The 60,948-nt window shown below is 42.9% G+C and overlaps 2 protein-coding genes and 1 long non-coding RNA gene across 3 annotated transcripts in view; all 3 read left to right on the forward strand.

The window, feature by feature from the left end:
• The window catches only part of anos1b (anosmin 1b), a 43,407-nt gene extending 37,213 nt beyond the window's left edge, over positions 1 to 6,194 (forward strand). The window contains exons 8-13 of the mRNA XM_053430792.1: positions 1,137 to 1,376; positions 2,488 to 2,582; positions 3,794 to 3,956; positions 4,156 to 4,385; positions 4,867 to 5,010; positions 5,138 to 6,194. Of these exons, the coding sequence (XP_053286767.1) occupies positions 1,137 to 1,376; positions 2,488 to 2,582; positions 3,794 to 3,956; positions 4,156 to 4,385; positions 4,867 to 5,007 (869 nt within the window). The 3' untranslated portion in view covers positions 5,008 to 5,010; positions 5,138 to 6,194. The remainder of the gene's footprint in view (positions 1 to 1,136; positions 1,377 to 2,487; positions 2,583 to 3,793; positions 3,957 to 4,155; positions 4,386 to 4,866; positions 5,011 to 5,137) is intronic.
• Positions 6,195 to 6,934: 740 nt separating this feature from the next.
• Positions 6,935 to 16,014, forward strand: LOC128448493 (uncharacterized). The gene is made up of 10 exons (XM_053431176.1): positions 6,935 to 7,046; positions 8,590 to 10,314; positions 11,234 to 11,339; positions 11,559 to 11,706; positions 11,858 to 11,905; positions 12,121 to 12,198; positions 12,451 to 12,588; positions 14,939 to 15,022; positions 15,300 to 15,350; positions 15,587 to 16,014. Exons 2-10 carry the CDS (start codon positions 8,844 to 8,846, stop codon positions 15,695 to 15,697), a joined length of 2,235 nt encoding a protein of 744 aa, XP_053287151.1. The 5' UTR covers positions 6,935 to 7,046; positions 8,590 to 8,843; the 3' UTR covers positions 15,698 to 16,014.
• A 15,594-nt stretch (positions 16,015 to 31,608) lies between these two features.
• Positions 31,609 to 60,686, forward strand: LOC128448570 (uncharacterized). Its single transcript, XR_008339763.1, has 3 exons — positions 31,609 to 32,031; positions 48,632 to 48,720; positions 60,606 to 60,686. It is a non-coding gene; the product is annotated as an uncharacterized LOC128448570 (long non-coding RNA).
• Positions 60,687 to 60,948: the final 262 nt, after the last annotated feature.

A 60,948-nucleotide genomic window follows, 5' to 3' on the forward strand; every position in this document is an offset into this window, starting at 1 on the left:
TGCATATTTATCTGGAGTAAAGTTTTATTAATCTCCACAGTGGTTGCAGGGTCACAGTTTTGTGAAAGGTTGACAGTTAAAGTCGGTGTCGAGCTGCAGTTTGCAAAACTGTCTCTCCACAGCTGCTCTTCATTTGAGGGAGTAATTATTCTGGGTGTAGAATTTGTGGTCTAATATTACATACCATGAATCCAGTGTTTTTCACGAACGTCCTCTCGCTCAACAGTTTGGATGAGCCCCGTGTCTTTTGATAAATGAGAGGCTGGTGTGAGGTTACCTCGAAATATTTAAAAGTTGCAGTAACAGGCACCGAAGGTCCAGTGAGTTTAGCACCGTTTGGTCTTGTAGGAATAAACTTTATGGACTATAAAGCTAAGAAGAGCTCAGTTGACTCATGGAGTGCAGCTGCACACTTTATGTAGCTGTGGTTCAACAATGCAAACTGTGACGCAGGTACATATATTTTGAGCATTTCATGAACTTGTCACATCATTTGTGAATGGTTTATGTCTGCAGCCGTTAGCAGAGCAGTGCATTATTGATTACCTGCTGCTGCGTTTGCTGTCAGAATATTCTGTTTATACCTACAGCTGCACTTTTTAGAGACACACACACACACACACACACACACACACACACACACACACACACACACACACACACACACACCACACACAGTGGAAGGTGATGTTAATGGTCGTCAAGGCAACAGAGGTATTTATAGATGACCTATCGTTCGGCCCAGTGGAGGATTACATCCAGCTGCATCTCAATTATCAGACCACATGCCGACTATTTAATATGGAACATATTGCCATTCATAATTAAGCTTTATTAATATTTGACACGGTTTCACAGAGACCATGTATTGGCATCGTTACTGTGGCGCTGAAGATGGTCAGCGAGGCCACATACAGCCAATCAGTGAATTCATTAACTGGAACGTTAGATTACATTTGCACCTTCGTCATCACTTCATGATATTATTTCTGACCTTGACATTTAAATCATTAAATTGTATCCTCAGTGTTCTGTTTATCGTCATGTTAACAACTTCTCTCTCCTCCTTCCTCCCTCCCCTCCCCTCCCCTCCTCTCCTCTCCTCTCCTCTCCTCTCCTCTCCTCTCCTCTCCAAGGCGAGGACTTCTCCAATGAGCTCCCGTCTTCGTCCTCCTCCTCCTCATCTTCCTCATCTCCTTCCCTGTCATCGTCCTTGCCTTCTTCTACCTCCGACCTCCACCAGTCCTCCTCCCACCCTCAACCCGACCCCCCCCGAAACCCCGTCAACCATGAAAACCTGCGACTGGAGGTCGCTGCCCCTCATTACCATGAAAACCAGCTGCAGGTCAAGGTGTTCTGGAAGTGGCCTCATCACGGTGAGAAGCTCTGGAAACATAACTCAACACCAAAATACCTATTGAGAAGGAAAAAGAAAAGAAGTTGTCGATAAAAAACTTTAGATTAGTGCTTTTCACTCCTGAGAAAAAAAAGCAAATATCACAAATTGGGAGAGAGCACAGTAAACTACTTGCTTTGCATTTCGGATTTTATTAAAGGCCACCATGTGTTATTATGACAGATTGGCCAATATTAGATTATATTTTGTTTGTATGAAGATTTGTTATAGGTTCTAATAATCTAGTGTGGGGGGGCTGCTAGCTCCCCTGGTAAACAGGTTCCCATGCATGCATGGCCCTTTGCTGGATGTCTTCCTCATTCTCTCTCCCCATTTATAGCTTGACCTGTCGTGTCAATAAAGTTAAAGATCCCCCGAAAATGCATTAAATGACAAATCAGGTCATTGAAAGGAATGCACTACCTACAGGGAAGACAGGACTCTGCAGCGGTTTAATTGTTTACATGCACTTCCTGCCCAGCAACAAACAAAGTGAAACATTTTGCAGCTAAAGGCCCAAATGTCTGTAAATACAGGATGAACAAACCCATTCCCCCGTGGGAAAGGGATCTTGAACGATTGACTTTGTATTTTAACCCTGTGACGGACTGGCGGTCTGTCCAGGGTTTGACCCGCCTCCGGCTCAATGTCAGCTGCGATTGGCTCCAAGCCCCCCTGCGACCCTCAAAGGATAAAAGAAATAGATGATGGATGGATGGATGTTTGCAGCAAGTTCAACATATCAATTTCAGGGGTGATGATATATTAATGTTAGGTTCACAACTGCTGCCCTGCAAGTGGCCCAGGAAAATAATCAGTTCTCCCGATTCTCTCTGTTTCTGTTCCCGCTGGAGACGATGTGAGAGATTCACCAGGAGCAGAAAACTCTCATCTTCAGACAAGATAAAACATGCAAATGAAAAAAGGAAAAAATGAAAAACAGTGACATGAAGAGAGATATTATCTGTTTGCATCATGACATAGTTTCCTCAGGTTCCAGACAGTATAGCTCCTGATCACACAGATAAAAACAAACCCACGTACACTCATTCACTCAGTCTGTTGTGTGTTTTCTTCGTTGTGCTCTGCAGGCAAACAGAAACACACCGGTCCATACATCCTGCGGTGGCATCCACATAGCTGCAGCACCAACGTCACGGGCACCGAGAGGACAACAACTGTGCAGGTACGACTACCCCGGCTGAGTTTGATGTGTGTCTGCGATTGTGAAGCCGTGCACAGGTGTCTTGTTTCTGTGTGAACATTGTCGTTGCGTCCCTGTGTGTGTGAGTGTGTGTTAGAGATCAGATTTCATCACCATAACTCAGATCAGTGTGGAATGCTCCCTTTGTCTCGCTGCCAAATTCTCTGTCTAACATCACATTTACAGTATCATAACCCTGTCAAATCCCTGGCTGAGGTATCCTACATTTATATCCCTGTGTGCATGCGTGTGTGTGTGTGTCAGGTACAGTTTGTTTCTAAAAGTAATACCCTGTGTAATTTCTACCAGCCCGCAACAGTGTGTGTTATCATGGCAAAATATGGCCTTGGAGGTGCCTGCTGTGTTTTGAGGTGCCAGAGAGGTGGTTTTGAGGACTTTGACAGGTGTCTGTCTGTCTGTCTGTCTGTGGACAGAACAACCGTCCAAGATGCAGTTACAAAACTTTACAGATGTGTAGTTGTACCAGGAATATTTCATAGACCTCAATAAAAAAAGGCATATTTAGTGTTCTGATATTATGAGGAGGAGGTTCGTGTCTCTTGCTTTTCAGTCAAACACTTCTATAGCACAAACCATCCAGGTTCATGTAAGGTAAATTACTGTTTGTTTTTATTATTACTGAGATGTTTGTGGTTTGTGTTCCTGGAGAAGGTTTTTACACAAGAGGGAGTGTGAAACAGAACAAAACCAAACTAAAAAATACAACAAAAATACAAGCCTCCGCGATAAAGAAACATTATTGCTGGGTTGTAACATTGAATTGAATTAGTGGTTATAATTCAGTGGTTTGACTGAAATGACAGAAACTGCTGATATATTCAACGTGTGCTGAGTTTGTGTGTCTGTGTGTGTGTCTGTGTGTGTGTGTCTGTGGAGAGAAAAGTGATCTGAGCAATTTGAGGTCCCGAAACATGAATTCTGTTCACTGAAGTTCAGACTTTTTAAACAGTTACACCAGCTCTTGCTATTTGAAGCTGCCAACCTACAGATCTGCCAAGCACTGCTTCAGACACTGGTGTTTATTTTAGCATGGATCTAAAGAGCCACTTGTATGAGACAGGTTTCCAAACAAACACAGAGGTAATATGTGTACTTTGTGGAACTTCACTTCTAACAAGCAGTTCTGTAAAGCAGATTTTTACCCCTAACACGACCTGATTCTCTCTCTCCAGGGCACTCATCACACCCTCACAGGCCTGCTGTTTGCCTGTAAGTACCGGGTCGCCGTTGCGATGAAGGCTGACCCCGGGTCAGAGGCTGTGGCCTGGGTGACAACCCCGACTTGCCCCTCCATCAGGGTCAGAGGAGGCAAAGCTTTGCCCTGCAACACTGATGGTAAGAGTAACTAAACACAGATGTAAAGACAGTGGTTCATTGACCCACCTCATCCTTAAGAGTTATTATCCACCTACACAGTAGTTCAAAGCGTTTCCATTCATTTTTATTATTATTATTATTACAAACAACCAGACATCTTTGCAGAAGCATCAAACCTATTCAGAAACGTTGATGGGTGTTCTTTTGTCTATGTCAGAGCGCCTCCTGTCAGGCAGGAAGGTGGTACTGCGTCCGGAAAGACTGACCGCAGATTTTCAACAAGTCAACGGCTCCTTGCTCGCCACGTTTCGCTGGAGGATGTCCCAGCATGCACTGGACCCCGCGGCTGTCGAGGGGTTCCAGTTCACCTGGACGCTACAGTCGGGTACGGCGGCTACAGAGGAGCAGGAGGACACACTCATCTCGCAGACGCAGACGATTGCAGCGGTGAGACGGACACAAGGGTTTACACACAGTCACAGCATGTGATTGTGTTTGTAGCAGAAGAAAATACTTTATTAAATAATATCATACAAATGGAAAAGTAAAGAAGCATTATAACAAATTTACCTGTAATAGATAAAATATATCTGTTGATTTCCTGCCTGTACACCTGATGTAAATGATCCTCTGAGCTTTATTATGTTCACCCACTAACACTATCCTATACTGCTGGAAATACTTGCTAGAGGAGCAACACTGTGGCTGATATCAACAGCAAATACACAGTTTACTGTAAAAACAATGTATAATGGTGGCCTTTAAAAAAAAAAAACAGGCTCAGGCCTCTCAGCCTTTCTTGGATCTAAAAGAAAATACAGAAATATTTAGAAGTATAACTCGCAGCAACTTTTACTGAAACACTTTTATTTCTTGATCAATCAAATGAAAAAATGTAATCGAACTAACTCTGGCTCTTCATCCACAGTCTCAGCGGTCGGTGACAGTTCAAGGTCTTCAGGCCAACTGTGTCTATCAGCTGCAGCTCCAAGTGCTAACAACAGGGGGCAGCAATGGCGCCGCAGTCTCCAAGACCATTCACACTCCAGCGATCAAGGCTAAACTTTGATAGGTATTTGTGCTCTCTGGAAAACATTCTTAAAAACCTTTTATCACTTCAAATGAGAAAATGTCATAATGTTTCAGTCACGGGTAAAATGATGTTTCTTTTAAATCCTCTGTCGAATCCTCTCTTCCAGGCCTCAAACTCCATCATCTGCCAGCGACTGCTGCACCAATCTGATCTTCACCAGCCTCCTCCTCCCTGTTGGGTTCCACAGTTTAACATGCTTTCATTGCAGTTCATGTTCAGACAACCTGTGCAAAGCTTTAAAATACAATAAATTCTTCTGCATAAAGATTTTCATAGGAAAAGTATTTTCTACTCTGATAGTTTCTCTGACTTTTTGTTTTTTTTCAAACATCAGGAAAGCTGTGCTCATAAATCATCTGATCAAAGATTATACAATATCGTTTTAAAAATGTACTGTAACTGTGCCTGGGGCCATTTTTAAAAGCACCAGGTACGTACAGTTAGTCTCAGCAGTGAACCGGTGTCCTCAAAGCATATTTCCTCCATTTCCTTATTAAAAACGGCCGCATCTTCCCCTGGATTCCTTTTGGCATCAGTAACCACAGTGCCCCGGCGTTTATGTGAAAAGTGAGACTTCACCCGTGGCTGCATCGGTTTGTGTTCTGTGTTAAGGTGGGACGTCTGATCACCTGACACCATTGGAGCCACATGACAGACGTGTAAAGGGACTTATTATGCCTCTTGTTTTTGACCATGCTAGTAGAGAATAATATAGCACTGACCTTATGTACAAATAGTGATGTATAGCAACAGACTGTGTTTATTTCAATGCATTATCTGCTGCGTTCTCTTTGAAGCCAGTGGGTCTGACTCTGTTTGCAGAAATGTTGATTTAAGCTCAAATATTTTTGATATTTTGTTCATATGTTAAAAAAAAAATGTCCGAGTTGCTTGTTTGATACATTTTGGACATTACGTCCATTTCACTAATTGATAATATGTGACATTTTCTCAAAGTTGATTTGTTTTGCAAAAGTCATGTCATCACTTTGAAAGGGCTGCGAGCTACTAATGTCGTGTAGCCATTCATTATGTTAATATTCTCTCTATGTAACCTTTTAGTGTTGATACTTTTGTACTTAATTCCTTTACTTTTTGTCTGTTGGTTTTATTTATTGTTTTCCAGTCTTAGATTTTTATAATTAAAGGTTATCAGGACACTGTGTGTTGTTTCAGTGATCTCATGTATAGCAATGATGGGATTATAACAGTTCACATTATAATTAATCATATCACTTTCCTTTATTTGCTATGAGGATTGATATAGTTTTAATAACTTAAAAAAACGTTGGGTACAGCTTTTTAATTGTGTATATAGTAGTTTCACAAATTTATTTAGTAGTACTTGTTTAACTGTTGGTCAGAAATCTATATAATTATGTCCACTTGCACATCAGGGAATGATCATTTTATTAATTAATAATTGATCAAAGGTATTTATAATAACAAGTATTTGTTGTTTTTAGTTCTCCTATGATGGAATAATATACTAATACACTGTAAAATACTAATATATAAGTGCAAGGGATACTCACTATATTGTCCTATGTTATAAAATAGGATAATATAATATAATATACCTGGTTAAATCACTGAAAAACTGTTTTAAAAAATTTAAAGCGTGATATAGAGTAGATCTAAAACTTGGCAGGGTCCCTGGACAGTTGTCCACACAACTATGTCAAATTAAATCAATTAGCAATAAAGATATATATCATCATCTTAAATTTTTTTACAAACAACCTAACAATCTAATAATAAAATGTGAGTAAACCCCACAACATGTGTATTTCTTTAAAGATCTTCGTGTAAAATAACAAACATCTGATTCTTCTGTGTTTTAATTTTGATAATTGTTGTGGCTTCTCTGTGTGACGTGAATCTCAGGAGACCGACGGACGCCGCCAGAGTTGCGCTCGACCCCTTGACGTCATCAGCGAGCGACGGCAGCTTGGACTGTTATTTTTTTTCGAGCCGTGTTCGGATGAAACTGTGTTTGTCGTTTCCCGGACGAGGTAAAGTCTCATTCTGTCTGTTTCCTCTCGTGCTGTCGCAGCTGCTCTTCCTCACAGCCGCCTCACACTCGGACCCTCGGCTCCCTCCTCTTGAAACTTCCTCCTGAAAATGGAGGAATTGTGTGTTATCGCCGCTTTGTGTTGAGTGTTCGGCTGCAGCTAGCTAACGCGGCTAGCTCCAGGAGAACGACCGACTGCGGGTGCACTTGACGCGAAGCGACATTTTGGACCCAGTTAAATCACCTGTTGGGTTTGTTGTGTTCGTAAATTTTGCGTAGACGCGCTCCTGGAATCCGACACCCATTGTTGGACTAGCTTAGCTGCGGCAGCTTTCGTTGAACAAGATGATTCCATTGTTTCTGGGATTTCCAGCAACACTTGGTAAAGATATTAATAACTCGTTTATCCACACGAATGAATGAAAAGCTGAGCACATCGGAAACACGTGTAAATCTTTAACACATATTAATTGAAGATAATCTCATTGTGGTTGCTGCTTAAATCCTGCAAGTCCTACACACACAAACACAGGCTTAGTTAATTAGTTGATTTAGTTAGTTGTGTGATACAGGAAATCCAGTCACACAACCCTGCGCATTCACTGACAGATCACTTCCCATGGAACACTCACCAGAGCAACACCCAACACATCAGTTAACAATATCTACACACACACACACACACATAGATACTGGTCTCATTAACATACCAGATTTTTATTCCATCAAGATCCACAAATTATCCTCTGAGAAATCAACAAGATTGTGTCACAGCGTCGAGAAAAGTAACAATAATTCCTGAATCCGCCCCCTGATCCGGATTCACACCAAAACAGGTTCGGTTAGATGTATGTGAATGCAGAAGTAAAGTTGAACTCCACGTAAAGCTATGCTGCAATTTGCTTTGCCACGGGAAGCTAATGTTTTATTCACTTCCTCACTCGCACAGATTGGAAGTGAATAGGTGGCGCAGGTTCGCCTCTGATGCTTTTGTGTAGGTGTGGACGGGCCAAAGTGGTTTCTTCCACTGGGCCACCCCCACAGACTTTCAAGGAAATCAGTCAAGAAGTTTCTGCATAATCCTGCTAACAGACAAACAAATGCAGATGGAAATACAACCTCCACAGTGGAGATGACCATAAAAAACATTGACATCTTATAAACATGAACCATTGACAGACAGTAAAGAGCCGGGTTAGTGACCTGCTGTCTTAACGAGGCTGTGGCTGCAGGTACTTTACTTTAGCTGAAGCATTCCCTGTTGCATCTTATCAACCTGAACCTGTGTCCTGAGGCCAAAGTGGCTATAAGGGGGCGAGTGATTTTATGTGCTGTTGAGGATGTAATGTCATTGATTGCCTTACAGTTGAGATCTGAGAGGTCTGATGTGGGAGGACCTATTGACCTTAAGTCTTGAGTATCATACTACTGTATTTTTAATTTCTGACCGAATCATCCGAGCACATTAAAGACAGCTTTGGTCTGCTGCTTTATTGAACTTGACATTTCTTTTACTTGTTATTTTTCTCTGTGTCTTTAATTAGGAGGTCATGGTAGATTCATTATTCCACACGCAGTCTAGATGCCACTGAGGAGACGCCAGTGACCTGCCATCGATAACCTCTGTGGTGGGAAAGGCTTGAAAACAACTTAATATCCACACAGGAAGTGTCAGGATACAAAATACGGAATGCGCGACCTTCAACGCCGAAACGTCTAGAGGACCAAAGGACAGGACAGGACACGACTCTGGAGAGGGGGAGTTGGGGATGGGGTTGGAGAGCCAAAGGAGGACGTCATGGTTCACAGCGGCTCTGCTTCCCCAATGAAAACATCACCTACAGCATCGCCTCATTTAACCGCTCCTGCTACAGCAGCTCCTCTGCAAGTGGCACCTCCCCTGGTGCCTCCCCCTAGAGATACCTCTGGTCAGGGCCTAACACAGACCCCTGCAAAACACCTCAGCACAGACCCTACCTCAATCCGCCCCCCTCAGCCCTCTACCCCGTCGCCTGCTGATGCAGAACCTCCTGTTGTAACACCAGCACTTACAAGCAGCTCAATCCCAGCCTCATCCTGGTCCTCTACGCAGACAACCACCCCTGCTCAGGGCCCGTTCAATGGCCGTACCTCAGGCAGGAAGAGGACTCCTAAGGCCTGTGATTGCTGCGGACCCAACAGTAAAGGACACAATGTCAAAAACTCTGGCAGAGGCAGGGGGAGAGGGAGGGGAGCTGTCAAGGACCTCTGGGACACCCCAAACAGAAAGGTGGGGGCCCAGCTGACACTTACCAATAGCTCTGATTTGACCAAGGAGATGGGAGAGGAAGCAGAGGATGAAAATGACACGTACGAGAAGGAGCAAACAACTGTAATAATGGCTGATACACACACCCTCACTGATACACACACCCTCCCTCCCCTGCCTGTAACATCCCTGCCAGACGGAACAATAACGAACTGTGCTGCCTCACAGAAATCATGTACGCAGAATAATGAGGACATGTTGATAAAGGGGTCGGGGGGTTCTGGAGAAGGAGGGAAAGGAAGCGGGGTTAACAGAGATGTGGAGATGAGGCTGTCGGGAACGCCAGCCAGGAGAGCATTAGTAGTTAGAAGTAGAGGAAGGGGAATGATGACAGGCGCAATGTTTGCATCGAAAATGAAAGTAGAAGTTAGAATTAAGAGTCAAGGCGGCGGTTGTGTTGTCACTGGTTCTAAAGTGGACTCCTCAGCTCAGTCAATGGTAGCTCACAGTCTGGAGGAGAACAAAGACGCACAGATGGATCACGGGGTGCAGTCTCACCCCACCACGTTTAAATCACCGTTCTGTAATGGGGACACAGTAAATCTGACTGACTCCGAATCTGAAGAAGAGGCTAATTTGATCATGAGTGAACTGGGAAATGGACTGTTATCCAAATCAAGACAGTCCAGCCCTGCATCAAGGTCAGATGCGCCTCAGGATATTGACTCTGACGTGGACCAGGCTCTTGATGGAGCAGACCATGGTTCTTTACCAGTAACTCTTTCTAATGGAAACCACAGATCCACACCTATGGAAGTGGAAACCTCTCCGTGCCCTATCACAGTGGACGGTGTGCAGCACCACTGGGCATTAGGAGACCACAGGCTGTACTGTCAGCCGGGAACCTGGGAGAAGAAGCAGATGGAAGAAGTGTCGGGGAAGGATCTGTCAGAAGAAGAAGGGATGGACGTGAAGATGTCGAATGAAGAAAATCTGGAGCGGCTCACTGACATGGTCAATGGTAAGATGTGTATTGAAGCATTCAAGCCTCCACATGAAAATATTCACTCATCCTGTCAGATAGTTCTAATGAACATGGTCCATCATCTATGTTTTTACACAGCGACAAACTGGAAGAAGTAACTCTTTTCCGACATTTAGAATCCACAGAACACGTGGCCACTTCCATGAAACATTAACACAGACTTGATCTAAAACTGGGTTTGTGCAAATAATTATTCCCTCAAAAAATTGAGTGTATACAGGAGAGCATTTGTTTATTGTGACGTTACAATAAAAAAATTTTTTGTGATGAAGGAAAAATGCAAACGAGACCACAGAAGTTTAAAGAAAAGCCTTGTGTTGCAATAGTAGCATAGAAAAAGATCTTCACATGGTATTAAAATTGGTCATGTGCACATTTTTTCTGTCATTTCTTTTCCCTTTGCAATTTAACAGTGAGCATTAATAAATGAGGCTCACTCATGCAAACACGTGCAGTGGCTTCTGAATGTATCCAGGCCCCTCTTCACGCAGCCTTTTGTTCGACATTTTATTTTAAATGGATGTCTTTTTTTAGTTTTTCAATCAATCTAGACACAATGACAAAGTGCAAATATATTAAAATGTTTTTGTTTTTTTTAGCCCCGTCAGCAGGATTTGAAGCTTTGAATCATTTTAATGACAACAAGCTGTTCTCTGGATATGGGCAGTTAATCCTGTCTTCATAGACAAATATCATCTTTAATATTTCCGGTGTTAAACCCCAAAAATGTGTTATCTACACTTCTTATTTTAAAGTGTGTCAGTGTTCAGGCTTGGGTGTGATTAAATTAGAGTTTATTCAGAAAACCTATTTTGAATTTGGGCTTTTAAACAACACTGTTAATGTTACTCATGTAATTGGTCTTTTAATCCCATTATGATTTCCTCTGTTTCAGATTTTCTGGAGAGCTTCTACATAAAGTACGGAAGTTTCATTCCTCTCACTGAGACAGATGTCCTGGAACACCTGAAGAAGAACGGCAAATCTGACTTCAGCAAGTGGTTTGTACACTAGCACACACACACTGGCACACACACACACACACACACACACACACACACACACACACACACGTCCAATCGAGCCCATGAAAGTGAAATTTCTTTCCTTAATTGTCAATATTCTTAAAATTTCCTTGAAGATAGAAGAAAATACACCAGAGGTTTGTGTTTTAAATAGAATTCCTCCTCCTCCTCCTCCTCCTCCTCCTCTTCTTTTAGGGGCCTGGACATTAAACGAGAGATGACTCGGTACAGGTCGAGTCTGGCCTCTGCTCCCGTCGCAGGCTTCATGGTGATGTATAACAAACACTCTCTGGGCCTGGAGGACCTGGGGACTCTGGAAGAACAGAACTGGCTTAATGACCAGGTAAAGAAGGAAGAAAGGCCAGGACACAGTTTGGGGTCATAATGCACATATTTCCTAAATGTGGAAGCCTGAGGATGAAAAGTTAGATCCAATGTAAAGGAAAACAAAATGACCTTTTAATTTCTCTCTACCTGCTCTTATATCTGGTCAGATCATCAACATGTATGGAGAACTCATTATGGAAGCAACACAACACAAGGTAATTGATGATCTGTTGTTAAAATTCACATTCTTAGTTTCCATGCAGCCCAGAAGGATCTAGAATTATATCTATTAATTATAAAAATGACTCACTGTAGGAGTCTGAACTTGTAGTTAGACTCATGAGGTAATATTTAGACACATTTAATGAAATGTGTAATTAGGTCATCACTGTGTGGTGTATTAACACAATTTATTATTTCTTCCTTCCAGGTTCATTTTTTCAACAGCTTTTTTCATAAGCAGCTTGTTGCCAAGGGCTACGATGGTGTGAAGAGATGGACTAAAAAAGTAAGTTGTGTTCCAGTTAAACGTTAATTGCCGATCATTAATTATCACAACACAGTTATATTTCCAGCTTTTAATTTGACATTATACACATTCTGTTCTCTCTCTTATTCTGTCTATAAACTATTGCCCTGTAATCTGATTACTCTTATCGACTATTGATTATTCCAGGTAACTTAACGTGGACATTTGCGTGATTCTGTATTTTCTATAACTAACTTGTGCCTGTGTTTATTTTTGGGGGGGTTCCTTCAGGTCGACCTCTTCTCCAAGTGGCTGCTGCTAATTCCCATTCATTTAGAAATCCACTGGTCTCTGGTCACGGTCACCATGGCTACCAAAACCATCAGCTACTACGACAGCCAGGGCATCGTCTTCAGACACACAACAGACGTGAGTCCTCTGTCCATGTGTCCTCTGTCCAAGTGTCCTCTGTCCATGTGTCCTCTGTCCATGTGTCCTCTGTCCATGTGTCCTCTGTCCATGGGTCCTCTGTCCATGAGTCCTCTGTCCATGTGTCCTCTGTCCAAGAGTCCTCTGTCCATGTGTCCTCTGTCCATGGGTCCTCTGTCCATGTGTCCTCTGTCCATGTGTCCTCTGTCCATGGGTCTTCTGTCCATGTGTCCTCTGTCCATGTGTCCTCTGTCCATGTGTCCTCTCTCCATGTGTCCTCTCTCCATGTGTCCTCTCTCCATGTGTCCTCTCTCCATGTGTCCTCTCTTCATGTGTCCTCTGTCCATGTGTCCGCTGTCCAAGAGTCCTCTGTCCATGTGTCCTCTGTCCATGTGTCCTCTGTCCATGGGTCCTCTGTCCATGTGTCCTCTGTCCATGGGTCCTCTGTCCATGTGTCCTCTGTCCATGGGTCCTCTGTCCATGAGTCCTCTGTCCATGTGTCCTCTGTCCAAGAGTCCTCTGTCCATGTGTCCTCTGTCCATGGGTCCTCTGTCCATGGGTCCTCTGTCCATGTGTCCTCTGTCCATGTGTCCTCTGTCCATGGGTCCTCTGTCCATGGGTCCTCTGTCCATGGGTCCTCTGTCCATGAGTCCTCTGTCCCTGTGTCCTCTGTCCATGTGTCCTCTGTCCATGTGTCCTCTGTCCATGTCCCTGCATTCTGAGATGGAGATCATCGTTGCAGATTTCTTTAATTCAGTTTCTCCTGACTTCCATGATCATAATGTCTGCAGACCTGACGGCTGTACAACGTCATTAAATTCTTATTTATGAACAGACAAGGAAGGAAAGGTTTTGTGGAAAGAAATCCAAGAGGAACCTTCAAATCAGATAGAAGAGACGAGGATAGAGCGTTGGGTCAATATTCTTTCCCAGAATGCATTCTAGAAGAGATCCACATGTGTGCAGAGTCCATGTAGCTCTCACCCAGATAAGGAGGTTCTATAGACTTGTGTCTTTCATTACATGTTCCTGAAATGAATGGAAAGTATTCAGCTTATCAGACAGAGGCATCCTGAGGCTCACGTGTCCAGTGACCACGACTCCTCCAACACCATTGATAAGGTTTAAGTGAGGATAATTATAACCGTAGTGAGTGATGAACGTCAAACATATGGACGTGACCGAAGTTGTAAAGCATGTGTAGATAGTCAGTTCAGAACATGATGAACCTATTGACTAGAGAGCGGTTAGCTGATCAAAATCAGCCAGTAGGAGACTTTCATGGACACATGTTTGCCAAAATGAAAGAATTTCATGCATAAGGTTTAGATTTTACATTCCTTTGTCAAATTGGTTTGATATTTTACAATTTCTTAAAATATGTTAATTTGCTTTTAACTTTTTTTTTTTTTTTTCACTTTATTTATTGGTTTTCACAATTGAACATGAAATCTCATACATACAGACGTATATGAACAAATTCTCCCCCCCCCACCACCCCAGGGGACAAACAGAAAAGAAAAATGAAATAATAATAATAAAAAAATATACACATATATATATATATATATATATAGACATCATGTCATCAATAGAACAAAACAGACAAAACAAAAGGTGTGTGTGACAGAAGATTCATGTGGTTTTCAGTAATGATAAATGACAATATATACTGTACGTGACATATAGGACAAAACTTCACACTTGTTCAAGCAGGTATGTAATAAAAGGTTGCCATATCCTGCTGAAGTTATCATTAGGACGTCGCAGAGCCAGTCTGATCTTTTCTAGCTTCAAGAGTTGCAGCGTATCTCTAACCAAATGTCTATAGGAGGGCGGGGCAGCCTGTTTCCAATTAAGGAAAGTCTTCTCGCTAAGAGGGTGACAAAAGCAATGCGATCAGATTGTGCCCTAGGAAGATGGTCATCCTCACATTGGATACCAAATATAGCCGAGAGCGGGCTCGGCTTTATTGGCCTTTTAAATATCTTGGATAGGGCATCAAATATAGAGGACCAGTAACCCGAGAATTTGCTTTTAACTTTTTAATCCTTTTTTCTCCCTTATATCTGTATCTGCATCCGCCCTCGAGCTGTATTTATCATTTAAAACTCTACATTTTCCTGTTCAGCTGTTTAATTGATGATGATCTCACTGTTTTAGCTCTATTAGACTCATGATTGTTGTCCATAACCTCCACATCTCAGAGTTCAGGGTCGTTTTAAATGTGATTGATTTGCTGCCTCACAGTAGTAATGTGATCACTTGCATCATTTTCACTGTAGATTAAATGTCCTTTGTGTGTATCTGTATCTGTGTGTGTGTGTGTGTGTGTGTGTTGTTCTACCAGAACATTATGAAGTACCTCCAGTCTGAAGCCAGAGAGAAGGAACAGACGGCGTTTCAGAAAGGCTGGAAAATTACTATCATCAAGGTAAAGCTGAGCCCTGATTGTAATTGTCATGTTGTGTTCACCTCACGTCCTGAAACTGCAGTGCAGAGTGGAAACCTCCCTCTTATTGCCAAGTCGATTATTATAAAGACTATATCTGAGTTACATTAACAAAAAAATCGTTCTGCTTTTTATCCTAACCAACCATTTCTAACTGAGTCTTACAACTGAGGCAACAAATGCATTATCAGTAGATTCACACACAACTGTGACATCTTTCCTCCGTCTCCCTGTTGACTGTCACCTCCTGACTCCTCAGGGAATTCCTCAGCAGAGAAACGACAGCGACTGTGGAGTCTTTGTCCTGGAGGTGAGACATTCTTTACTGCCGTCCTCCCGTCCTTTGTTTGTCCCCCACTTCTTTGAATCCCTTGCCCCTCTCTTGTGCCTCGTCTGTCCTGTGTCTTGGCAGAAACATAAATAAAGTGGACGTGTCCTGTCTTTCCTGCCTCCACAAATGTGATCAGTGCTCGGTCTCCTGAGGAAAGACAGAGAGAAGCTTCTGTCGTTTCTCTAATCTCACCATCTTGTCTTTCTGTCCGTCAGTACTGCCGCCGTCTGTCAGTGAGGCAGCCGCTGCTGTTCAGTCAGGAGGACATGCCGCTCATCCGAAAGAGGATCTACAAAGAAATGTGTGACTGTCGCCTCAACGACTGAACGACCAAATAACATCCTCCTCCTCTCGCTGACGGCTTTCGAGACCTCCTGCGCAAGTGTGTCAGGCGGCCATGTTCACAGGCAGCCTGTTACACAAGCTAACACGACCAGGGCCAGCCATCTTCCAGAGAACTCGAGCTGCCCGTGTGACTCAGGCAGAGCGGCCGTCAGTTTGGACTTTTGCTGATGTTAAGAGTTTTAAGTTTTTTCTAAATGCAAGCTTGCAAAGAACTACTGACGTGGACCCCTACTGACCCCAAAAGATGCTGGAGCCCAACACACTTCAGGTTTGCTTTTTACATTAATCCCCCCCCCCCCCCCCCCCCCCAGAGGATTTCAACCAAATGGCCCCACAGCCGCCTTTCGGAACACAGAGGGGTTCTGACTCTGACTGAGGAAGCAGGCCTCGGAGCAGCCTGGACCAATGGGAAGGACTTTCCCCCAACAAATGGAATGGCCTTATATCCTTAATGGCCATTTTAAAGTGAATAAAGCATTTTTGTTTTTAAGTTAATTTTACGCTGAATCTTCTCAGCTGCAACATGCCTACAATAACACACGTTGTCTAACATGTTCTAATGAAGGTGTGTGATCCAGTGGACCAACAGTTCACTTTAAACTTGAACGTTAGAGCCGGTTGCTTTCTCTCGGACTTCAGATTTATTTGCACGGTCAGAGGCCTCGAAGTAGAAAAATCCGAATGTACTGATGGTGTTTTCTGCCCCCGGCAGTGACAGAGCGGCACAGAGCCTCAGTTCTGCTGTGGCTCTGAACAGAGATCATGAGTTTTATTTGTTTTCGTTCAATAGGTTGCTCTCCAAATCATTTCATATTCAATTTCCAGGTTATTTCCACCACATACTTTTCTGCCGCTTGGTCAGTTTTGCGCCGATCATGTCCTCATGGGTAAGAGTTAGGTTTTGCACATGGATGACGTCCGTTACGGTTTGACTTTAGAATCCATCGGTTTGAGTTGAAAACAGTTTCTTATGCTTGTTAGTAAATTCGACGTTAGCTGTTCAGTTCGCTGCTGAGATGTGTTTTTTTTTTGTTTTGTTTGTTTTCAGGCATTTCCCTCAGCTTCATGTTGTCAGTCACAGATAAACAAGTGGACCTCAGTTCTTTTGATTTACATCTTCTGTCCAACCTGGATTTTGTTGTTGTATTCGTTTATGTATATTTACAGATTGTATTGTACTTTTACTGGCCTACTACTGTACATACTTGCTTTGACTAAACACCACAGCAGTTTCTGGACTGTTTTTATCGTTGTTATTAAAAAGCCAATTCTTGCGGGAGTCTGAGCAGTGATTTTGTTTCAGCCTTTCTCGTCTTTAAATAGAAAATAGAGATGTGTATTTTTTTTTATAAAAACAACTAATACGCTCAAATGAGCACATTTATCCAGCAGCGTCTGTTTGAAATGTTTCTGTCAGATCCAGAACCAATTAGGAACAAACTGTCCCCAGCCGAAACTAATGGGAGGATTTGACTCAATTAAAAAAAGTTTTTTTGTCACTTGTTCAGTGAGTGGATGATGTGAGCAAACTTCAAGTTAGATCCGTCCCTCTGCTACTGCCAGTAAGTGTTCAAAGAGTTTATCAAAGGCATATAAGGACGAGCTCATCATCTCTCCAGTTGATCTTTATTTTTGTGGAAATTATATTATTGTGAATCAGATTGATGATAATAGGTTTAGGCTGTAATGCTGTATACTTACCAGAAGAGGGGGCCCTGTGTTGACATAGTAATATTTTTTCTTTGGTATCCAGAGCACAAGGTCAGACACATGTCATGGGCTCCAGAGCTGGAGGAAGGTTGAGTGTATTGCTCAAGGGCACTTCAGTGGGGACCTTCTACTGTTGTGGGTGCTTGACCCATGACTGCAGGGTAAAGGATGGAGCTTTTTTTTTGCTCTTCCAATTAAAATATCGTGACAACGTTTTATTGCTGCAAATTTATCAAAAAGGAAAAACTCCTTTGACTCTTGGAATCTGTGCTGATTGGAGTCCACCTCTGGCTAAGAATCCATATATCTTAAATGGAACTTGAACAAACTGAGCAGTCAGGAAGAGAAGGACCCTGATGGTCACGCTGACCACAAGACTCAAACACCTAAAGGGCTCAGAGAGAAGGTTCTTCGGTTCTAGCTGAACAAAACAATGAACATGTAGCATAAACAGATATCATTAATGAAACCTGGTCCATATAAATGCGACCGAAACGACACAATCTAAATTTCCCTTTTTTAGGTGAGATGAAAATCAATTTGCTATTATTCCAAAGTGAGGCTGAAACAGAAAGCGTTAAATGTGAGGGGGTCTGAACCCTTTGTGAAAACACTGTGCTGTTCGTTAATGTCATAATTAGCATCACAGAGGCCCGTGAATTCATTGACCTTTTAAAAGGAGGTTTTTGCTAATCATGCATGTTACATAAAGGCACGTTCCACTTCGAGAGAACTGCAGGGGCACCATGATCTCAGCCTGTGGGCAGGAATTCTCCTGGTTTCTGTATTTCAGTGTGGACCAGAGTGGGGGGGGCGACATACAAACAAACCACTACTGGCACAGTACAATGAGGGGGTTTCGCTGCATGTTGGTTTTCTGACCTTCTCTTGTCGGAGCATCATCAGTAGATAGGGATGTTGAGTTGGACATGCAGTCAGTCCGGGTGTCTGTCTATTTGCCCCACACGATAGTTCACCTAAATAATTAAGCTTAAACAATCCAAGCCAACCAAACCCTACATGTCAGTTGCAATATGTGAACATTCAAAGGTTTTTAACAGTGTTGCACTAACAGTACGGTTCTAATTCATCAAATACTTTGAAGGTTCTGAAAAACAATGAATGTTGAAGATTTATCAACCCTCACATCTTGACTGGAAGTCTCTATATTTTATTTCTCTGTAAATCAACCCCTGATATAAAAGAAGCACAAGCAGGAGCTTTCCTACAGAGACGAACTCGTAACAGTCCCCTCAGTTCTTCAGGATTGCTAACGAGGGTTCTGTGAGTTTCAGTCGGACTGAAGAGGTGGATTAGTTTCAGAGGAATTGAGATGGAGTTCAGAGAAGGAGGATAAATCTGCCGATAGAGGAAAAGAAGACGACTCTGGATCTTAAAAATGACTGAGATGTGGGATGAGAGACGGGATTGGGACTCAGTGCTGCAGGACGTCTCCAGTAATGATAATAAGAGACTTTGCTGGTACTTATGTAAAGCACGGATGAAGAGATAGTCCTCTATAAGTAGGGGAATAGACTTTTTAACTATTGTACTGGGTAGACCTTTCCTCAACTTGAGGAACTTGAGGATCAAACAAGACAAAGAAATAGAAAACTTTTGATTTCTGTCTTTGTCTTAAGATCTTTCATCCCCTCAATATTCAAACTTTTAATATTCAAACTTCCTCTTATTTTCAGAAAGAGGATCAGTTAGGTTTTGGTTGAATGCAGAACCGGAGGCAGACACAGTGATAACAGGTTGGTGTTGAAATGAATGTGAAAGGCCTCGGTATGTTGTGGTAGAGATGGTGGAGCAGGGGGCAGGTGAGAGAGAGAGAGAGAGAGAGAGAGAGAGAGAGAGAGAGAGAGAGAGAGAGAGAGAGAGAGAGGGAGGGAAGACGGGAGGAAAGTTTAAAAACACAGAAACACTGGAAAATTACTATACCAAATAACATATACCTAACTCTGATTTAAAACCAAGCATAGACCTATTTCATTACCAAAAACATATAACAGACATTACATTGTAATGTATATCCTTGAAGTATTCATTAGAAAAGAAGAATATTCTAGCACATACCACCCCCCAAGGCCAGTTAGTCTCCCTATGATTCCACCATTAAATTCACTAAATCCTACTTCTTATTTGGTCTGTACCAGATTAAACACTCTTATAAATTTCTTCTAACCAAGCCAATTTTGAAAATAAATCAAGATCCATGAATTATTCTCGGAGGAATCAAGAACATTTTTGAAAAACGCACACGATGCTAAAGAAAGTGAAAATGAAAACATGTCCTGGATCCGCCCCCTGTTCTAGATCTGGACCAAAGTTGAACGGCTTCTTTCCTGACTCATTCCACATCCTTCCCCCAAGTTTGGCTAGTAATCTATCTTGTGGTGTTTGTGTAATCTTGCTTCAGATCAGACAAACCAACAAAGGGGTGAGAACATCTCCTCGACGAAGGGAACATTTATTTGTTTTTACAGTGAATTTGTTTTACAGTGAATTTGCTAATCAGTTCTTTCTGTCTTCCATTCAGACATCATAAGCATCATAACACTGAGCAGCTCCACATGGTGAACTGAGCGGGCTGCTCGGCAACAGATGGACGTCCTAATCTCCCTCATCCCCCCCTCCTCCACCCGCCCTCCTATCGTACCCTCATGGCGTCTGTGCTGCTGGTCACAACAGACTGATGCACACACGTGTCTTCACAACAACAACATGATAACCCGAAACAATTTTTTCGGGTGTTCCTTTCTGCCACGACATGAAATTGCATTTTTTGATTTCACAATAATATATAAAATAAGCTGAACTTCACTCAGCAACTTTCAGTTAAAATACAATAACAGTGTATTAGATGCTCATTTCTTATAATAAGAGACATTATACAATGTAATGAGACACTGAGTAAACATGCAGGGTGTTGACTGCTTGTTCTTTGGCTAAATTTAGAGGAAATAGGAAGAAAGGAGGAGAGAAGGTTAAACAGCCTGTTATTAACCCACTGGCTGCCAGTGTGGATGAGTCCAATGGAGACTTGACTCAACACCTGTCTCAGTACCTCCTACTTCCTTCCTCACCTTCATGGCAATGGCCTTTGGGCAAATCAAAACAAAGCTAAACGTCTCAGTCATCGTAGGTTCACTCTCCAGGAAACTCTTTGTCACGACAGAAAAGAAAAGAAAAACTAAAACATATATATGTGCTGGTGTGGGATCAGTGTTTGAACCTTTGAAAGCCCTGAAACAATCTGCAGGGAGTTGGACTCTACACCAATCGCTCGTCAACAAAACACTCATCACTAAGAAATGTGTCTTTGTGCTGCATCACAGACTGCGATGCCTTAATCTGCTCGATTCACTTGCACTGAAATCACGTCGTTACCAACGTGAAGACTCGGAGCTTCTTGTCAGTGTCGGAGCAGAACTCGTCTTTGTGTTTCCCACAGTGATGTTTCCGTCTGGAGGGAGACGAGCAGGAAGCAGCAGTGAGACGGGTTTGGAGAGGGGAAAGCAGCTGCTGTGTCGATGGTGCGAAGCCGACTCTGGTTGATTATCAGATTTTCTGCCAAGTGGATGGGTGGGGGGGAGGGTGGGGGTCTTTCTGTCCTTCAGATTGAAGAGAAATCATCAGCCACTATTTATTTCGTGGCTCAGCGGTAGAAAAAGTCTCTGATTCGATGGAAGCAATTTGCCTCTTTCTTCTCGAGGTGCGTTCAGAGTGTAATTTTCTGCTTTTATTATGATAAACAAATCACACGAAGCAAATAAAAGCATCAATTCATTCATACCGCTGATAAATATTGCTTATTCATAGTCACTGCCTGACATGAAACAGCTCGTGCTGCTGTGAGATTAAAACGTTGCTGTCATCCATCACATGCCACAGTGACGCATGGGTGCAGGAGGGTTTTCGAGGGACCGTGGGGGCCCCGAGGCGATAGGGGGGGCCCTACATCGAACCACCCACTCCCAGAGCCCCTGGAGAACACATGATACATGATAGACATTCTAGTCTTCGAGCAAACCTGTGAAATGATGAAGCTTTAGGCAGAAAGGTAATATGCTGTCAGAAATCCAATGAACTCTGGAGAATGTATGTGAGTCCGTCGCCCTGGACCTTCTCCTGAACTTCTCCTGTCAGCCCCTGGTGAAATGTACAGAAAACATCAGAGCGAGGCCGTGTGAGAATACAACAGGTAAATGTCTGAGAAATTCACAGAGAGAGAGTTGATGACGTTTTTAAACACATGACGACAAATATATCAGGATGATAATGAAGCACCACATATGAGGAAGACTCAGATGAAGATGTGAGTTTGGAAATAAATCGAGATTTGATAACTCTTGTGGGTAAGGGTCGACACCAATGTCAATGTAAACAAAGAGTTTCTCAGCTGAATTTCAGAATCAGAATCAGAATTCTTTTTATTGCCACGTATATTTGCATATATTGGAAATTGACATGGTGTGGTTGGTGCACTGTACATAAAAAACAAAACAACAATATATACAGTGAGACAATTATTTACGGTAAGAAACAATAAGTTTCTCTGCTCTACAGAGACCACAGGCACCCGTCACTCTGGGTATGGGTAAAAGAAAACTTAGGACATCCCCTTGAGTTCATGTCTACAAACAGATCCTGTGAGGCTTCGTTCAGGAGGTCTCTGACAATGGCATCATGCAGCAGTCTCCTGTTGAGGGGTTCTGACAAAATTGTCTGAGCTTTGGATCAGCAGATCTCAGGTGCCCCCTCTCAGTCCCCTGCCATATTCTGTCATTACAAAATGCATCAGCTGTCTTGTTTATTCCAACAGGACCTCGTCAAACTAGCAAAATAGTGCAAACATGCAACCTCAGCATGCTGTGCTAATATGCTACATTCCCCAGAGACTGTTTACACATGTTAGATAAATTCATGTTTGGCTTTGATAAAATTAAATAGAGAATCCAGTGGACTGTGAGTTCCCCTTAAAAAATAACAGAATTCGCTTGACAGGTTTTCAAATCATTCAAATCAAGTATGCAAAGTCTTCACTCGACATGCTTTCTTATATTCTCATGAAATCTCTTTTCATGCAGATGATAACAAAGATGTCGTGATTTCCCATGAGCGCAAAGTCGTTCCCAGTGTCCCAGTGTCGTCTGCCATTAAAGTTACATCCCACTGAGATTTCTCTGTGGGAGTGAGATATCTATGAAGACAAACACATATGGACGAAGATAAAGAGACACTGTGCTGTAATTATCTCATCAGTTTGTTTCCCTGGATCAGTCGACGAATGCATCCTGCACACGCACAGTCTGAAACTTCCACACACAGTATATGTTCCTGGTAGAGGTGTGTTTGTAAGAGTGTGTTCTTGTTTCCAACTCGTCTTTGGAATAAATGAAAAAGAAGGTGGGGAGAAAATGTATTAAAGGCCTCATTTCATGCACAGTGTCTGGTCGTCTGCCTTGTTCCACTCAACTGTGTGTGTGTGTCATTGTGTGTGTCATTGTGTGTGTCATTGTGTGCACCTGGACCATCAACCAATTCTTCACTGATTGAAATAATAACCCACTTTACCTCTGCCTCTCTCTCTCTCTCTATTCCTCTGATTGCAGGGCTGAAGAGCCAGAATGACAGAGAAATAAAAAACGCTGCAGGTCATGATTGTACCTTCGTGCACTTTTATGAATGCATGTTTGTTTGTGCCTCAAAAGTAGTGTATCTGATTGTTTGCACACTTACCCTCATTTTTCCATGTGGGTTAGCATATGTATGTAGACAGTGGCTTGTGCATGCGTGTGTGTGTGTGTGTGTGTGTGTGTGTGTGTGTGTGCTATACAGGCTGACAGAACTGGTGTAAATGCTCCTATATTTAGTCCGAGCTGTCGTGAGAGAGGGATGTGGAGGTAAAAGCACTTTAAGGAAACAGGAGCTGCACATGTATCTGCCAACTGATGCATATATTTGTAGAAAACGTTTTATCAGTAACTCCCAATGCATGTTTCATACTATTTGTATGTTTTTGTGTTTTCACTGCCATGTTCTCCAGCCAGGGGGAAGCTAAAAGATCCCTCGACCCGTCCATTTCCCATACCACTTATTTTGAAGGTTGTTTATCTTCGCCTTATGTTTGAATACATTTAACTGCACAAATGTTTTTTTATTGTTTTGTCCATTTGCATCAAATGTGATTGTTTCTTCACATGTCTGGCCATTTGCCAAAAGCACATTTTGATTTGTGTTTTCTATTCAATATTATGCATATTTGTCTACTTGTGTAAAGTGTGTGGGCGACAATTATGTGTTCGGTATTTAAACCTGTGCCATCTCATTTTCTTGCTCGTCACGTGTGCATACTGATGGATGTGACTGCCTGCCAGTTGCATGTGTGTGTGTGTGTGTGTGTGTGTGTGTGTGCAGCTGCAGTGTTGTGCTTGTGAGTCACGTCTGGAGATCACGTTGTGAGGACTGGCAGGTTAAACTCACAAAGAGGAGAGTGAGATTCCACAGTGTGTAGGCAGAACCTCTCAACACGCCTCCCTCGCTCTACGCAAGATGAACAAAGTGAGATGCAGAGGCTTTCTAAATAAGTGATCTGTGTGTGTGTGTGAGAGAGAGAGAGAGAGAGAGAGAGAGAGAGAGAGAGAGAGAGAGAGAGAGGACTATATATTTGAATGTGCAGGAGTAACAGCACATGTTAAAAAGACTCTTAAAAAGCTGCACAGCAAATGAGACAAAAAGTGAAATAAAAAATCTAACTGACTCCAAACTTCTCTGGGGACAATGACTGAATTTGTTTGAGCAAAATATTGCAGCTCCAGATGGATGGAAAAGTTAGAGTTCAACTCAAAACATGAACTGCAGCTGTGAACAGGAGGAAACCAGACGTGAATGTAAATCTGTCTAGAACCCAGACTGTATATAAAAATGGACGACGGGTCTCCACCTCCTCCCGATGTGCAGAAATGAAGACTGAATTTGTGATGACAACGTTTTGGAGCCAGAGTCTGTGCGGTTGTGTTCGGTGGATGAAGCCATCGACCAATCAGAAGTCTTCACCGTATTTTTATTGAATCAAATAACTAATTGCAACCAAACGTAATGGAAAATGAGAACCTGACCAAACATCCATGTGTCAAGAAATCAAACCATCCTTGAAAACATTTATTTGACATGTAATTTGACTCTGACATTTTGGCCCATGTCCCATCCACTGCCATGGAGGAGTTGGGGTTTATGACCTATGCTTATGACCATCATGTCCTCCATCTTCACATAAACCACATAAATCAATCAATAAAATAATGGTAGATAAGTCTTAATTCCTCAGATGATCAGTGGATGAAACAATACATGTCATATATTTTGGGATCTTCAGGTAAAGTAGGTTATATGTGATATGAGACATGGCCTGTGATAGGGTGAGAAAGAAACAGTAAATATTTATTCATATTATGAACATCGTATTTCCAGCACTGCTCCACAGACGCTGTGCTCCCTCCGGTGTTGAAAAGGTCCTGGAATGTTAATAGGTTAAGATAAGTGGGAAATGCATTTCATGGAGTGAAGAGGCTGAGCTGCTCTCTGAGGACACGTGGGTGAGGAAGGTCAGAGACAAAACTCAGATGTTCCGAAGATCGGAGTTTGTTGTAGGAGGAGAAACAGGGAAAAAGACAAGACAGGTGCGAGACACTTTCCAGATCAGGTCATGACAGCTGCCTCTTACACACAGAGACAAGGTGTCGACACCGCAGGACGCAGCCTCACAGAGCAACGTGTAATTACAATCACAGCACTTACCTGCTGAACGTGAGCTGTGATGCTCCAGCTTGACTCACTGGGATCCAAGGTCAAACTCATCTTGACTGCAGCGCTCCAACGGGATGCAGGATAAAGTTTGATGTGTAAAATATCACGAGAGAAGGATGAGAACGTGTTGCAGAGAACACAGTTTGTTTTTAACCACCTGGATTGACTGGGTGAAGTGTTTTCATGAACCAGATCCAAATGAGAAGCTCTGGTTTACAGAGGATTTCTAGGATCTGCGTCACCACCTTGCCACGCCCCTTATCGCCATCACCTGCAGTTGGACCCAATGAGAAAGTTTATGTGCACCTTGGTTTTTCACATGCTCCCCTTTAGTTGTTCTGTTGGGTTGAAGGCTGATCTTTTTACGACACTTAAAAGTTTGCACAACGGAGGAGTCGTTGGTCGCCACCGCCCATTATCACTTTGAAAGACAGTGCCATCGGAGTGCAATGAATCCTGGGATTAATCATCCTGAGACTGTAATGAGGCAAATCATTGTGCAACACAAACACAATCTCAGGTACAGTATATACAGGAGCAGAGTATTTATGTGCATGTGATTACCTGAAGGTCAGACAGTAAAGGTCGTCTTTGTGTTTTTGCACTTGAATAATTCATTACCTGCTGATATCTGTGTGCACTGTACGTCTGCATACTTGTGTGCATCTTTGTGTGTTTGTGTGTTTGTGTGTGCGCACGCTCGTGCCCACGTGTTTCGGCCTCCCTCTCAAACTACCATATGGCAACGTTTCCTAATCAGGGCTGTGTTACTTAAGTAGTAAATCCACTTGTCGTAAAAACCAAACACCCATGCATGATACACACACAAACACACACACACACACACACAGGCCTGGCTGTCTTCCCATTTGCTGGCCTGCTCATAAGAAACTCCATGACACACTTGAACACCACTTTTTAATGTCCTTACTTCACTGTCACATGTGCAAATGTTGCAGACTTAATAAATTCAAATACGAAACAAGGAAATGGGAATGAACAAGAACATGGGGGGGGGGGGGGGGGGGCGGGGGGCAATTAGTCGTGTAAATGCATTGTGTCACAGCTTTATCAAACATCATTCATCATGCCCAGTAGCATCATCTCCTTGCTTGGTGGTCGTGTTCCAGTCTTCTGCAGCGGAGCCTCCAGATCTGCTTTGCATATTGTGATTTAGAGTTATTTTATTCCTGCTCAATCCAGGGACGTCTCAATGTGAGCGTGAGTCATTCCTCCGCGATGCAGGGGGACGGAACGAATGGATTTGCATTCCTTTTGGTTCTGTCCCTCTTTTCATTTCAACATAATACTTTTTCTTCCACGTTTTGGTTGCAAAGCAAATGTGGCTCGGCTTCGGAAAATACAGAGGGACCCGAATAGATTCATTTCATCTCAGTCTGCTGTCACATACTCAACAGAGGGGATGTTTACATCAATGTTTATCTCCTGCAAACATATCTATTCAGACTATGACTTTATTCATGGCAGTAGAAGAGAGATGGTATCTTCACAGTGAGGCTGGTGTTTTTATATCTCTTCAGTGTGTGTGTGTGTGTGTGTCTGTGTGTGTGTGTCCTTGCCTCCACAAAGAGAGGGCTATGTCCATGCTCAGTTAGCTCCTCTATTAACATGAGATGGTTCTGGACAATACCAGAGCAGCTATCTGACGTCTGCAGAGCCTGAAAAGAGAAATGTGTGTATAGCCATGTGTTGTATTTTCTCTAAGTGACACCCAGAGACTTTAGAAAAACAGAAAATAAAGATTCTTCAGGGTATTTCTTTGCTGGAAAGACAGAGCAACCTTTCATTTCAAAATACAAGTTATTCTTTAGATTCCAGTCAAGAGCCACCCACTGCTTGTCAACATGATTTAATTTCAGGGACACTGGTGTCATCCTTCTGCATGTTCACATCGTGGGTGGTGAATGGGTGAGACGCTAAATGTGACGTTTTGACCGAGCTGGTTATATGAGGGTTAAAAATGCCTTGTCAGGACGTCGGAGTAGAACCTCTGCTGATTCAAGTCAAGGGGACAGTTGTGTCGGTTCGGGTGTCTAATCAGAATGCATCGTGGGTGGGCACGATCCAACAGCTCAGGATTTCCCAGGAGGAGCTCAGAGCACTTCAGGCTTGTTGGGAGGATGGAGATCTGATCTGTTTTGGGTTCACTTCCTGGTCGTATTCTGGATTGTGCATTTGTGTCCCTTCTCTGTTTGTCACCCTGACATTAGCTTGTTCTCACCCTCCAGAGGCTGCATGTGGCTCCTTCCACACGCAAACAACAGAGGCTACACCCGGTGGATCCTTCCAGGCCCGATATATCCCACCATTCATTGTGCTTCAGTGACAAAATGTTTTCAAAGAGGCAATAGCGGCAAAAACTGAGCAGCTAACGGAACACATGTAAAAACATCAAAGATTTATAATCAACAGAAGAAAACCTTTTCATCTTCCGCTTTTTTGCTAAGTGACGGCTGTAACAGCAGGACAAGCTGTGGGAACAATGGGACGAGACCATCTCACTTCAGGTGACGTGGACAACGTAGACCAGGTCCTCCACCAACGTAGTCTCAGACGCAGCTAATGTCACTTACACTTCACTCTTTGTCGTAAATACCTGAACGTTATCACAAATAATCCTCGTTTCATGTTTGAATTTGAACTCAACACGAATGATTCCGAGCTCGGTCTGGATTTTTCTACTGTTTACAATAAATACTTCCTGAAGAGATATGCAGAGTATTAAAGCCGGAAAACATCCTGTCAACGTGATGTATTATTTTAACCTGGCGATACCCACAGAATCAATATTTGTATCACACTCATAAATCTTTTCTCAGTATTTTTTACATTATAAAAGAGTCTGGAGGAAAGTTGGACTCATTAATATCTGAGAGTTTCTGAATTAGCCCGCGGTGACTTTATGAAATCCTTTGTCCTGAGGTCCTTTGTAGTTTGTTCAGGTTCATATATGGTGAACAATGTGAGACTGGGGGGGGTGGAGGGGGGGGTGCAGCTAAGTGCGTCTTACTGTAAATATGACTGCTGACAGATCAGACCTTCTTGGCTGGTGGAACAGTACATTAGGGGTTTTGTGGACGCCGGCATTTACCATCACATTACGATAAGTTTATGAGCCCTTGAATGAGGCAAATGGTCATAATGACGCACAACACTGCACCAGACGCACTGTTAAACGCAAAACGCTCCCGTAATTGGCAGCACAACAGAGGAAGCGTTTAAAAATGTCTCTCTCCTCTTTCTAACATCTCACCGCCTCATTTCCCACAATCCTTTAAAGCTTTAAATACTTTGCTTGCGTACAGTGCCTTGCATAAGTATTCACCCCCTTTGGACTTTTTTACATTTTGTCATGGTATAACCACAGATTAAAATTTATTTCATCATGAGTTTATGTAATGGATCAACACAAAATAGTGCATCATTTGGAAGTGGGGGGAAATATTACATGGATTTCACAATTATTTACAAATAAAAATCTGAAAAGTGTTGAGTGCATATGTATTCACCCCCTTTACTGTGAAACCCCTAACAAAGATCTGCTGCGACCAATTGCATTCACAAGTCACATTTGCAAGTCACATAATTAGTAAATAGGGTCCACCTGTCTGCAATTTAATCTCAGTATAAATACACCTGTTCTGTGACGGACTCAGAGTTTGTTGGAGATCATTACTGAACAAACAGCATCATGAAGACCAAGGAGCTCACCAAACAGGTCAGGGATAAAGTTGTGCAGAAATATGAAGCAGGGTTAGGTTATAAAAAAATATCCAGAGCTTTGAAAATCTCTCTGAGCACCATAAAATCCATCATAAGAAAATGGAAAGAATATGGCACAACCGCAAACCTACCAAGAGGAGGCCGTCCACCCAAACTGAAGAGTCGGACAAGGAGAAAATGAATCAGAGAAGCAACCAGGAGGCCCATGGTTACTCTGGAGGAGTTGCAGAGATCCACAGCTGAGGTGGGAGAATCTGTCCACAGGACAACTATTAGTCGTCTACTCCACAAATCTGGCCTTTATGGAAGAGTGGCAAGAAGAAAGCCATTGTTGAAAGGGATCCATAAAAAATCCCGTTTGGAGTTTGCCAGAAGTCATGTGGGAGACACAGCAAACATGTGGAAGAAGGTGCTCTGGTCAGATGAGACCAAAATTGAACTTTTTGGCCTCAATGCAAAACGCTATGTGTGGCGAAAACCCAACACTGCCCATCACCCTGAGCACACCATCCCAACAGTGAAACATGGTGGTGGTAGCATCATGCTGTGGGGATGCTTCTCTTCAGCAGGTACAGGGAAACTGGTCAGAATAGAGGGAAAGATGGATGGAGCCAAATACAGGGAAATCCTTGAAGAAAATCTGATGCAGTCTGCAAAAGACTTGAGACTGGGGCGGAGGTTCATCTTCCAGCAGGACAATGACCCTAAACATACAGCCAGAGCTACAAAGGAATGGTTTGGATTAAAGAATGTTAATGTCTTAAAATGGCCCAGTCAAAGCCCAGACCTCAATCCAATAGAGAATCTATGGCAAGACTTGAAGATTGCGGTTCACAGACGGTCTCCATCCAATCTGACTGAGCTTCATCTTTTTTGCCAAGAAGAATGGACAAACCTTTCCATCTCTAGATGTGCAAAGCTGGTAGAGACATACCCCAAAAGACTTGCAGCTGTAATTGCAGCGAAAGGGGGTTCTACCAAGTATTGACACAGGGGGGTGAATACTTATGCACCCAACAGATGTCAACTTTTTTGTTCTCATTATTGTTTGTGTCACAATAAAATTTATTTTGCACCTCCAAAGTACTATGCATGTTTTGTTGATCAAACGGGAAAAAGTTTATTTAAGTCTATTTGAATTCCAGTTAGTAACAGTACATAATGGGAAAAAGTCCAAGGGGGGTGAATACTTATGCAAGGCACTGTAAATCGGCCTCGGCTCCAAGCCTCACGTGTGTGATCCCCGTCCGGACCCACAAACAAACAAACATTTGACACTCGACACAAGAGGTTTAAAGAGTCAAAGAAATGAGTGGATAACAGTTGGAGTCAGGGCGGCTTGTGCTTTGTTTTCAAATCCTCGTTCCAGCTGAAAACCTGCTCGTGCAGTCACTTGAGGGGATTAGGAAAAGGCTCTACAGCGGCAGAGAGACAAAGGGTTGGGAGGAAAATGGAGGAAACTCAAATTGCCATGTGAGCCAGGAAAACAAAAGAAAAATATATGAGTAAAAAATGTAATTTCACAGTCACAGTTTTTCTTCAGATGGAAAAACAGAAAAAGTGAGTGAAATTAAATTCTGTTTTTAACTTTTACTCTGGGTTTCTTTATTGTTTCCTCTATTCTATTCTGTGATCTTATTCCATCTGCTATATAAAGAAATGTATTGTGATATCTCAGTGTGCATGACTCACAAGTTGAAGTAAATTCATTCATTGAATTAATTGCCTAAGCCTTGTATGCCTGACATATTGTATGTTTGCCTGCTGTATAACAACAAACTGATCATACTATCATCTTTTATTTTGTAGTGTTTGACGAGGAAAACCTTTAAGACACTTAAAGTTTAACAGCTGTATTTTGACAGGGCTGCAGATTGTGTGTTTAACTTCCTGCATGAATGGGGCTGCAGGAACAAGCTCCCCTGGAATCTCTCTTGTTAAAGTAGGTCAGTAAAAGGGAGTTCCGTAAGATTATACAAGATCAATTTATCAAATTTAATGTATTTGGCAGAAGAAATCATCTTTTCTTAAGCTGTGGAAAAATCAACAGTCTGTTTCTTTAGGTATCTTTCTCAGAAACTGGTGCAGAGTCTTTATCTTTTATCATATAAATGAGGGTCCGGGGTCGAGGGGAGCTGGAGCCAATGTCAGCTGACAGTGGGTCACAGGCAGAGTATTATTATTATCTAATTTTGTATTTTGTATTTCATATGTTTTTACACCATAACAATATTTGTTCTTCTTCCCAGCAGCTCATCTGGTCTACAGGACTCCTTGGCAGAATGGATAATCTCAATGGGACCTTCCTGGATGAATAAATTACAAATAAAGATGTTTCCTTCAAAGACTGCAGTTCACAGTGTGTCCAGGAATGTCATTTATTAATTATTATTATTATTATTATTTTATTGTTTGTTCGTGGTTTGAAAGGAGGCTGAGTGTGATTGACAGCTCTCTGGTCCCACATAGGAATGGGATGCTCTGATCGTCTATTGGTCCACACAGCCCCCCCATCCCCTGCTGAGAGAGAGAGCGGGGATGGAGGGATGGAGGGAGGGGTGGTGGGAGGGGGATCACCGAGTTTACACATTCATCTGATACCACTCCCCCAAAACATAAAGGCTTGTCGGCGCAGGAAGGAGCTGGTGGACGCCACAGCGCGTAAAAGCATCCAGGCATCAAACACCGAGGACCACTTTGACCGAAGCGCCACGTTCCCCCCTCCCACCTCCCCACTCCTGTTTCAATGTTGTTTTAACCTCGGAAAAAGAGAAGAGAAAACCTTCTAGATCAGGTGATGAGAAAGAAACCCAGTGAGTGTGAGTGTGTGCGCGTGCGTGTGTGCGGCTCGCTGCACGGGGACCAGTGTGGAGCTCATCCCAAACAGAGGATGGAGAGAATAACAGTCGCTGCTCCGGAATAAAGAGAGGACGCTTTTTTTTCGGATGTGGTGACAGAGACGTGCACGAGTTCCACGACAACACGCACTCGGGAGGGATTTCCCTTTGTCCCCACGTGTGCAGTGGATGAGCTGTGGACCAGACACAAGGTAAAACCCCCGAGTGATGTATCCACTTTTTTAATTTCAGTGTGATTTGTCTTGTGCATGAAGCGACAGCAGAGAAAGGAGGATGCACGGTTTGTCTTGTCTCAGATGTGCTGTGGCTTTGTTTGGCTCCTGTCAGCCTCAACTACACCCACAAGTTAAGCCCCAGGTACCCCCCCCCCCCCCCTCCTTTTTATTGACAACAGCAGGGTGCATCCTCTGAGAGAGAGAGGGAACATCTCATGGAATCAAGTCTGGATTTAAAGATCATTTCCGACTCTCAAATATTGACTTTAGGCTTAATTCTCATTACTTGTGCTTTCTATCTTCTCCCTGTGTGTTGCATGGTCGGACCTGGAGTTTATAACCTACCTCAACTAGCCCTCAGCGTGAGTTCCATTCATTTACATTAGACATATAGACAGCTTCAATGTGGCCTAGCAGGAAATCCCCCCCCAGACACATGTGGATGCTGCCTGACAGTGAGTTCAGTGTTGATCTGACCTGCGTTTAAACCAGTGCACTATCTTACCTGAGATCAGCAGGTATCACAACACTGTCTTCAGTCTCTAGCTGTGCAGTTTTTAACCTTGCAACCTTGTGTTGTTCCACATGTCTGTTGCAGAGAACAGCATGTTTCCTGTTGGGCTGTTGTTTTATTTTGGTCCTGACTGACAGTAGCCAAATGTACAAAGACGTCTCAGATCATGTGGTTGAATAACAGACGTTGGTCTAAATCCTTGTATTTGTTCATTTTAAAGCACCCTGGGCTGAGTGTGTATTCACATCATGAACTGGAATGGAGACGTGTGGGAATCCCTCGTAGATCAGGGGAAGGCGACTCCCAGTAGTGACGGATCCAAACCAGTATAGGGTGTCCTGTGTTGTGAGCGTATCTGTAAACAAACACAAAAATCAATCCGCTGATGAACTGTAGCTGGCAGGCGGAGTTCCTTCTCTCCTGCTGCTATACGTTTTTCTCTTATTTGTCTACAGCTCTCTCTCTTTTATCTCTGGCTCTGATTCTTCATCCTATAGAGCACACATCCCCCCCCCCCCCCCCCCTCCATTCTTCCCTGCTCGTCTTCCTCCGTGCCTTTTGACTCCTTTACATTTTATTACATCGTCCTCGGCGTCTCTGCCTCTGGAAGAGAGCTCACTCCCTCCATCCCAAACCGAGCCTATCGATCTGTTGGCTTCCGCTCCGTGTTTAAATGTGGAAACCCGTTGACCCGTGGAGCAGAGCTCTTAGCCGAGTGGCACCGGGCACATTCAGTCCTGCAGCAATTATGGCTAACTGACTGTCAAGATGGACCTGTGCCGTTTCACAGATATTTAATTGTGTGGCTGAAATTGGTGACACTGACCCACATAGAGATTGTGATCGAGCATTGTGTGTGTGCTGCAAATCAAACCTCACTGGGGAGTAATTGCGGACTCGGTAATGTCTCAATGAGCCTGCTGAGGATTGTACTTTCTACATCACTCCTCAGTGGAGATCTCCCACAACGATAAACAAATCAGCATTTCAGCCGCTGATGAAAACCCCGGTGGTTCTTTTCAGCTGCGGTTCTCACATGTTTTATTTATCGATTGATTATTTCAAAAGAGAGAAAAGGGCTTGGCCACTCACCTTTTCTCTTTTTTTTCTTAGTGTGTGCTTCCTGAGAGAGCGGGGGGGGGGGGGCACACAGGGGAGGTAGCTCTAGCAGGATTTAACCCATCGTGAGTTAGAGCACACGTACAGTAAAGTACTTTTCTGATTAGGTCTCAGGCTCGGCAAGCATTTCCAACTAGACCTCGCTGACCTATTCCCCAAGGTCATGAATCCTTATTTACACCGTGTAGGTTATAAACTCCAGCAGGCGATGTACAACTCCACCTCTCGTGCTCCTGGTTTGTCACGAGATTTATAAACCGGTGTGGATAGAAGATTCTCCCTGAGCACTGAGCCTACGTATCAGCGGGTTTCTCTGAGCTGCTTCTGTGAATCAAAGACTCCTGAAAGTCCCAGATCCCAGTGAACCGTTGTGTTCATCTCCTGTAGGGGCCGCCTCTGCGACTGCACAGCCTCTTTTTCCTTTAGGGTGCAGTTTGTGTATTTATTGCACAGCTGACGGGAGAGAGATGACAGGATAAAAGGGGGCGAGCGATGAAGAACGGCACACAGCAAAGACGGGAACCAGGGATCACAGATGTTCATGGTTGAGTACTCCACATGAGGGTCAGCAGGGGGCCTCTCGTGGCCCAATTCTAGCCTCCAGTGTGTTCACCAGTAAGATTCTGTAGATTTGTGATGGTTTTGAGAGGTTGATCATCACACAATGACACACTGATGACTCCAAGTGTTTCACTCCACTTAGGAGCAGGAAGGAAGGAAGGAAGGAAGGAAGGAGGATTGTCAATCATTTCTCTCACCTACTTGAAATGAATCATCGAATGTAAATACTTACTGAGTATTACTCGCCCAAAAGTAATATTGTCAGTTGACGTCATGAGGTTATAGGATAATAAGAGATACAAGCCTGCATGGCAACTTACAGGAAGTAAATTATAATTGTACTGTTCTTTCTTTGGCCAAAAGCTAATGACACACTTCTTCATTCCTTGGGTGTCTTTTCTCACATTGTCTTCAGTCGCTGCTTTTTTTAGACCTGAACTGCGGGAAGCGTCTGGCAAATTGGGTCTGGACATTTTGTCACATTGTAGAAACGCAGCAGGAGACTGTCCTGGTCAGACACGTTCAGACGAAGAGTTCTGTCTGGGTTGAGCGTGGAGGAAGGAAGACATGACGTATAAATTACAACCAAGTCTCTGCAGCTTGTTTGAGAATGTCGGCGTCTCTGCCCTGATCACCAACAGCTCTCTTGTTGTCTATCCAAGTTCCCATCTTCGTCAGTGTTGGTATTCTTCCAGTTCCGCTTCCGTCACTTGTTAGAAACGTCATCAAAGGACCACAAATGACGACTCACTGCTCAGAGGGCGGCCATCTCTCCTCGCATACATAAAGTAACATGTTTTCTTCCTGTGCAGCACCTGCCCCGAGTCCCTGTCTGTCCCTAAGGCCAATCACAGCTTTTGTGATTTTAACTGCGGTGTGGATTATTTGAATTTGCCACATAATGGTATGGCTTGGTTCTGCTCTCAGTACAGGTCAGGTCACTTTCTCAGTTTCTTGATTATAGTGGTGTGTGTGTGTGTAACTTGAAATCAGATACCAAAAGGTGAATGTGGGTCATGCTAACAACCGATTGTTCTCTGCAAGTTTACAAAGTTATGATATAAGACTTATTTGACTGGTATAGCTTTTATTTTGTAACCAGAGCCCGATGGTGTCGTCAAATCCTCATAACAAAGAAATGTGGTTGAGGCTTATTATTTAACAATTTAATTTGATCATGAATAAAGAAATCAAACTAACTCTGTTTAAAGAAAACTCAAATACAACCAAACATATAGAAATTGAATGAAGAAAATAACAATGTGTTTTTAGATAAAATGCAGAAACATGAATGCAACTCTTTTATATAGTTTTGTTCTGTTAAATAAAAGATTTCACATCAGAGCACGTCAGCAAACAAACAATACCCATATGTCTGTGGAAGGCTCAAAGTCAACTCTGTCAACTAATGCATCAGTTGGGCTCTAGTTGAACCATAATGTGTTTGCTGCTGGTGTGGTTTTCTGAGTGCAGTGTCAAAGCTACTGTGTGTTTCCTCATATGTGTTCTGCAGAATGTTAATATCCTCTGCATGTCTGACTCGAGCTGTTGATGCATGTGCTGAATAGCCTCGAGGTTCTTCTACACTTGAAGCAGGATGTGTGTGCGTCGACTTTTTCTTTTCTCTTCTCTTTTCTTTCTCGTTCTGCCGAGAGTGGAATTCCCAAAAATGCTACGTCTCTGGCACAAAAAGGGGAAATTAACCACTAACATCAGATTTACTATCTGATGTTAGTGGTTCATTTCCCCTCTCGTTGATCAGACACGTCTCATTATAACTCCACGATCTTTCATCAGCTGGCCGGGACGTAGAGAAGGTACTGATGTTGAGATGAAAACCAGCTCTCTTGTTTATAAAGTGCATAATTTAAAATGGGGGAAAATAGCAAGACTGTCTTTTGCATCTGGTTATTAAAATGAAACCTTCATGGTATTGTCAGTGAGGGATTTAAAGGTTCTATATTTTCCCCTTTTCCAGAGTTTATTACAAGTTGTGATACATTTTTGGTTTAAGTGCAAAAACAATCCCCTCTCCTGCTTCTCTCTGGAGCTCCAGCAAGAACAAGACGTTCTGTTTTGTGAATGAAGCCGAGCAGGCTGACCACAGATTGTACCCGTCTGCTGTAACTTTATAACAAGGCTCCGAAATGGTTTGAACAGAAGGTCAGATCCAGACCAGAATGTTCTGCTGGTTTGCATCTGGTTCTGGGACTTTTGTAACTTGAATGATTGAAATAGGAGTGTGTGTTATTTCCCCAGCTAATTTCATAAATGTCTTTATCAATAAAAAGTATGTCAGTGGATGGCACATTTTGCTACAGACTAAAGCACACATGATGATACCAGGCATTTGGAGCCAGGCAACAGAGGTGAGGATAGTGGTGGTGTTAACAGCTGCTTTGGAGACACTGGCATTAGAATCAGCAGGGCCCCGGGCTACAGCAGCACCAGGGGTGAGACAGTCAGGAAGAACCGGGGCTGCAGCACCACGGGAAGCAGCGGCAGAGCGGCAGGCGACCGGGCTCAAAGCAGAGGGGCTGGAAGGAACATGACACAGCAACACTGCACCTGTGGCAACACGGCTAAAAACATCCAGGCCAGAAAGATCCTGCAACGATAGGGTTTAATAGTAAAGCACAGAAGAAGAGAAACGCCCAGGGCCTTATATCTGCCATTAATATGACTCTTGCTCATGAATCAGAATGGTCCACCAGTAATAGGTCCGTGAGTAAATCTTGCCGAGGGCTGTCACGACAAGGGCCCTGGAATCAATATACTAGTAACCAGTCATGTATTGAAATAGGAAACAGTGGAAGCTTGCTAACCATTAATTGTCAGTGGCGTTTTTTAAAGTGTTGTGTTAATTCGAATTCCAAATGTTCTCAGTATCCCTTCTTCTCATTGGCCGTTTTTCTTTTGCAAGTTCAGTTTCTGCTTTGCTAAATGTTGCCAGCTCAGCAGTGTGGACTGAAGCCAGTGGAGCCCAGCAGAGGTTAACGCAAGGTTAGTGTAGATTTAGGGCGTTTGACACCGACCATGTTTGGTCTGGTGCTTCTTACTTTTCAATATTTCTTGTTCAAATGGACTAAATGCAATCGAGGAAGGCGGTTCGCTGTCCCACCTGGAGGATGGATGTCACTGTGTGTCCTGACATCCCAGGATTCAAAGTGTCGCTATCTCAGCTTATCAGTCAGACCCTCATTCTTCTGCTATACAGCAACCATTTATAAATCCATCCAGCCAGCATTGCATCATCCTCACCGAGCAGTTTAAGTGGGATTTCACTTGTCTGGTCGATAGAGGCCGGGCGGGATAATGCCCGCAGCTCCATAGGCTAAATGGAATTGATATTTAATGGTGGCCATGTGGATCAACAGGAAGAGCAGCGACAGCCGTGTGTGCTCATGCATTAGTTTGAAACAAGATTTGAGAAAGCAACGGGGGGAGTAAGAGTTCGACAGACGAACTGTAATTACACCATCGACAGTCAAAGCACATTTCATCATAATTGCCTTTTTGCTTTCAAGTGCAGAGGATAACATGTCAATACTCATCATCTGCACGCTTTTATTCTGTGGCTTCAGCTGCAATCACAACACTTCAAGAAGTTGATTGTAATATTTGATTTGGAAAATATAGTGACACTTACTAGAAACTGCTTTTTAATAATCCATGATTAGAGGTGTGCTGCTTGGATGCTTACATAAGTCACTGCACACAAGAGCTGGAACATAACTCTTCATGCACAAATAAGGTTGAGATAAAGAAATCACTTCTATTTGGAAGCTGAACTCTCGCAGGTGAAATGGTCCGAATCTTTTCCCGACACCAAAGTACTTGCACACCCAAGAAGACGGCTCGCCTCAGGGTCCAACTTGAGCTTCAAAGCATGTCGCGTAAAGCTCATCAGCAGAGGCAGTGTGATTACCTCCGCCAAGAGGGTTCGCTTTTATTCATTAGCATTTATTGGTCTGGTTGGTTACGCAGAAACGACTGCACAGATTTGAGAAACATTCTTCAGAGCAGATTAAATGGAGGTCCGGATCCAGGTTAACGGAGAGACATTTCTGAGACAGCTTGTTAGCTTACGCAAATTGTCCATTTATCCATTTATCTAGAACCCTTTTCCTTCTTGGGTGGGGCTGGAGCCAATCCCAGCTGTCACTGGACAGGTCGCTGGTGTATCACAGGGCTGATGTGGGACTGGGAGACATCACCCAGATTCACAATATGAAGTCTCCAATTAATCTAAACCCACTTTTCATTTCTCTGGGCTTCAGAGTTCAGCGTACCCGGAGCAAACTCGTGGGTGAGAACATGCAAACTCTGGGATTTGAACCAACAACCTTCTTGCTGTAAGAATTGTTCAAGATGTCAGTGTGGCACAATCAGGGAGATGATGAGAATTTGTTTTGCTGCCTGAAGCACGGAGCTCAAAACTCTACCCCACCCCCATGTTTCCATACATTCACCAAAAAGACGGCTATAAATGATCTTGGGGGAAGGCGTCCTACTTCAACCCATTTTTAAATAGGCTGCAGCTGTGAGGTGCCCACTTCCTTGTTCTCCTGCTGCATACTAGCCTGTATAATGTTATTTTGATTTGTGGGTGATCCATCCAATGTCGATTCAGTGTTGTTTTAATCAAACTCTTCTTATTTCTCATTTTCTCATCGTTCCCATGACTTCTATTGAATACCATAAACCAATGTGATATTAATTTGATGAGTCAGTAAACAAAGAGAAGCTCTTTGCCTCTGACTTAGTGACTCTGAAAGAGCTTCACCCTCACAAAGGCTGAACTGACACAGATGAATAGCCTGAAGAGATGAGTTTGATAATTGAGAGTAATTACAATGCCGAGCAGCCAGCTCGTGTCTTTATGTTCAAGGAGAGCAGGAGCTGAATGTGATTGGTGGGATAGGAGCGCGGGTGGTTTTCTTCTGTGCTGCTGAGTGACAGATCTTCGGGTGAAAACACAAACATCAAAAGAAAAGTACTTCAAAGCAACAATGATCATGTTTTTTTCTAAATTGATGCCAAACGTCTTTGAAACCTTTTTTAAATGAAATTCTCTGAATGATCTCCGTTCTCACACAGGTCTGGGTCCTTCCGATAACATTATAATTTAAGGTTAGATGACTATAATCCAAAGTGCCAAAGATGTTTGAGGCTTCATCTTTTTGTTGCCTCTTTACTTTTTAACGTTTGGCATGTAAATCAAGCATTAGCAGCAGGTTTGGATATTTGCAAATGTGCTGTTTTCACCCCCGTCTGTTTGTTTATGCAAAAAAGATTTTATCCAATATCTCCTGCGGTTATTGATGTATTAAAGTGTGGACCAAAGTTAAAGGCTGATCAACAGACCAGCTTTGCTATTTGGAGCCACTAAAAATGTATCATGGCTTCAATCCATTTAGAGGCCCTAGCAATGTGTGCACTGTCCTACTAGCATGGGTTTGTAGCACACCTAGGAAAAGTGTCCGGAAGTTAGTAAAACTTTGTTAATCAATAACCTCCTCTTAATTGATGTAATAGGAACAGATATTGACTACTTCAAACTGTACAACTGAAACCACAGGGAAGTGGGGAGTGCTGAATAGAGAGTTGAAGTGACCCCCCCATCACAGTGGCCAAGATGCAGTCGACGCCCAACCACTGACACCACTGTGGAGGCTTTGAATGCCCATTAATCAACCCCTGTGGTGGTTCAGGTTGGAGCACTGGTGTAAATCTCTGGTGGGTTGGTGATGTGTGATTACAGCTGGACAGTGAACGGTGTCAACTGGGAGGGGGATTAACCCGTGACATCATTCTGGTATTGGGTCAAACGCTGGTTGATCCCCCCATGTACATAATCCCATGGCAACCACATTGACTGTGTGTGTGTCTGTGTTTGTGTTTGTCTGTGTGTTTGTCTGTGTGTGTATACAGTCGTACTTCCAGCTGAAAGGATGCGTGTGCAGAGAGAAATGCGTGCCTTACATTTTCGGTGGCATTACTTAAATACATCCTCATTTATCTGTGTGTCTGAAGGTCCAATAACTCCAACCCCCTAATTACTTAGGAAGATCAATTCTTGTAATTATGCTATAAATCTTTTGTCAATTTAATTTATTGTTTAAAAAGAATTGTCAAGGTCAAACCTCTGCCAAGGCCCAACCACATGAAGCCACGTTAACTTTCATTAGATCCAGATTTTTATTTGAAAATATAATTTAATATAATATTTTATATAATAACATTTGTTTTTATCTCGTGTTGGAAACCAGGTGAACATGCCCACTCGCTTACTGGGAGTTTTTTGGACTGTCTGTGCTCTCGGAAAAGTTTGTTCAAATGTCTGCAGCAACTGACTTGGACGTTTGACTTTGCTTTCTCACATGCAGCCCCTCTGGATAATTTCAGGCCCAAGTGCGGACTCGTATCTGAAGGCCTTAATGACAAAACCACAGTCTTCCATTTACATTCTTACCAACACAAACCTGTCCTCTCTCCCTCCACCTCCATTTCTCCTTGTGTCGTTCTAATAATGAACCCAGTTGGAGTGAAGTGCCTGCCCAGGTTGTTGATGCTCTCCGGTACATTGACTCGACGGGAGCCCTCGCTCTGACTGCTGCCCTTCATTCCAATGACGCCGCCCGAGGGAGAGAATAACCGAGGGACGCCCGGCTAATCAAGCTTCTTAATTGTCTCGACAAGAACTCGTGAGAAAACATTTACTCTGTGATTTTTCTTGCCAAGAGTTAGTGAAGCAGCGGTTGCTAGGCAGACGTGTGACAGATGACTTTGTGTGTGTGTCTGTGTGTGTGTGTGTGTGTGTGTGTGTGTGTGTGTGTGTGTGTGTGTGTGTGTGTGTGTGTGTGTGTGTGAGAGAGAGAGTAGAGAGTGACTGAATGAGAAGAGCAGAGACTTGACTCATTAGGAAATCCCTGAGCACCGCCTCTCTGTCTGACACTGATGATCTCTGTGGAGAGGAATATGAAGTCCCCTGATGAAGCTGACTGGCGTCTGCTGCCAGCACATGAACCTTTGACTACTGGTGTAGATAAGTAGCTGGTTTAGGACCCAGAATTTGGATTTGAAAATAAATTAAACCTTCTTTCTTCTTTTTTAAAGGCCAAGTATTTAAAATGGATAGTGAACAGGTTTAAACTTAAAGGTTCAGTGTGTAGAATTTAGTGACATCTAGTGGTGCAGTTGGATGCTGCAGCTGAATATCCCCTCACCTCATCCTAGAATTTAGTGACATTGGATATTTTGTGCAGAAAATATTTATGGTAATTACATAACTTTACAGCTTATTCAAACGTCGCCAACATTAGCCTTATTACTTGCATTACGCCTCTGCCCCCCCCCTCCTCTCCCACACTTGCCTCGACCCCAAGAACTCGTGCTTCAGGTGGAACCGAGCTGCAGCCAATGGGCTCTCAGTCCTTTCTACCAGTTGTTTAGCATTTTTCAACATTATCGATGGGTGGAGTACAGCTTGCAGCTGGGGGTGAATGTTTATGCAGCCGTCACAGTGTCCTGCTAGGCATTGCACAAGAGCGCGAGTGAAATGAATAATGTACATTTTATGATGAGTAGCCTCTTTTCACAGCAGCAGTCCTTACGTGGTTTAGTAAACCTGAGGTAGGGAATGAAATGAGGTAAAAAAAAAACTACTGTTGTAGAAAATGTGGGGGCAATGAATCTATTTCCACGACTCTGAACTCTCGCTGTGTGATTTTTCGCTCCTCGACATTATTCTCATGTGGGAGGCTTTCAGATGCCGTAGGCTGCAGAATGATGTGATAACATAGTTTCTCATGTATCCCTCCACCACGCAGCCTTCTCTGTGTCTCGTGAATTTCAGAGAGAAATTCTTCATTTGGAATAAAAAGTCTAATTTGTGAGGATTGATTACCTCCACGGTTGATCTGGCACAGGTTCTGGTTTTTTTAATTCAGGTGCTTTAAAGGCATTAATGACAAGATGCTGTGAAGAGATGAAAACACCACATTTTCCTTTGCTCTCACATTTCTTGTATAGACACTATGTTAGGGCAACGGATTCGATTTTACAACTCATGGAGCTGTTACTCAAACTGGACTTCCTGGATGAGTTCATCATTGCACTGCCACCAACGCAGCCTCGTGCACTTATTATCTGAACAGCTCTAGAGATCATTCACCCACTTAGTTTAAGACTGAAATATCTCAACAATTACTGGATGGATTTCCATAAAATATCGATACCCACGTTAATGTTTTCCCCTGAAAACTTGCGAGGATGGAAAATGTTTACAGCCTCCCCAGTGTAGCAACATGTTCTTAAGTAGGTGTCAGGTGAGTGGAGGGGTTTAAATGAGATTTTTCTGAAATGATGCAATGTTTAAGCTGTCACTTCTTCAAAGGAAATCAGATATCACTCAAAGCTTTGCTGAACTGAGCTCAGAATAAGAATATCAGGATATTTAGTCTTTAAATACAAATAACTTACATTACGTTATGATTTAGTTCTATATGAGTATAATGAATAGAGCTGAAGTTATGCAACACTGAATTTTCGTTTTGCACAAGTGAGAATAAACTCTTAACTTAACATTTGTATGAAGGATTGTGTTAAGCTTGCATGTAAAATGAAAGTTTGCACTTTTGAATGGTTTGACAGGATTACACAGTTCTCAAGGATTAAATGGTGTTTAAAGAAAGTTTACAAGAGTTTATTAATATCTTAGTATTTGTTTATATAAGACCAATAGTTTACACATAAAGACGAGGCTATGATAACATAAATATATATATAATATCTTTTTTTCATAGCGCACACAAATTCTCTATACAAATTTGAAGATTCCTCTACACATCTGCACACACATAGTTTGAGATCCAGTGACACAACCCTACACACACATATATATAATATTGCTACACTATCGGCCTCATATAAATCTTAAAGGACCCTGAAGTGGGTGAACACGTGATGAAGAGATCTTTATTTCCATTTCTATTTAATCACAGCTGGATTTGTTCACACATTCCATGTTTTTCATTGCACGCCCTTCATCTGCTGGCATGATGCAAGAGAACGACAGATCATAGTGAATAATGAAGTATCGCAGACAGGCTTCTCGATCCTGTTGCATTCACTGTCTTTACTTCTGCAGTTTTAGATTTCCTGCCTAAATCTCTTTCAACCGTCCGTCCTGGATGTCACCCCGATGTCCTCCCGACCTCACGAGGACACAAACACCTGTATTCAGGTCTTTTCAGATGTATTCAACAGGAGGTAACCGACCGGAGTTGTCGAGTAGACTATTCCAGGGTGTAACTTAGAGTCCGGTCATAGAGATGTGGATCAGAAGGAGGAGGGTAGTCTGAAGAAGACAGTCAGCTGCTCAGATCCTGTTCCTCTGAGACCCTCTGAGCCCCTCACTCAACAGAACAGACGGGCAGGGAGCTTGTTATCTCCTCTTTATTAGGCTGATATGTGACATGCTCGGTTGAAGTCACCTACTGTTGACAACTCTATTGTGCGAGAGGTAAAATGTGATGGGACACAGAACCTTGGTCACATTTTGGTCTTCCTATCTCGAGACATTTGAATTCAAATATTTGGGTGCCACAGGTTCCACTTGGGAATCCGGTGTCTTTCTCTGGGAATGTTGCGCATGTTAAATTTACTGACTGATAATTGGAGTGGAGACATGTTTACAGTATGGTGAAGCCTCAATCACACAGAAAAAAATAAAGACGCTTTCTTATCCGCCCCTGTCTTTTTACAGTAGCCTAAACTGGACAAACTAAACCCCCTTTGAGATTTTTATGACAACTGAAGCTACCATAGGTTATCTTTCATGTTTGGAAGGGGAGGGTGAGGTGGAGAGTATTCAGCTGCAACATGACACTTCACCACTAGATGGCAATACATTGTACATTTATTGTTTACTTTTGAAGTCTGTAAAGTCTGTAAATGGAGATCCTCTACCCACAAAAAAACACGGGTAGTCTGTCTCCTAAGGCATTTGCGTTAAAGCTGTAGAACAAAGTTGCCAATGGGGCATTGAACACTTGTGATACGAATGTTTTGCAACTACTGAGGAAGCCATTCCTGCCGTTCTTGTGACTCTCAGGGGTCGATGACATGGGTTCAAATTTATACTTGATGTTAAAATCTCTGCACAATAGTTGAATTGTGAAAACCAAGCAGCAGCTGCCTCATTTGCAACTTTAGAATCCATGTATGCACTGCCTTTTTAATAAGGGCGGGTTTATTCACAAATGGCAACCCCTCTGACACACCCATCAAACAAGAGGGAAAATACCTTGAAGCCTGTCACGCATTGTTTCGAGCAAGCATGTTTACTCAGCTTTGAAACCGTAGAAGAACTATGCTAATGATTTGAGATTAAACGTGCCTGAGCTAAAGCAACCAGCTGGCCAATCAGAGCACACTGATCTTTATCAAGAGTCAGGAGCTGCAACCGAGCATTTCTGACACAGGCTGAAAAGAGGAGCTGCAGCACTGGAATTTCTGAGGAAAGATGTGTTTTCTGAACATTAGCTCATGTAAACATTCAAGTTAGACCTCTGATAAAAGTTATGAACGTGAATATGAGCAGAGTATATCTCATAAAGGGGCTCAACTTGTGCCAAGAAAACCTTCCCAGCACTTGTACTCCACCATCACCAGCCTGGACACACATGCTTGTACCCTGACTCATATTTCTATTCTCAGCTGACAGGAGTGAAAGCTAACGTGGACTTTTACTGTTGTAGTCTCTCCGGTTCAAGGGTTGTCATGTTGTATATTCTGAGATGCTCTTGGTCTCTTTGTCTCTTTGTCCCTCGCAGTTAGAGAAAAGTGTGCAGAGAGCTATCATCATTGTAGTTGTTCATTGTGAGAGTTATTTTCATGAAACACACTTTGTGAATGGTCGTATCTTTATTGTTTCATACAGGGAACAAGCTGGCCTGTGCTTTGCCAACACGGTTTTCTATTTTTGCTCGCGTTCTATCTTCACACCTGTCGGCTCTAATATTGTTAATGAGGCAGAAGTAATGCTAATTAGGCTGAGAACACCACACTCACACACTCACACACTCACACACACACACACACACACACACACACACACACACACACACACACACTGTCCATACTCCTCGTTAGCATTGTGCTTCATTCCCGGAGGTTACAGCTCTAATCTGTGTTCATAAGCTGTCTTCAACATCTGTGCTGCCGAGTACAATTTTCGGAAATCTGCCTGAAACACAAATTTCCTCTGTAACCGCTAATTATCTGCTAATGGTGATCACTGGAACTGATTGTCGTCCCCACAGAGAAGATTTACCACTGATCACTCCCTCTCTGAAATTTATACTCAACACACATTTTTTGTTCAACAAATTAATGTCACTTAAGCACTCGTCTTAACGAGCTCGACTGTTATCCAACTAAATGTTGGGAAAGATCTTCTGGCCTAAATCATGGTGTTGTTGGAATCAAAGTAACCTCTTAAAATATAGTATTTCAAAAATTGCTTTCGCATGCATTTGAACAATTGTCTATTTTGGAGAAATGCTACCTTAGGCTCAAAGAAAGTGAGGTTAGGAAACAAAGAATTGAGCTTCCTTCCAGATTTGTTTTATCTGAACATATTTATTCCCCGATCAGCAGATTTTTTCTGACTGTAGACAGTTTGTACACATGCCCTTGAGTTATCCGAGAAGTTACCCTGTGAAGAACATTTCTGATCACTGCCAACAGTCGATGTTACCTTTCGTCTTGGCTATAAAAGTTAGACAGACGACACAGGGGCAAGTGGAATTAAACTGAACATTTACTATCTGTTGAAGCTGCTGAGTAGGACTGGACGCTTGTAGAAAGTCAGAAATAACTCATTTCACAGAGCAAGCCCAAGTGCTTGCTCTGTTGACATTTTATGTAATAGTGATGCGTCCTCTTGGCTGACGCGTTGTCCGGCCTGTTGGAGCTGAATGATGTCCATCTGCTTCAAGGCCATGACCCGTCCATCACCACTTGATTGCTGATCATGTAACAGGAAACACATGGCATCTCGAATGGCAGTATAGCCTCTCTGCATGCAGCTTCATACGGGAATAATCCAACATTTGTGAAAACATACTCTCAGTTTTCAGTGTGAGGTCAGTAACAGAGAGATGTAGGACACGGCGTCTGTTGCATGTTGTTGATGATGGTTCAATTTCTTTTTCCCATGTGACCAGGGCAACCACAGAAACCACAACAAGGAAAGTGATTCTGGAGATGATTTTTACTGGCATCTGAGTTTAATCGAATATTAACCTCTTTACCAGCACAGAACAATCAGGTCAGAGGAGACTAACGTTATTGAAACAACACCAGCATAACATGATCATCCACTCTAGTAAAATAAACAGCTATAATACAGGTTATCAATCTTCTATATACTCACTCTATATGATTATTTCCTCTATTTTAAGCCACCACCTGCTCTTGAGCTGTGACCTGGAGGATTTCAGCAGCCTGTGCTCTACAAAATGCTGTTGACAGGCAATTGCTTATGATCTGAAAGCACCTGAAGGCTTGTTCACACGATGCAGGGGAAAGAGCTTTTCCACGCGCCTCTTCCATTAGTGCTTGTTTCTTGTTTAATCGGTAGGAAAACTGTTCAAATGATAGGTTTCTACTAAGTGGTTATTTACGAGACTGTTTAAGGTCAAAGATCTTCTGAACCTCAAGCAACCAAATGTTTCTCTTGAATATTGTCTCCAGAGAAGCTGGAAGGACGATTTTCTAAGCCAAGCGAGCCAACCGCTATACAAATGAAAGTGACTTTGACCATTTAGAGATCTTATTTAACTTTTGGCAAGCGAGTGAATTACTTAGAAAAAGGGTCAAGCGACTTTTCTTTACTCCCTTTTCTTTCTCTGCTTCCTGATTTTCAATCATTCTTTTCAACTCCCCGGCCTTTTTATCTTTATTTCAATAAATCCTATTTGAACTGCTGTCCTTTTCATTCTCCATCTCTGTTTTCATCTCTTTCTCAGAATCCCCTTCTCATCTAATTTTGCACTTTATTGCCAAAACAATAATTTTCACAGTTCTTATTCATCTTCCATTTCCCATCAGGCCCTCGCTCTTCCCTTCTGCCACTCACCTCCCTCCCTCTCCATTTATTGGGAGGGAAAAAATAGAAACCATCCGGGGTCACTGGGGGATCATGCAAGGTCTTTTTAACGACTTGAATTGGCTCATTAGAGAGAGACTGTGTCTTCTGAGTGAATCTTGTCTTTGGAATGATAAGCATGTGGGGGAATTAAAGTGTGCTCAACCATTAAGGCTGCATCAGGTCTCATTAGCTCGCTGTTTCATTAGCACGTGTTTTTGAGGGGGAAAATGTCAACAATAAGAAACAGGGATAATTTGCCAATTAAGGCAAGAAAGAGAACTTGTACAAATTTGTGAGATTGGAAATGCTGTTTGAAAACATCAGATGAAAACGAAGGGGACATGTGTTGGGTTGGGGGGGGATGGTCTGATTCACAATACAAATGTATGTTTAGTTTGTTGTTGTTTGTCTGTTAGGATCTCCCCTACACACACACACACACACACACTGTTGACAATAGTCAACCAAAAACTTTGTGACAACTTCACAGTATAAGCTGTATATTTTAAGTAAGGTTGTGTAACATATTTAAAATGAGGTGTGCAAACGCTCAGTGTGCTTTGAGACTATTAGCAACCCAACAGGATGATAAATGGCAGTGCTTTCTCTATTAAATATTAATTTGTCTGATTCATGAAGGCTGACTCAGTTCCTACAGGCAACTTGAGTAGTTTCTTTAATGTTCACATATTGTCACTTAATGCTGAAGCTGTCATCCTCTGCTGCTCCTACACGAACAGCTGCTGTTGCACCAGGAGGGAACCTGGTACTTTAATGGAATGTACTTGATCACCATGTATTTGTATACCATCTTTTGCTCTGGGGAGTGATAAGCAACATGAAACAAAGTAGAGCTCAGCAAGGGATTGATCGTTTCTACCCGGATAGCTCGCCCACTTTCTCCCAGTCTGTTATTTTTATGTGGCCTTTGAGAATATATTCCACATTATCACACAGGGGTGCATCATGGGGGATTTCAGCGCGCCATGCAGCAGCGCCATCATGTTGATGTATCTCTTACTAAATGTCTCTCAATGGAGCAATATTCTGGGCACGGCTCAAGTTTTTCTCATAGAAACACAAACCAGAATGACATGATGTGAACTGTTTTATGTTATTTGTGTCGTCTGTGTGATTGTGGGACAAAAAATGATGGAAGGATTGCGAAGAAATAAAATACACAAAAATAAAACTGAAACCCTTCCTATGTTTGTCTTTTCCAGGTGTGAAGCTGTGGTGGTCCGACAGCGAGGGAGATACTGGAGGAAAGATGAGGAAGAGCAGGAGTGTTCTCACGGTGTCTCCCAACAATGTAAGTCCTCTCACTAATTGCACAACAGGCTGCGGGTAGCGGACATCTATCAAGGACGCTTTGACAGCCCAAGTCATTACTGCAGATGGGTTCCATTAGTTATCCATTTGTTTTTAGTGCCAGTGCCACAGATGAGATATCAACACTGAAACTCCCAGAGTGAGAGAGAGAGACAGGTTGTTTTGGAGCTGTGACAGTAATGAGGCGTTTACGTGTTCAAATAAGCACAATTTAGGTTGTTTCCATTGGAACCAGCAGCACAAAGGAAAGTGCAACACGTTCTTCTTGTACACCGGGGATATGGAATACAGAATCGTATACTTTTCATCATGATGCACTCTCCTTCCTCTCAGTCTCCCTGTGTTTTGACAGCTCGTTTGCCCGGCTCTCCTCCTCCTCCTCTTCCTCCTCCTCCTCCTCCTCCTCCTCCTCCTCCTCCACCATTGTGTCTCTCTTGCACAAAGTTTCTCTTTGGTCTGTTCCTCTCGCCGCATGCTTCTGCTTTTGATCTTTGCACATTCCGGCTAATAAAGTCCTCTATAAACTCTGTGATGCCAGCACTCTGCATCCTGCACCTGTGTCTTAAAGTAACATTTTTTTATATAATCTTAAAACAGCACCGTCTAAATTACTTTTATGGAAGACTGACTTGAAATAGGGGGAGAATACTTCCTCTTTCATTTCCACACCTCAGCCTGAACATCGGTTGTTGCTCTATGTGACTGTGGTGCGATCTCCTGTGAGAAGTGAGGAACTGATCGATAGTCGCATTTTAAATGGTCATAATCCGTCCCAGCAAATTCAAGAGTAATATCACACCATAGATTTCTAAACCTGCTAATCTAGTTCTTGTTCATTCAATTCAAATCTATTCTATTTGTGTCTCAACAACAGTTCCCAGAATGAGCAAACACTTTCAGCCCGGGAGATAAAACAAATCCCTGGTTCATCTGCATCTGCTCCGAATGTAATTTATTTTTGTAAATCAATTAGACTCATTTGTAGGAGTCAGGGTTGGGGAAGCTAATATCGGCAACACCCGTGTTGGCGGGAGCCTGCAGGTGCACCTCATGGCTGCTGTGGGTGTTTGGAACCATCGCTCAAATGGTCCAGAGCTTTAAAGTGTGGGTGTGCATTAGTCAGTCCTTCTCCAGTTCTCTCTTCGTTCTCCAGTTTGAACCAGTTTGCACTTTGAAAACATTTCTCTTTCTCCTTTAATTTCCTTCCACTCTGTGTCTTGTTCGCTCCCTTTCTACTTCTCTAACTTGTCACCTTGACCTTGCTCTTTTCTTGGGAATATGCTGTTGTTAAGCTTTCAGCATTTCGCCAAAAATAACATCCAGTACAGAGCAGTGACTCACTGGGGTGCTTTTTCAACAGCTAGATCAGAAACCAAAACCCCCAAAACAGAAGGTCAGGCTGTTCCTAGATCTGCTCCTCAGCTCTCGAGGAGGCAGCGACCATCAACACCTGATGGACGGCACTCAGCAAATCAACACATCCCACAGTTATGTGTGTCTCATGCTCTGGTGTTCCACATCAATGTCTGTTTCTGCAACACCACAGGATTGATTTATATGGATTCCATTACCTGTGTGTGTCTAGGTTCATTAGGATTTCCTCAATATGTTAACTGCACTCAGTAGAACACATTACTGTGCCAAGGCCCAATTTTAGAGGTGATAAAAATAATGATGGTGATTGTAGCAGAGACTTTAGAGCACAAATGTCATTTATGACTTGGTTGGGGGTGGAGGATGGATTTAGCTACAAGATGGATCTGAACATGTTTGATGGCACAACAGATATTTCCCTGCAGAGCCCCAAACTATTCACCAGTATCACAAGAGAGACTTTTCACAAAAAGCTTTGGCACCAGATTCTGAACCAGCCGCTGTTGACTTGCCTCCGATTTCTTATTTCTTAGCAGCCCCAGGAGGAAGTGTCATGGATTACACACTTTCACTCTCTCATTAGACAAATGGAGAAGGGAGGTGCAGGGACCAGTGGTGTCAGGACTTGTCAACTTTCTCTGTGCACGTGCATTTCCTGATGAAGATGCCTGTAAAGACAGGCGCTTCCAGGAAGTGGAAACGTCCCTTTTGGATGTTCAGTCACTGGGCTTCCTTTCTGCCTTCTAACCTGCTGTGCTGGTTTTGTGTTTAGTGTAACATTTTAAACATACCACCTCTTCTCTTCTGCCCCAAGACGTGCAGGCTAGGTTTATTGGCGATTCTAAATCACCCGTAGTCGTAAGTGAGGATGATCTGATTGACTGACACCTTACCCTGCCTCTCACCTCAGCTGGGCTCCTCTCCAGCTCTCCCTGACCCTCTCATCTAATGGATGGTTAAATGGTGTCAGTTAGGACCCTTAACATGTTGCGTTCATCTGAATGGTGCGAAAGTGCGAATACTAGGAATTATGGTGTTTTGTTTACCCTGCTCACATGAATGCATTTGTCTGTGGGCAAGAAGCGAGAGCCGGCGTATTTACACTTAGTGTTTCAGTGAAAGCCATAAGTGTTTCATGAATCAGAGGTTAAGTGGGCCGAGGTAGGACATTGTTATTGGATTTCAGCTCCAACAGTCGGGATTTGGTTTAGCTGGTGATGCTTAGCTGGGATTTGATGGGAGCGGTGGAAGTGTGTGTGCACACAAGCCAGCCGGCGCTTGTGTCAATGATTTGTCCCGTGTTGAAGCCGACACTCGGATTGGAATGGATTACTCTGCTGCGTTGTATTTGTGTATGGTTAAGGGTCCATTAGCAGGTGATTAGGGATTAACTTTGGATTCCAATACAATCATATGAGGGCGTGTGACTCCCGTCTGCCTTGTGGCTTGTGTGCGTATGTGTTATTGGACTGTGGGGCTCGGTGGATAGATACAATAATGTGCCTTCTGGATCTAATGGCCCCATTCCCATGCAGATCACAGCTAACCACCTCTGATCTGATTAGCTCTGATCCGTCACATCTATGAGTGTGTGTGAGTGTGTGTGTGTGTGTGTGGAAGCTCTCCAGCGCTCGTGTCTGAGGGGCCTTGAACTCATGTCACCGTTATATGTGACTCTGCATATTCATACCCACTTCCAGACATGCACTGAAATTCGTTGCGCAGTGTGTGAGAACAAATATGTCCGAGACATTTGCTCCAGACTTTTTAACTTCTCCTGCCAGCGCCCCAGTAAAATGTCCTGAAACTGTCTGAGTGAGCTCATGTGAGAATAGAGCAGGGCAACGACAACTCTCTTAGGATGAAGAGGAGGAAGAGGAGCCCTGCACATAGAAGACGCAGATGAAAATGTCAACTTGGAAAGACGACGAGATTCAGGAGCGTCAGGGCAGATGCCGGTGTCGTTGTGTTGTAAACAAATATGTGATTTCCTCAGCAGAATGTATACGTCTTGTCCTGCTTCCTGTGTACTAGAGCCTACGCTGACTGTTCCAGTCATTTTCCTGTTATTGTGAATGCGTCTGACTCGTACAATCTCCGGCTGCGTTCCTCACATGCGAAAAGGCAAACTCACGAAAATGTCCAGACCTAGTTTTTCAGGATCTCTTTGCAGTCGCACAAGCTTTCACTTCAAGCACAGTCGATATTGATTTCTTTTTAGCGATGATTCTAATCTTCTAATCTAAAAGTTAAAGTCTCATATCAATACAGATCTGAAACTGGAAGGGTTAGGGTTAGGGTTAGCCTAGCTTAGCACAAAGACGGGAAACAGGTACAAAATCCCCTAAACCACCTTAAACTCGCTAATTAACACGTTGGACTTTGTATAATTCAAACATAGAATCCTAATTTAAGGTTTCTATTTGTTACCTCTTGTGTGCGGATTATTTTATGACCTTAAGTCTCAGTGAAGTCAAAGATACTGACATCGAGTGCAGGACTTTGTCTCTTGCTTCCAGTCTTCAAGGTAAAGTTAACTACCCAAAGTCCTTTGTCCAGCTCCATAATCAAAGGTGGAGACGTGAGAGAGTGGTGTTGACCTACTAATAGAACCTCAGAGAGAACTTGATAAATCTTTCTTTTAACCTAGTGATTGTGCCTGAACCTGAGAGAAAACGTGAATGGATCCTGCTTGTAATGATGCAACAGTTTTGGAAGGTGCTGTCCTGTTGGTAGTGACAGGCTCCTTTTGAAATTACAGATGATTTCCTGATGTCTTTTTAGTTTTCCTTCCTCCCTCCCTCCTCTTCGTCTCTCTTACTGTGTCTCTCTGTCAGTTCTCTCTCTTCTTTGAGCTGGCCGTCTCTTCCTCTGTCGTTCTACAGCTCACTCGCCCCACGTCTCTCCCTCTCTGGCAGTTGAGCTTGTAGCGAGCGGGGGTCAGACCGAACAGCTGTTCATTCTCCAATTAGAGCGCTCGGAGGCTGAGCGTTGAATCTTAGCCAGAGACGACAGAAACACTTGAACGCTCCCCTGTCTTCCCATCATCTCCGCTTGGGCCTATTTTTTTTATAATTCACCGCTTTCTCTCTTTATTGCTATCGACTGTGCATCACGTCTCTACGCTGTGTTTATATTTATCTCAACAAACACTGTTAATCTTCCTCCGCCCTCCTGATCTGAGTCTTTAGTGGTCGGTCAGGAGGAGGGATGCTGGTTACCACAGCAGCAGTACCACGTCCCTCCTCTCCCGTGACCTCTTGCACCTCTCCTGTCACTCTGCCGCCTGACGCTGCTGTCGGATCACACTTTGTCATTCTGTGCATGTCCTCTTGTTATGTTGCACTCGGAAAATAGTTTCTGAAACCCTTTTCTTTCAGTAACGTTGGTCGAGATGCTGGACTTTCTCCCCTTTCCCCCGACATTTCATGCTTTTCGATCCAACTTTTTTTCCAAACTTCACTCTAAAAATGGCTGTAAAAGTGTCTCTTCTGTAATTTGGCTTCTTTTCGCAAATCTTTATAACATCTAATTTTCTACCCACGTTCAAAGTCTGAGGTGAACTTGGTCAGATGGTTTTAAAACCATTTTCCAAACAAATGTGGCGACGCCGGCGAGCTAGTTCTGACAGGCAACTCGAGCTGCGCTGCGCCAATCATGTTACATTCATCATGTGACATACATCATGTGACATACATCATGTGACATACCTCACTCTCCACAACCATCTATAATACACACCCATCTTATCAGGTGGTCTATTCAACCAGAGAGACATTTCCCATCAACCCCTCTTGCTCGCACTGCTGCTGCAGTATCGCCAGCAGTTGCTTCAGCCCCTCCACCACCCCAGCAACCACCTGTAGGCTCCAATGGGGGGTCACAAGTATTTGCTCATCACTCCCATCATTCCTGTGTAATCATATGGGGGAGTGATTAAGTTGGAGCCTAGTGGCCAAACACTAAATCTGTTGTAATAAATACATTACATGATCGAACGTGAGTTGTCTGACTGGAATTCAGTTAGTCATGTTTATGACTGGAATTTGTACGTCAATATTTATTGATTCAATATAATTATTGTTCTATAAGATGGCTTCCATATTTTATTAATAGCATATGTGGATTAGATTCAATAATCAATTCCTTCATTCTACAAAGTGTCAGAAAAAGGTGATAAATGTTCCCAGAGCCAGATTTAAAAAAAGATTATTTAAACAGCTTGTTTTGTTCAACTCTCAGTGCAAAAAGAATAAAATATATAATTCTAACATTCAGCTATAACCATTATAGTTTGGATTAATAGTTGTGAGAACTATTCTTCAACAACAAATGATTTATCAAAGTTGCTACTTTATTAATGAACAATCTGTTGATTTCTCAAACAACTAATTGACCGATTGAGCTCGACTTAATAACCGCTTAATTTGGGTAACTGGATTTTACTGGTAAATATAATTAGGAGAGGAGGAGGCAGAATCTTCTTCATCAATGTCCGGATTAGGCTTAAGCTTTATTTATTAATGTGTAAAATTGTAATGCTCTTATGGAGTAAACTCTAACATTGGTGGAATACAACAATATAAATAGCTTGTTCTGGGGGGGGGGGATCATTCTTAGAAACACAAAACATGAACAGCATGAATTCCAGCTGGATCACAATCTGTTTCTCATCCTTTATTCCATCTCCAATAAACTGCCCATACACACACACACACACACACACACACACACGCACACACACACACACACACACACACACACACACACACACACACACACACACACACACACACACACACACGCACACACATACACACACACGCTAAACAAACGAAGCTGAAATCTCTTCAACACAGCCTTTGGCATATTACACCAAATGTCTTTTTGTGCTTAACCCTCCGACAAACTAAATTGATCACACGTCACGTGTTTCGCCGGAGAGAGGGAAAGTAGGCAATTTATTTTTTCTCGCCCTGAGACACAGGGATCAGGCTTTTTTTTCACAGTGATGAAGAGAAGGATGATGACGACAAAGAAGAAAGAAGGAGAGGAGAGATAATAATTCACCAAACAGTTTTATTAATATCCTGTTCTTCTGTCAACCTCGGGGGAATATTTCATCACGTGTATCCGCCTATAAACTGAACAGAACAGAGTCATTAGTCCTGAAATGGCCTTTTATTTAAAGACGCCAGCTTTGTTCATTGCATGAAAACAAATCCTGAATCCAGTTATTGTGTTGTTCCACTTTTTATGCTGGATGGTTTAACGTTAACATTGTTTCTCTATGAACAAGAGGGTGTTTCTCTCCTAGTAGAACATGTTCAGTATGTACATTATACGATGCACATGGCTGGAAGCTGCTGCACTCGCCTGTAGGTGAACACGTCTCGTTTCATACGCTACTAATCAGTCTCTTTCACTTGCTCCCCCGCTCCTCTCACTTTCCTTCTTTCTTTACTCACCCCATTCTGTGAGTCCCCCCCCCCCTCATGCCCTGCTCCAGCACCCCCCCCCCCCCCCCCCCCCCCGTGTAACTGATGGCAAGCAGGTGTTGTTTTCTCAGCTCATCTCTTCATTTCCTCCCCGTTGTTTCGTTGCCTCGGTGTCAAAATGGCAAGAGTGCAGAGGGATTTGAGGGGTGGCTGAGAAATGGTGGGGGGGGGGACGCCAATGAAAATGGGACATGTGTGTGTGTGTGTGTGTGTATGTCAGCTGATGGAATTGCATATAATTATTATAGGTTACAGAAATGGTCTCCCCACAGATTCCAGACACTCTATCATGTTAAGTTGCCTGGAGCTACTCTCCCTCCTGTGGTTCTCCCCTGGTCCAGCTTCACACCTGCCTGTGCCCGTTGCAGAGATCTGCACTGAGGGGAGAGAACCATGTGACGCAGCAGAGCGATGCTGGTGAGGAGAACTCGCTCAGCAGGGGACCAGCATGACTGAGAAGTGCTCTGACTTTCAGGTGCCAGCCCTGAACTTCTCCTGGAAAGATTTGCCCTTCATGGTAAAAAAAAAAATAGAACAACTATTTATAGAGAGAAGGAACACAAGGCCCAGTCTCCTGTGTCCTCCCAAGGACATTGTGGTATAATGGCTGCCTCTCGCTTTGTTTCTTCTTGTAAACACGGAGGACTTTAACCTGCGCTGTTGGTTCTTCTGTAGCGGACGGTCATTAATTACGTGAGAGCAAAAGGTTCCTGACATTTCTCTGGTGAGGGCTTTCTCACAAGGCTGTGACAGGGTTAGGCTGTGTGTAGTACGATCTGATATGAATATATTTTTGACATGGCGGAGAAAGGTACATTGTGGTATCTTTGCTAATCTCATGCAGCAGCTCGGGCCTGGGGACCAAGTGCAAAGGAAGGTCACCAGACTTTGTTCTCATTTGGCCTCTTTTTCAAAGGCTTGTTTGAGGGTTAGACTTAGGTTCAGGTGAACGGCTGGAAAATGAATTATACCAATGAGTGTCCTCACTAAGATTAAAGTACAATCATTTCTGTGTGTGTGTGTGTGTGTGTGTGTGTGTGCGTGTGTGAGATGGAAAGTATTACAGCAAATGAATATGTCAAGAGTTTCAGTACTTTGTGTTCCCCAGGAAGAGGCCATGAGGGTTGTGCTGCTAATGGACGTCTGAACCTGACGCATCCCACTCCTGCACCCCCCCCCCCCACACACAGACACACACTGTAGTTTGACCTCTTCAGATTAAAAGACGTCATGGACTCAACATACCTGACCTGACTCACTTTTGAATTGAAACCTAGTTTTCTATGGATGTAATCTGGGTAGACGATTGGAGACATCAGGTTTCTGATCGTTGTGTGGTTGCAGTCTCCACACAGCAGGTCGTTGAGTTCAAAAGGGGTTCATGCTAAATAGTTTTTGCTGCTGTGGACTGTTGGCTGTTCTCTGGGGCCCCCTCTCAGCTCGGGGCTCCAGTCACTTGTCCCCCCTATTGCCACGCCCCTGAGTACAGGACATTTTTGCCCTTTTTTTTTTAGGAGGAAAGGGTGCAGAGTTGTTGTTTTGGTTTTCAGCTGTGGTCTGTTCTATTGTTACTTTGCCTATTTGGGTTGATTCATCACCAAGTTACCGGCAATCACATGAGTAGGAAAGATACAAGGTGAGGATCTTCTCTGTCTGAACACTCGATTCACCTTGTGTTGCTACAGTCACTTCCTGTCCAGTGTTGGATTTAGAACCTGCTCTACCGACATAATTAGAGCGACACAACAAGATTCACTCGTCTGGATTTGTACGTTCTGCGTCCATGACTCTCTGGACCTCTCCATCTTTGAAAGGCGTGATTAAGTTTTGTGGCTCAATAGATGAAATAAGTCCTTCATGTATCCAGAGCAACTCTATGAGGTAAATTCATTAAAACCATGGAAAAGTCAGCGACACTAACCTTGAACAGATACAAGCTGTTATCACGATGCTTCAGTTCTGTCAGTTTGAAGTATCACCATCTGTTCAGACTCACGACTGCCACATGATGTTGGCCTTTAAACATATGTCCTTCACCATGTTTTCCTCTTTTCTCTTTCCGCCGGCTCTTATCTAACATCGCCAGCCTCCCTCCTTCCTTTATTCATCCTCTCTGCTCTGCAGCGTTGTTTTCTTATCGCTCCCGTATCGCTCCTCGTCGTTGTCTCTCCACCAGGACGTCGCCTCACAGAACAACTACTGCTGCCTCTTCTCGTGATCGTCCGGCTCTCAAGGCGAATATCTCAGTTCACCATCGGAAAGCAGCACTTTACATGCTTTTATGTTTGTTTGTTTTTGGTTTGTTTATTTCTTGTTCTCTTGTAAGACTTAAGTGGGTGCTGCAGATTAGCCTATTTTTATTTCACAGCTTTGTATTTTTATTTTGTACACTTCTTAAAATCAGCAGCTGAACCGATCCGTCCCTCAGCTCTGTTTTTTTCATTACTACTCAAAAAGTATTTCTAAACCAACAATATTTATGTAGTGAGTGAAAGACATACATTATGTTTTGTTATATTTTGATATAAGTTTTATCATATCTTATCATAGAAATCAGGCCAAAACAAGAATAGAAGTTTGTCCGTCTCAAATCAGAACGTGTACTGATCTTATGTGATTGGTATAGGGATCGTTGAGTCTTTTAAAGTGTTGTACAGGTTTAGGTCACTAGAGGGCATGACACACTAATGGTTGGTGCACGTGTTGAGGAATTAAGGAAATGTAGGATTGTTGGAGGAGATGTAGGTTGTGACTTTTCACAATGGTACATCATCTTTAGTGTATACCTTTAATGTTTTTCTCCAGCTATGCTCTAATTTATATGTAGTAATTTTTCACTAAATACAAGTCATCTGTAAATTAGTATTTTAAACGATAAGTAGAACTGAGCAGTGAAAGGAGAACATTAGACTGTTGTATTAATCTGTATTGAAAGCAAACAACTCAATTTCGACCGACACACAGAAAGCTGCCTCACCAGCACTTGGAGATAAGCGTCTGCAGGCCGACATGATTGGTTGATTGACTTCATCGTCCCGGAGGACAATCTATTTTCAGTGTGGACACAGCTAATGGACGGAGACAATAAAAACATCAACAGTAAATATCTTCTTTGAACATGGCAGACATCTAACCATGAGAAAATACAAAAACTGTATCCAGGAATTGTAACTGTACTACTGGTGTGGCCAGTATTCAAGCGAAGTATTCTGTAAAGGGGGTTAGGGTTCGTATTTTCCATTATCACTGACAGTCTGAATTACTTTTGGGTCCAGGAAGCCCCGAGGGAGGAACATGTCACCACCCACGCAGTTAAAGTGAGCGAAAGTGTAACTTCACAATGAATCAAGGCTGTGATGCTTCCGTCACGATCCCTGGCAGCGAGTAGTCGGGTTTGTTGATGCACAGAAGCCACAAGTAGGTGGAGGAAGGCAGCGAGCCAAGAGGAGCCGAGGGACCCGGAGTGGGAGGCTGTGTTTACTGGGAGGACTTCTTACTACTGGAGACCCAGGAGGTGTCAAATGATTTCATTGTTTACCTGAAGCCGCTGCTGACTGCAGCTAGACTCTTATTTTTACAACGTGAGTTAAAGAACCAAATTCTCAAGTCAGAAACAAGAGGCAAAGAATCAAAGCATCTGCAATAATTATTTCGATGTACATCATAAAATATAAGTGAAAGTGCTCATCACAATTTTCTTAATTTGAAATTATTTTTACTCATACACAAGATAAAAAATTAGAATATGTAATTGGGGCAAATTTGGATTTCTTTCTAAAAATGTGATGCATTATTATTTATTGTCAGAATGGTTCTGATTCATTTTCTGTCAGTGGATTCATTGATTTTTTTTTAATGATGTAATTTTGATGCTTTGTCAATCACTGAAATAACTGAAACCATAAGATTAATAAAAGCAGCTTCACAAATGTTGTATTTATTTGTTCAGCATAGAATAAAAACAAAATAATATTGATAAAACTAAAATCCACCCACACAAGGTGCTTGATAAACAAACTGAAAAACTGTGAACACCAACTCATTGGACAACAAACAGAGAAGAGTGAGAGAGTCAGGGTCGATTTTCATTCCTCCATATTTCAGGAGTGGGAGGTTTAACTTTCTTTATCTTGTTTCTGAATGACGTGCATTGTTTTCATTTCCTTACCCACATGCTACCAAATGCAAACACATGTTCCGCTTCTGTGTGAGTCTCCTGCTCATTTGCACTTGTCAGGATTCATCACGCCCTTCAGACGTATGTAAATGAGACTGCAGCCGAGGAATAAACACAGCAGCACATGTTAAAGCATGCTAAGACAAATTAACCAGTAACTGAAGCAGAAGGAAAAGAGTGGAGGAAAGGATGAGGGAAGAAGGGATGAAGTGGGAATTCTGTTAATATAGTAAACAACTCAAATACATACATATTTTAAATATTGAATTAGTTTAATCCTCGGATGTTTGTCGGAAAGTTTACTTGATTTTTACACCTTGATATGACGTAATGGGGTAAATGGATTGGATCAGTTGTTTACTAATGACAGGAATGAGGAATCTTGGTACTTTAACACCTGTTTACGTCAGGAACGAGCCTGTGGCGCCCCTTGGTGGTCAAACAGCAAATCACGTGGTGGGGAAAAGCTGGGGCTTCTCTAATTAATCACAGGGTTCACTTTGAAATGAAGGGATTTCAAACTGATGGGATTTTATATTTAATAAAATAAATTCTGCACTTTTTAAATTATCTCTATTATCCCCAGGAGCCTTTCAGGGGACTCTGGGGGCCCCACATCAGAATTTTAGTTTCTGTGAATATATGTGATCAGTTGTTCTTGAGGAACCCTCTCAGCTCAGGGCTGTAGGCAGTCTACCTAATCTATTGCAATGCCCTCGATTACTTTAGTATTTGAATCTAAATGAATATTTAAAACTTTACGATCTCACGTCGTGATGTATCTGTTCTCTCCTCCCTCTCTCTCTCCCCCCTCAGGACAGCAAAGAGCCTCCAGACTGCTGCCTCAGTGAGTCGTTCACGTCTCCGTCCTGCACGCTGGGGGTCGACCTGCGCCGGGGCCGACGCCGCTTCTCCGGCACCCTGCAGCTTCCCCCGCTGTCATGGCGTCAGGGGGAAAGGTCGCGGACGCCCGACGAGGAGATCATGGCCAGGCCGACCTCCCTGCCGTTTTGGGTCCCTCCCAGGATAGACATCACGCCGGTGGACCCCGAATGGTCAGTGAAGTAAAATGTGGAAAATCACCACAGATGATTGAACATCCGGGGTTTCAAACATCCTTCTTGAAAAGCAAAAATTCATGTGTGAGAGAAGCTGAGGG

This window comes from Pleuronectes platessa, chromosome 9 (genome assembly GCF_947347685.1).
Source record: "Pleuronectes platessa chromosome 9, fPlePla1.1, whole genome shotgun sequence".
Lineage (NCBI taxonomy): Eukaryota > Metazoa > Chordata > Actinopteri > Pleuronectiformes > Pleuronectidae > Pleuronectes > Pleuronectes platessa.

Coding starts and splice junctions, on each gene's coding strand:
- LOC128448493 (XM_053431176.1), top strand. CDS start 8,844: ATGGTTCACAGCGGCTCTGCTTCCCCAATGAAAACATCACCTACAGCA. Junction 10,315..11,233: donor GCTCACTGACATGGTCAATG/GTAAGATGTGTA, acceptor CCTCTGTTTCAG/ATTTTCTGGAGAGCTTCTAC. Junction 11,906..12,120: donor TGGAAGCAACACAACACAAG/GTAATTGATGAT, acceptor TCTTCCTTCCAG/GTTCATTTTTTCAACAGCTT.